Below are 60,988 nucleotides of genomic sequence, written 5' to 3' on the forward strand. Positions count from 1 at the left end.
AGTGCCATTACACATATATACACAATGCACTCATGAGAGCTGCATTGTTCTGTTTCCTCAGCAGAGCAGACGCTGTCGTAGCCAAAGTCAGCCAAATGATACTTCTAAGAAAGCTTGTTTCCCTGACTTAAGAAAAAAAAAAAAAGGATGATGAACACTTTGCCCTTCCTCCTTCTTCCTGTCTGGAACATGGATGTGAGACCAGGAAGTACAGCAGCCATCTTGTGACCACGAGGACTAAAGTCATTAAAGTCATGAGCTGAGGATGGTAGAGCAAATGATAGCAGAAGCCTGGGTATGTGATGACTTATTTAAGCAGCTGCACCAGCCCTAGGATTATGTATGTTAGTGTAAGTCACTATTGGTTGGATTTTCTCTTATTTGCAGCCAAATTCTTTACTGATAACAGGCAGGATCCTCATTGGCTTCAAAGGAAGGTGGAGTCACAGAAACATAACTGAGAGAGCTGAATATTTCTAAACAAGTCCCAGGAATAGATTAGTTAGAGAAATCCTTGTCCATTTCAGGCCTCAGGTTTTCACTGTAACTTGCTTGGAAGGAAAATAAATCAGTAACAAGGAGAGTTAGAATGCCATCACCTGAATCATATTATATTTTATTAAATCTCAGATGCCATCCACTGAGGTACATCATTATTTTATGTATCACTATGAAAGAAAAAATGTTCTCAGGGCGTGCCACTGATTATAAGATGTATTTGCTCCAATTTCAGAGATTTTAAAATGCAGGGGTTGGGGGGAGGATCTTAGAATCAGTGAAATATGGCAAATATTGGGACTTCCCTGATGGTCCAGTGGCTAAGACTTGACCTTCCAATGCAGGGGGTGCAGGTTCGGTCCCTGGTCAGGGAGCTAAGATCCCACATGCCTCACGGCCAAAACACCAAAACATAAAACAGAAGAAATATTGTAACAAATTCAATAAAGACTTTAAAAATAGTCCACATCAAAAAAGGAAAAAAAAGAAATATGCCAGATATTTGCTTCCTTGATTATTGCCTGCAGCCCTGTTAGGTCAGAGACTCTACCTTGCTTTCTGCTGAGTCCTCCATACCTGGAATTGGGCCTGGCACAGAGCAGGCTCCACAGATACTTGTTATTGAATGAATCAGGGGTCTAGTGCCCGCCTTTCCAGTAACTTGCCATACCACCCTGGCTGAGCAAAGCATTTACCTTTCTCTGTGCCTCTTTTCTCCATAATGTATTTCAACTGAACCTCACCAGAATTGAAGAAATACAAAGCCCCACATAAATGCAAAGTGGACCCACACTCTGCATCACCATGGCGATGCCTCCCAGTGCCTCGGATGGATGCAGGAAAGCCTTATTCTCTACCATCCCTAGAAACCCATCTTTCCCCAGGGCCTAATTCCTTCCAAGGCTCCAGGATTAACCCTTTCCAGCCAATTCTCTTCTTACACTTTGTCTGGGTTATTAAATGTGCTCCTTGCAAATGGACAAGAGGTAAGGAAATAGGCAAGATCCTTCCAGGAAAGAGATGGTATTTTGTAACTTTCCTGAATCTCTCCACGAAGACGACAGGCCAGTGTGCCATTGCCACAAAATATTTTGAAGTAATATCAGCGTGCATGTCTCCGGGCAATAGTCTTTTCTAAACAAAATCTTGAGTTGTTGCAAGGCTCTGTGTGCCACCCTCCTGCTGAACACCTTATTCAGAAATAATGAAGAAAATAATAATTCATACATGAGTAACAAACACTTTGCATATGTTCCCTCATTTAAATTTCAGCAAAAATGTGTGAGATAGGAAGTATCATTATCCCCTTTTTACAGGTAGGGAAACTGAGGCATGAAGATGTTAAGTCACAGTAGGTTGCAGAGCCTGGCTTTGAACCCAGGTGGGTAGCACCAGTGCTTCACAGCCTTGCAACTACCTTACACTGAAAACCTAGTTGATGCTGGGCTCTGGGCTTAGTACAGACACAAATAAAGCCTAATCCCTGCCCTGAAAGGGTTCCTGCTCTGGTAGAGAAGACAGATCTGCTGGCAGAGATGGGTAAACAAAGGATCACAGGAAAAGAAAGAAAAAAGGCCTGTGCCTGTGGATAATCAAGGAAGGCTTCACAGAGGAGGTGGCTTTGAGCAGGGCATTGAAGGGAAAGTAGGAGTTTGCTAGGTGGGCAAAGAGGGGGCAGGGCATCTCAGGGAGAAGAAGCTTCTTGGAGGCTGGATCTGGGGAAAGGGAGGAGGCAAAAGGCAGGGCTGAAAATAAAGGAAGTGGCCCCAGGGGGAGGGAGTCTCCCTGCCTTGGTCAGAGAACCGGAAAAGGATTTACACAGCTAAGGGTGGGCTTGCTTTGCATTTTAGAAAGAGCTCTCAGGTAGTTGCATAAGGGGTGATTGCGGTGGGAAAAGGGGGAACACAGTTCAGCACCGTAGGGGACATTGTGAAGTGGAGGAGAGAAGGGTGGACAGATATGTAGATCAACTTTGCCTTCGAGCGTAGGAGGGAATGGACATCCACGCCTACAAAACGCGTGCAGTGACTGGCTAGGCCTTCTGCATGTTCATGTGGGATGACAAGGGTCTCTGGCAAGGTCTCTACTTCCACTTCTAAAACACCATCTCTCTGGTAATTCCCTGGTGGTCCAGTGGTTAGGACTCCGTACTTTCACTGCCAAGGGCCCGGGTTCAATCCCTGGTTGGGGAACTAAGATCCCACAAGCTCCACGGAGTGGCCAAAAAAAACAAAACAAAAAAACCCACCATCTCTCTGAGGCCACCATTTCAGGGCAGCCATGGCGGGGTCACACGCAAGCTGATGACTGAAAGCTGTCTGCTGAGAGAAAAGACTGAGGTAGACACAGGCAGTAGAGACGAGAGACCAGGACACCCCAGAGAGTGAAAAAGAGTTGGAGGGGGGGTAATTACAAAAAAAAAAAAGTTGAAGAGAATAATTGCCTGAGAACTTTTCAGTTCCTTGAGGCCACACCACACTACCTGCAATCAAGTTTCATGCAGATTACAGCTTTCTAGTAAGTTTTTTTCTTTCTTTCTTGTTTTCCTTTCCTTTTTTTTTTTTTTTTTAACTTGAGTGAGTTTCTATTTCTTGGAATTAACAGACCCCTAACACAGCCTTACGTACTGTCCTGTAATTTTCTTTTTCACTTTCTAGGTTCGCTTTTAAAATACAAATCCTCCTGAGGAAGTAATGCTTACGTCACTAATACTTTAGGATAAATGCCTTTTGTCATCTTCCTGAGTGACGGAGGTAGCAGGCCGGTAACACGAGCTGCAGGGGAGAGGATGAGGATGGGGCAGACAGTGGCTATGAAATGTCAAAGACAGAGCTGGCGGCCCTTACCATTGTCCTTCGGCCCAGCCCAGCATGCAGAACACGCTCACTGCGTTTGGGTCTGCAGGGGCTGGCTATAAAATTCCTGGAGAGAGTTATTCCAAAGCACAGGGGTATATTATAAAATGTAAAGAATTAGCTGGAAGTTTGGTATCTTCAGACTGGATCTGTGAGCCATTCCTAATTCTGCAAAAATTTAAGTTTCTTATATTTGCTCCATCTCAAAGAGTATGGCGTTTCTTCATTCTGCTGCACCAAAAACTTGTACACTTGAGTAGTTTCTTCCACCTTCTCACATCCCAGACAATAAACTGTTAATTCACGAGAAGAAAGGCAGCATTCCTAGTTACCTACCCAAACACCTACACCCTCAAAGAGCCTACAACAGCAAGTACCCAAGCCACATTCTTGTTTACTTGCACTTATTTATACCCTTTCTCATTCCACAAGGGATCTGAGGGGGCTGCCAACTTTCTGTGTCATCAGATCACTAAACCAAACTCCTAGCAAACATATTTCTAGAGGGCTGGAAATATAACAATGACTAACATGAATAGAACACTCACTGTAGGCAAGACATTGTGCTAAGTGGTTCAAACGGATTCACTCACTCAGCCTGTGAGAGGTCCTACTGGGTCCCATTGAATCCACACCAGCCTCATTCGTGGGTTGCACCATTATGGACCACTAAGAAAGAAAGAAAAAAACCTGTCAACTAACTGGAAGATGCAGTACCAGTCAAGATGTGCTAGGCTGTGCTATCAAAACATAGAATCCGAAAGTTCCATGGCTAAAGGAGGAAGGTTTATGCTTCTCTCTCCTTAAATGCCCACTGGCTACGGCTTAGCTCTGTATCACCTTCACCGTGAGATCCAGGCACACGGAACAGCCTCCATCTGGAACTTTGCTGGCTGTTGAGGTGAACCTTCTAAAGCTTCAGCCTGGAAGTGACACATCACTCCCCTTCACACTCCATTGGCCAGAGCAAGTCACATGGCCGCCCCTGGGCTCCTCCTGTAGGAAGGGGCAGCAACAGAAATACAATTTCCTACTCTTGTATTAATTGAAAGGCATGTCCTGGTTTCCGAGTCTAAAAGGTGAGAAACAGCACATCCTGGAATTGATGAAATACGGAACTGGAGGCTTAGGTGGGTCTTACAATGTGCCTGAGACCTCAGAGTGGCAAAGCTGGGGCGTCAGCCCAGGTATCACCAACTCCACCTCTAATCTGGCCGGAATAAGCCCTTATGGAGGTGGTAGAATCTGTCAGGTCCTGGGGAAGCCTGGGGGGATGGGGCCTACATTACTCTCCATTTATTCATCTCTCTTTTTTAAAGACTCTTTTCTTTCAACATGTGTCGAGCCAGCACTGTGCTAGTAGCAGACTGAAGAATAAGTCTCTAGTTCCCTTCAACAAAATGTCCCAGGTCAGTCAGGGGTCAAAAGGAAGAGTCACAGAGGCTAGCTATTAGCTGTGCAGAGGCAGGCGTGCCCTTGGAGGCTAGGATGCACGTGGCCCCTTCCCAAACAGGGTTGGCTCTGGTCGTAAATCGTCCCACAGAGAGGACTATTTACTCTAGGCAGAGGCCTGTGCGTGGTGGTCGGGTGTCAGGAAGTGAGCTGGCCATCGGAATGGAGTGTGGGTGGGGTGAAGGGACGTGGTCACCAGCTTCCACTGAGTCACAGAGGGCTGAGGTGGGGAGGCTGGCGGGGCCCCGCCCTGGTGCAGCAGGAAGGACAAGGTCGGGGCAGAGTCAGAGGCTGGGAGCAGGGAGGAGGTGGAGGGCTGTCTCAGGCCCCAGCAGGTCCCCGAGGGGGCTGGCAAACAGGCCTTTGATACAAACGTTGCCCTGAGAAAACCACCCAGGATCCAGCTGGCAACCCGGAAGGCTCCTTCTGGTATGTAAATCAGGGTTGCCATGAGAACATCCAGAACCTTGCCTTTGTCTGGTTTGAAATTCAGAAGCTGCTGGCTGGGGTGTCCAATACTTACTTGGAAAAGTCATATTTAGGGTCCTTTAGCTGTCACCCCTGCTGCCCAGGGTGAAGGTCTCAATGGTGAGCAAATTTTCAGACATTTTCAAAATGGGAAATAAGAAAAGCTGAGGGTTAGAAGGAAGTAGAAAGGATAGAATGGGTTGGAGGGGATGAGGACAAAATATGAATGTGAAATGAGGCCAGCTATAGGATGACATTGCTGGTTAGTCATGGTATATAATCTGAGTGTGTAGCCCCAGCTCTGCATTATAAAGGGAAAGGGATTACTGCGTGGAAGGAGTGTGCAGGGGGGCCAGTCAAACAGCTGCTGGCCTCCTGCCGAGCTCTGAGGCCAGGCTGGCTGGTCAGGGTCCCGCCTCCCTCAGCAGAAGCTCAGGCTGCCCTCGCAGGGATCCCTGAAGCAAGGGTTCACCCACACGCTCTGCCCAGCTGGGCCCTAGCCTCCATGGTCACCCCCTCAGACCCCCCGCTCTGGCCTTTCTGGCCACTGTCCCTGCTCATGCCTCCTCTCCCTCCTTCAGGGCTGACCCCTGGAATTACTCCAGCCGTCGCCGTACAGGTGCTGGGTGTTCATTCCTGGGGCTCCTTTGACCGCACAGCATGGGGACCTGGCCTGCACTGGCTTAAAGGAGAAAGTGGAGAATGTGTTGGCTCATGTAACTGCAGGGGCTGCAGAGGAGGAAACCTTTTTTCTTGACCCTCTTAGGGTCCCTGGCTGGGTCTGCAAATTAAACTGAGACAGATTAACAGGAGAAAAGCACACAGATTTATTTAATCTAAGTTTTACATGACATGGGAGCCTTCATAAGGAAATGAAGACCCAAAGAAACAGTGGGAGCTGAGTATTTTACGCTAGGTTTGATGAAGAGTGGGCAGTCATGGAGGAAGAGGACAGCTTGAGGAGTAGGAAGTAATGTAGGAAACTAGGCCTGTTTATTAGGAAGCTTCTTGGTGTCCTTTTGTCTTTGGAGGTAAGGACGCTCCTTTCCTCCAGATGTAGGGAGGGCACCTCTCACACGAGGATTTTACGACTTTTTTCAGGAAAGAAGGGGTGGGGGTGGGGTCAGAGTAAACTTCCTGCTCTGCCATTTTCTCAAACTCCTTCAGCTTAAAATATTCAATAGGCCAAGATGCCATAGTTTGGGGTAGGGTGTCCTGAACCCCATCACAACCAATCTGAGGAAAGTTCCAAGCTAGCGCCAGCAGCCCTGGGGCGCCCTGGTCGACGAGGGACTTAAACTCCATCTGTCCGTCTATCCCTGCTTGGCGCTCCCTGGAATGTTTTTAGGTTTGTTTCTTCCTCAAGTGGCTGCCCCCTAAGAGTAGAACATGGCCTTGCCACTCCCTGTTGTAAGGTTCCCCTTACAATCCTGCAACCAGGAGAAGCCCTTCTTCCTCTCCTGGCTGATGGCATCCACCCCAGCGATGGGGGCAATGACGTCTTTGAAGAGAATTTGGAGGCAGATGGTGCTGGGAAGACCAGGGCAGTCTGAGCCACACAGATCATTATTGTCACATCATCTTCTCATTGTTGCAAGTGTTCATTAACCTCAAGGCCTCGACCACACCGTGAACTCCTCATAGGGGATCCTCTGCTATGCTTGTTCTGGGGTCCCCCAATAAGCAGGCTCTCAATAAATGTTTATTCACTGGTTAATTAACCCTCAACACCAAAGAGCCTGACCAGGGCCATTAATCACTAAAACGAGACCTAACCACGAAGTTTAGAGTGGATCCACAGCCCTCGGGAACTTTCAGGCTCTTCGGAAATCCAAAATCATCAGGGGAAATCCAGATCTCATCTTGCTGCTGCTGCTGCCTCAAGAATAAAAGGGTCCTCTCCACCCAGTGCTCTGCTACCCGCCCCCCAATCCCCCCACCCCCACCCAGCAGGGAAAGGCGGCTTTCAGGGAGGTCTCTGTGGGCCATTCCAAGGATGCGTGTTCATTTCTCTCCCACCAAAGAACCCGACCTTAAGGGCTGGGATAAAAATGGCCAGTTTTGGGGTGGTAGCAGGTGCACTGATTTTAGCAGAGATGTTACCAAAATGTATCTCAGAAGACAGTTAAGGGTTATAATTTGTCGTTTAATGTGTCCGTTTGAGAAGTGATCATTTCCAGGCCTTTCGGCTTTGTAATCACTCTTGTTTCCCACCCTGACATCCCAGGGTTGCCCGGCAGTGCCTCCCTGGCTCACAGCCAGCCTGTCTTCCCCACCTCCTCAGTGCTCTCTCCTGAGAGCCGGTCTGCAGATTCAAAGGAGGGCAGGTTACACACACTCCTCGGTCTGTGAGCTGTTATTGACTAATCTGTCAGTCGATAAGTACTTAGTGAGCACCTGTTGTGTGTACCAGTCATTGTGCTGGGGGCTAAGAGGACCCCTGAGAAATATAAAACTGGACCCACTCTCCAGGAGCTATGTCTACACAGGGAGATCCCTGAAGACAGATGATGCCAGACTGGATGGTCTTGAAGGGTCTTCAGGGCACTAATATTATGTGGTTATAGACTAGGCAATTGGGTCTGGGCTAGGCCCTGATTGGTGGATACGGTCTGGCTATCTGCTAACAGGTGAGCGGGATGGGGGGGTTATATTCCAAGGACTGGGAAAGGTGAGGAAGTAGGAGAATACTAGGTGTGTTCCAGGATTAGGGGGTTGTCAGGCTTCGGCCAGAGCAGAGGATTTTTAGGAAAAAATAATAGAAGGTTGACTGCAATATTTGTTTGAGCCAATGAGCATGTAATGTATCTCATAGGCAGAAGAGAACCAGTAAGAATTTGAGCAGATAGAAAACAAAGTTGGACTGAAGTTGAATATTCATCATAGCATTCATATCCCACTTGCCCACTGCTGCCTCTGTGATGGACACTGCTGGTTTTGCACTCAGCAACCAACCCCACTTCTTTCTTTCTTTCTTTCTTTTTTTTTACTTTATTTTTGGCTGCGTTGGGTCTTAGTTGCGGCATGCGTGATCTTTCATTGCGGCGCACGGGCTCTTCGTTCCAGTGAATGGGCTTTTCTCTAGTTGTGGTGTGCGGGCTCCAGAGCACGTGGGCTCAGTAGTTGCGGCGCGTGGCCTTAGTTGCCCCATGGCATGTGGGATCTTAGTTCCCCAACCAGAGATTGAACCCACGTCCCCTACATTGGAGGGCGGATTCTTAACCACTGGCCCACCAGGGAAGTCCCCCCGCCACTTCTTTCTTTCTAACAGAACTCTAATTATGTTCATGATCTACTCATTTCCCCCATGCAGCCACGTGCCTCAAGGGAAGGTGGCATGCTCCAGAGTAAGTCTGATTTGCCTATCTTGCCAACCATTGGTTCTAGAATGAGCATGTGGCCGAGTCCTGGCCAATGAGAGGTGGAGGAAAGTCCACTAGGGGACCTCTGAGAAAAATATCCTTGTTTCTAAGAGAAACTCCTAAGAAGAGATGGTCTTTCTTTTTACTCTGGACATTGTCATGTGTGGAGGTGGCCATTTTGCCTCTAGTCTGAGGATGAAGCCAACAATGAAGCTAGTAGGGCAGAGAGATGGAAAGAACTTGATTCTTTGATTACATCGTTGAGCCACTGAATCAGCCACCCTGAATCCTGCCCTTCCTGTTATGTTGCTTAATACGTTTCCACATTAAATTAGTTTGAGTCAGGTTTCTGTTACCTGCAGCCTGAAGCATTCTCACTTCCTCCTCTCAGCTCTTGAAATCCTTTTTCCCCATTTAGCTCACTCTCCACTCTAATCAGGAACTCTAGTCTCATGACCCTTCCAGCTTCTCCAGTTCTATCTACTCTTCCCCTTCATTACTGTCTTTCGCGTCATCCCAGAATTCTTGCATAATAGTTCGCCTTCACTCTTCTCTTGCCAGCTCCCTCCAGCCCTCACTCCTCACCAGCTCCTGCATACTTACCCACTAAGTCCCCAGCCACAGGTCAATCCAACTCTATCACTGCTGCTCCCCCACCCCTGAGCTAGGGTAACAAAGTGTCGTCCAGCTTTGCCTGAGACTGAGGGGCTTCCTGGGGTTCTAGACTTTAAGTGCTGAAACTAGAATTATCCTGGATAAATGGATGGTGGGTGGCCCTAACAGTGACTGGTGAGGCCATTGGGGAAACTACCCAACAATGATCAGTGGCCATTCCCAATGCATGGTCTCCAAGCGCCACCTTAGCTTAGCCCTGCTTGGGAGTCCTATGACACAGTCTGGCTAGCCTGACACCATCCACCCCTTTCATTGCAGTGATTGTTTCAAACCTTCACTGTGGCTCTCAACTTGCCTACCCAGCTCCCGCCATACTCCCTTTGCAGCTGACTTCCCATTTCACAGAGGAAAGAGAGACTATTGTCCGTAAAGCCCCTCATCTTCCCGCCTGCTTGCTCAGAATGCATCTTCTTTCCTGCTTCTAAAGGAAGACTTTCTCCATCCCAGTGCATTCATCAGAAATCCAGAGGCCGCCCCTACTTTCCTCTGCACCCACCTCTAGCTATCACACTCTCTCCCTCTCTCCCTGACAATACAAGTCTCACTTGCTATCTGTTCCTAATTCTCCCTTCAACCTGGATTCTGCTCCACCGCTGCTTTTGCCAGACTCTCCAAGGACCCACTACTGGACCTCGTCTCAAGCCACAGCTGGCTGCCCAGTGTGCCCCTATCGACCACCCCCTCCTTGAAGACTGGCCTCCTCTTTGGCCCCATCTCCTCCTACTTCTCTGGCTGTTCCTGCTCAGTCTCTGTCTAGGGCTTCTCTTTCTCTGTCTGCACTGTAAATGTTGGTGTTTCCTGCTCTCCTTCTCAACTGTATACACTTCTTTTGGATCATTCCATCTATAACCATGGTTTCAACTATTATCAAATTCCCACAACTCCTCAATCTGTAGCTCAGGCCAAGATCTTTCTTCTATGCTTTGATCTGCATGTGTTGTGAAGCCATCAGTGTGATCGTTAAGGTCCATGGTTTTAGAGTCAGACAGATCCAGGTTTGAGTCCTGGTTCTACCACTTATTAGCTGTGTGACTTGGGTCAGGTATCTTAAGCTCTCTGTGCTTCATTTTCCTCAATTGTAAGCCAGAGATCATAATGTACTTACCTTATGGAGCTGCTGAGAAGATTAAATGAGATTATGTAGAATGCTTAGTATAATGTCTGGCTCAGAGAAACAAGCAACGCAGTTATTTTTATAGCATTTAGTTGCCTAGCACTCATCTTCCCCCCCCCCCCAAGCTTTTATTTCCTGAACTGTGAGGCACTAAGCAATTAAAATCATTTAATCATTAAAAACAAAAAATAAAACCCCCATAAAGTAGGTGTTGTATTCTCTCTCTTTGTCTCTGAGGCTCAGAGACAAAACATCTTATGCAAGGTCACAGCCTGGGAGTGGCCAAGCCAGGCTTTGAATGGACTCATGCCAAAGTCCTCCTCAGCCACTACAGTTAGCCCATCTCTCAACATATTCACATCAAAATTCATTCCCTTTTCCGTGCCCCACACTTGCTTGCCCTTCTGCTTAAAATCCCATTTTGCCAGAAGGCTGGCAACATTTACCTTGTCAGCAAAACTCAACCCTCCAGGGGCAAGAAGGGTGTGGAGGGCAGCCCCTACTCCATCCACCCGCCAGGAGGCCGCATCCTCTTGTCTCCACCCACCCACTGCCCTTGCCTGCCTGCAGCCAATGGGGTTACTGCTGCAGCCGCTGCTGGGGTCAGCACCTATCAGGATACCCAAAAATAACGGTTAAGGACCCCTGGCTGACTCTAGCCTTGGCCCCAAATCCACCCCTTGCTCCACTGGTAGGGTGACGCTGCTAACACCTAACTATGTTCACTTCGTTCTCCTAAAGGTCCCCGATACCCCCTCCCCGTTTGGTTTCCCCAGGACAAAATGTTAGGAAGATTCATGCAAAAGAGCCGTCCTGTGTGAAAGGTTTGGGGGGCCGCTTGGAGGAAAGGGAATTGCCAAGGTCTAAGCCTCTGAATCTGTGGGGCTTCCCTGGTGGCGCAGTGGTTGAGAGTCCGCCTGCTGTTGCAGGAAACACGGGTTCGTGCCCCGGCCTGGGAGGATCCCACATGCCGTGGAGCGGCTTGGCCCGTGAGCCATGGCCGCTGAGCCTGCGCGTCCGGAGCCTGTGCTCTGCATCGGGAGAGGCCACAACAGTGAGAGGCCCATGTACCGCAAAAAAAAAAAAAAAAAAAGAACCCAATAGTCGCATCCAGGTCTAATTCAACTGCCTCCCGGCCCTCCACTAGCTGTCCCCATGCCCCCAGGAGGGGTCAGTAGCGAGCAAAAGGTGTTGCCATGTTGCCATAGGATGGGGCTGGTGACCTTGCTTCTTGGCTTCTTATCCAGTTCCCTGGGCAGAAGTCCGAAGAAAACACTCCGGTCACACAATTGGTCTTTCATTAGCATCTTTTCTGGCGGGGAGAATTTAGGACTGAAGCAACTGGAAACTAGATTCTTCGCCGCCACCCCCCCCCCACCCCAGCCCTACCCCTGTTGGGCTTCTCCTACTCCCGCTCCTGGGGCCTGGAGGCTCCGTGCTAGGGGGAACCGGGTGCGAATTTGGTTTTCCGGGTGTTTTCCACCGCCGGCCAAGCCGCCAGCCTCCCCAGCCCCGGTCCCAGGCCCACGGGAGACTGGTCACGTTAATTGCTTCCGGGGCCTCCAGCACCCCCCTCGCCCCGCCCCCAGGGTGACTCCTACCTTTTCCTGTGCAGCGGAGGGGCCTGCTGGGCGCGTCCCTTAAGTGGCACTTGTCCTGGTCGTTCCTGGGGTGGTGCGTGGCTCCCCAGGGTGTGAAGCCCGAGCCTGGCTGCACAGCCTGTCTGAGAATTCTTCGGATGTCTCCCACTGCCCGCACCACGTTTGGAGTTGTTTCGCAGGCCCGCTGCTGGAGGAAGACACCCAATCTGTACTGGAAAAAGAGATGGTCCAAAGAGCTGGCTCGCTCTCCAGCTACTCACTTCCTGGAAAACCACGTAAAAAGAGGAAAGAGATCTTCTCAGTCAATCAAAAAGACAGTACTGATCAGGGACCCAAACTGTTAGAGTGGTGGTGGGAGAGCGTGGGTAAGAATACCAAACAAACAAAGGAAGAAGCCTACGGATAGTATCTTACTTACCGGGTAACCCCAGGGCAGTGACTGCCATGGTGGGCGGCACAAATCAATCAACCTGGGCTAGTTTAAGGTTTATGAACATCAACTTCTTATTCCCTGGAATTCTAGAACTTTACAGCTATAGAAACCTTAGAGAACACCCATAATCATTGGCCCTCATTTTAAGGCAGAGACCTAGAGATTTAGGTGACTTGAGTAAGGCCATGCTGTTCCTGCTGTTAGTTAATGATGAGTCACACCTGGAGCCTAAGTCCTTAACTCTCCTTACACCTATTGTCAAATGAGCTTCTGCTCCCAGCCTCACCTGCCAGGTGGGGAGGCCATGAGTATGGTGTAAGCTCAAAGGAGCTGGTGTTAGGAAAGCATTCACCAAGTGAAGGGGTCTCCCTTAGGTTATGTAGAAACTTTATGTAGAAACAATTTTGTGTTTCAGCGGAAAACTAAATCATCTATGTGTATCATGCACACCCTCGAAGGTTACGAGATTCAAGCTCCATCCATTGTCTTTAAGCTATTTTTCAACTCTGTAAATTGTATATAATTGATAGATATGTATATCGTATCCTATCTGGTAGAGATTTGACTTCTTCGACTTGTTCCCACCCCCACTGCATTGGCAGGAAAAAAAACGCACTTCTGTCTTCATTTGCAATTCATCTCAACATTAGAACTCCCTGTAAATTTGTGCTGTTTCTACTTTTCCTTTGAACCAGTTATGAAACTGAGTAGGCCCCTGTGGGGCTCCTGGGCACAGAGCCTTTCCGTGTCCCGCTACTCTTGATTGTAGGGAATAAGCCTCAGTCTCCAAGACCTTCCCTGAGTTCCAAATGGTAGGTTCAGACAGTTGCTATACAGGGAAGGGAGGGGATGCTGAGACAAGGGAGGAGTAGTCAAGAAACAATAACGCAGCCTTGGGGCAGGGTCCTGGTTCTGCCTTAAGGGAAACACATAACAATATCTTTGCACTCTTCCGCAGAACTAAAACCCCCAACAAATGGAAGATGTTAACTACTTGATGAAGCATTCTTCATTCCAGAGAGAAGGTAACCTTGAGAACCACAGAAGCTCATCAGGAGACCACCTGAGGCTCGATTAAAGGAACGCAGGCCCTTCACACACCCTGATCCTTATCAGCAACCCCACCCTTGATCCATTGCTATAAAATGCCTCACCAAGTCCCCCTGGGACACACAGTTTTGAAGACATTAGCCTGCTGTGTCCCCTTTTGCCCGGCAAAGCAATGAGGCTATTCTTTTCTACCTCACCAAAACTGTATCCAAGGTTCAACTTGGCACTGGTGCACAGAGGCTGAGTTTCGGCATCAGTCATAACATCTACCTGCCTGTTTCCAGCATATCATTTGAGCAAAGTAAACTCTTTAACGTGTGTTCATTTTTTATATTTTTATGGAAATCATGATTTTACCTTATAACAAAGTCATACCTTGTCCCATTGTGTGGGGCGACGAGCAGCAGCTGATGAGTCTGTTTCTGTGTCCAAATGAATCCAAGAAGAGCTACACTTCTCTGAGTTTACAAGGGGGGACAGTGTGTCCAGGGATGGCAGCTAGGGTGGCTGACCTGGGCCCTGCATCCCCACTCACTGATTGGAAAGTTATTCAGGAAAACTGGACATGGTTTAGGGTGGCTCTGACCTTCAAGGAAGGGAAGGGGGGGTCTCTGTCATGGGCTGCCCTGCAGATGAACTCTGCCCTCTCTTTTTCTGCCATTAAACAGCTAATTGAGTAGACATCACTTCATTTTTTCTTTCTTTACTGGTGTTCATTAGATATTTTTAAATGTCTAATTGTGAGAACTTGTTCTAAGAAGCTTGAATTTTCATGCTGAGGCATGAAATTAGTGTCCAGTAACTCAAAGCCTGTCTGTTTCACTACTTAATTTAGAGATATGCTGGTTGGTGCAAGGCTTCTAGTGCCAAAAGACATCATTTCTGAAGCCTCTTAGCCAAGCACAATGAAAAATATAACCATAAATACTCATTCCAATGACTCCCCAGACCCTAGTCACAAAGCTTTTACACTGCATTTACTCAGGGCTCCCCAGCCAAAATCATCTCACTCATTCTTCTCCAGGGTCCTTGGAAATGTCTGCGTCCTCCCACCATGTGCCTTACTGTGTACCCACTTCCTTGCAGGCCATGTATCTAGATGCCAGGTTTAAGCTGTGGGCCATGATTTCCTGCAGTCGTAAGCCTCTGGCTCCCTGGCTTTCCACGAGGTGATGTTCTGGCCAGAGGCCCTGGGGGCTGCAGCCTTGGAATTTTGGCTTTTACTATAGGTGTTCCTTGCCACTGGGGTTCAGATGTCTAGGCAGAGCTGATGAGTCTCTGGCAGTGGCCTGAAGGATGGATTTGCAAAGCTGATTTGCATGGTCTTAGAAGAATAGAGGGAGAAAGGTGGGAGTTCACAAATTAGAATTCTCCTCTCCCCCTTCACTCAGTCCACAGAGGCTAGTCCTGCTGCCAAAGGTCAGGCATGGACCACTCACTAGCCAGTCCCTACCAGGATATGCTGTGGGGCCCCTACTTGTGTTTCTTGAAACTGGCTACAATATTAGAACTAACTGGGAATCTTTAGAAATACTGATGCCCAATCCCTGCCCCAGACAACTTAAATCTAGAGTTTTTTGTTGGCCATTGGTATTTTTTAATTGAGATATAATTTAGATATAACAAAGCACATGAATTGTAAATATACAGCTTGACGAATTTTTACACCTGGGTAACTCCCACTGAGATCAGTATTCAAGATGTGGAAAGCTTCCAGTCCCTCTGAATTCTCCTTTCTGGCTTCTATCTACCTACCTATCTATCTATCTATCTATCTATCTATCTATCTATCTATCTGTCTGGCTGTCTATCTCAAGGCCCATCAGATCAGAAGCAGGGGCAACCAGCTCTTTTGAACTTTTCTAGTCCTCCCAACTGCTGGAGTAGGTGAGGAAAAAAAATCATCCTTCCCTCTATCCATCTTAGGTTCATTGGCTGGGGCTCTGTAAATTAGACTGAAAATGTCAGAATAATAAGAGAAAAACCAACACGTTTATTAACATGTGCATTGCACATACACTTGGAGCACACAGAGATGACAAAAGAACAAAAGATAAAATTTTAGAGAAGTCACAAGACAAAGGAAAAGGACTTTGAGGCAAAGGGCAAATAGTGGGAAGGCAGATATATGGGGAAACTACCGGAAGATAAGGGCTAGTATTAGCAAGGTTTGTTTTGGAGATTCCTCTGGTGCTCAAGGTTGATAAGGGTTTAGAGTTGTCTCCAGTGATTAACTTCTGACCTTCCCGGAAGGGAGGGGAGGGGACATCTTTACAAATTTATATCCTACTTTTTTAGGTAAATAGGGGGAGGGCAGAGAGCTTTTCTTGTATCTGCTTCATCTCAATTGCCTTTAGCTCAAAATAATTCTTATGCCAAAATGGCATATTTTAGGGTGCCATAGCGTGCAACCCTTCACAGGAAACCCATGTCAAGCACTCTGGGTCCACCTCTTGGGTCCCCTCACTTGGCTTGAGGGAGAGAGAAATGCCCAGGACTACAAGACAAATTTCTTACTAGTATCTTCACTACTAACATTCAGAACAGGTTGCTTGAAGATGAGTGCCTGATGGGATCAGAAGGACAGAACTTAGCAGGTTTTCTGTTTGTTTGTTTGTTTGTTTAATTTTAGGGTTTCGGGCCTTGGTTGTTTTTGTTTTTCAATTTAAAAGCCCTGCCTAGAAGGTCCAGTACATTCCTTTGAAAAGAGTCAGCCGCTTTTTAAATATGGGGGCTTCAGCTGTGCTTAACAGAAGTAAAGTCCTGGGCTTCCCTGGTGGCACAGTGGTTAAGAATCCGCCTGCCAGTGCAGGTGACATGGGTTCGAGCCCTGGTCCGGGAAGATCCCACATGCTGCGGAGCAACTAAGCCCGTGCGCCACAACTACTGAGGCTGCGCTCTAGAGCCCATGAGCCACAACTACTGAGCCCAAGTGCCACAACTATTGTAGCCCGCATGCCTAGAGCCCGTGCTCTGCAACAAGAGAAGCCACCACAGTGAGAAGCCTGCGCACAGCAACGAAGAGTAGCCCCCGCTCGCCACAGCTAGAGAAAGCCTGCGCACAGCAACAAAGACCCAACACAGCCAAAATAAATAAATAAAATTAAAAAAAAGAAGTAAAGTCCCATATGTCCTCCTTCATACTATTATGTGTGTGTGGTAAAATATACATAAGATAAAATTTATCATTTTAACCATTTTTAAGCATACAGTTCAGTGGCATTAAGTATATTCACAGTGTTGTGAAAACCATCACCACTATCAAACTTCTAGAACTTTTTCAGCATACCAAACTGAAATGGTACCCATCAAATTATAACTCCCCTTTTCCCCCTCCCCCAAGCCCCTGGGAACCACTATTCTACTTTCTGTCTCTATGAATTTGCCTATTCTAAGTGGAATCATACAATATTTGTTCTTTTGTGTCTGGCTTATTTCACTTAGCATAATGCCCTCAAGCTTCATCCATGTTGTAGGCATGTGTCAGAATTTCATTCCCATTTTTTCTTGGCCGCACCATGTGGCTTGTGGGATTTTAGTTCCCCAGCCAGGGATCGAACCCACACCTTCAGCAATGAAAGCATGGAGTCTTAACCACTGGACCACCAGGGAATTCCCAGAATTTCATTCCTTTTTAAGGCTGAATAATATTCCATTGTATAGATATACCACGTCTTGTTCACCCATTCATGTGGGACATTGATTATTTCTACCTTTTGGTTATTGTGACTAATGCTGCTCTGAATGTTGGCGTACGAGCAGCAGTTCTAGTGCTGTAGCATCCATATTTTTTTCAATGCCCCTTTGCTGATTCTAACATGCAGCAGGGTTGAGACTCCTGCATGGTTTGGGGGCTCCTGAGCTGGCCTTGTTCTCAAAGTCAGGCTTCCTCATAGGGCAGCTGGGGAAGCCATCAGACACAGAATCAAACCCTTTGTTCCATCAGGGTTTCTCATTGATCCCAGGTCACGTTCAGAGCTGCCTCCGTGGAGGTGGCGTCCTGTTGGTGTTCCTGTCTTCCTTTCTAATCAGCTGCCTCGGTGACACTGATCTCCTGGGCCTTCTTGCAAATTGGTCCCCTCTTTTCCTTGAGATCAACTCCACATGTGAAAGGGGGTTGGAGGCCTTTGTTTTCTACAAAAGATCTTGCTGCACCCTTTCCTCCAGGGCAGGGAGCATGTCTTAGTTTTTACATTTGCATGACCAAGAGGAGATACTCCAAGTTATCTCCTTAGAACAAAGAAAATCTGCCCCAAGATGACTTCCTGCTTCTACCAAGCCTCAGAAGCAGCTGTCAGCCCTTAAATTGCTGCTTCAAGGACTAAAATAACTCAGTCCTGCTTAGCCAAACACTCGTTATATTCACAGGCCTGCCAGGTGACAGGATCTGGCTTTGCATCTGAAGTGCATAGAGCAGCATGGGCAGAGGTTACTTGGGTGTGCAGGGGCCACTTTGCCATGTGGGCTGGGGACAGGTCCATTTCTCTCTACCCTGAGGGGTCCACAGCGTGGCTCACAGGGTAGTAAGGACTTCAGGGGTTACCCTAGGGCTGAGACCTCAGGCTCTGGCAGGAGTGGCAGTGTCAATGCTCACCTTGGCTTTGAGGGCCAAGAGTGAGCTCATGTGCTCCTCTGGGGCCTCCAAAAATTGGCACTGGAGGAGGCCAACGTTCTGGGTTATTCAAGTGGCACCTGCGCCAAGGATTTTTGAGTTTCGACTGCTCAGAGGGTCTTCTTAGGGCCTCTGGTCTGAAGAGACCTTGGCAAACTCTGATTCACCCAGATAATTCTCAAAATCAATAAATAGTGAGACTGATTCTTACAAAAGTAGTTTCAAATCTTCCCATTTTCCAGAGTTACAGTTAGTTTGAGTCTCATGTTCCCCAACTCTTCCTGCTCTGAGGGTGCTGATAGAAAGTGAAATGGTCAGGATTCCAAAAGCAAGGCCAGCCTCTAGAGAGTGTTTATGCAAATGGGAACTGTAAGCCCCAGAGCAAGGAGCTAGACTTCTCAAGACTTTCCAGCCTTCTGGTTTGCATAAAGCGGTTCTTGTCCTGAGGATGAAGCTGTTAGGCAGAAAGAGCTAAGGAAATCTGGGGCTAACATCTTCTCTAGAAGGTTTTCAAGGTCAAGGTCTTTCTAATGAGAGCCATCCAGCTATTCAGGAATAGCTGCCTTCTCGTCATCAAAACAGGAGCTGGAGCCCTGAAGAGGGAGGCAGGCACAGGGCCTGGTCTACCCTGGCTGAGAATGGGGTGCTGGAGGCTCACAAGCTCTTTACGTTCACCTTCTCCATGCCAGGCTCTGTTCCTCAACAAACTTCAGGGGAGGACCTATTTTGTGCAAGTCACACTCCTGGGCCCTGAGGGACACAGAATGAGATAAAGCAATGTGAAATTTACTATCTGGTAAAGGAGAGACTCAGGCATACAAAGTAAGGAATCAATGCCCCAAAAGAAGTATAGGGGAGGAAAGACTTTCCCTGTACCCTCCTAGGTTCATTAGCTGCGTCTATGAAGTAAACAGGAAATGGACAACAGGCAAATTAACAGGAGAAAAGATATACAAATTCATTATCTTTTCGTATTACGTGGATGGGGCATGATAGGGGGAAAAGTGAATACCCAAAAAAGTGGTGGGATTTGAGACTTTATGTGTCCTCTTAATAGGGGAAGGGAAGGGGTGTACAGGTCCCTTAGGGGAGAGTAAATTATTTTAAGGAAAGATAAATGGGCCCTTAGAAGAACAGATGAGAGATAAGATTGCGACAAAGTTTGTCAGGGTGTGATGTGGACTTCCACTCTCCTTTCCTGTGGTGAGAGTTGATCTTCCTAGGTTAATGAAAATGCCTTCCTGGGGGAGGAGATTTATGACAATTGAGCTCTTTTTGGAGGATCTGTCTTTAGGCAGATAAGAGGAGTTCAGAGAGAGCCTCTCTCTGCATTTCAACTGGCTTCAACTCAAAATAATCAATATAAGCAGTATATCTTGGGGTGGCATGTCCTGAACTCCTTCAAAAGCATGAGTAGAGAATGCAGAAGTTACGCTCCAGCTGTGTGGGATGTTCTTTGGTTAAGGCTGCTGCACTGTTTGATCCAACTTTGGTATTCTTTTAAATAACGGCAGAAACTAACAACATAAAATTTTATTAGGGTCAACTGTGTGCTAAGCACTCCAAATGCATTAATCTGTTTAGTTGATATAACAACACTAAGAGGAAAGTATTATTATTATTATCTTTGTTTTACACATGAGGTTAAATGCTGTTTAGAGATGTCAGATGCTATTCCTGAGAAGGTCCACCTGGTAAGAGGGAAGCCAGAATTTGAGTCCAGCTTGGTCCAGTTCTAAAGCTTGACTTGTTAGTGTGATGCTTGCTAGACGTCCAGATGCATCAACAGGCACAATGAACAGACCTCTGAAGAAGTGGGCGCTGATTCTGGTTTCAGTACTATCCAGTTTGTTGGACTTATGTCAGTACTTTGTCCCCAGGCCTTCAGTTTCCGCCTCGCTTGTTTTAATGGTTAAACCAGATGACTACAAATGTGCCTCCCATTTCTAAAATTCTCTCGATCTAGGATTTTCAAGTTCCTGAAATGAAACCATCTTATGCTCACTCTTTTAAGTGCCTAAATCCCAAAGGACATTTAGGAGGCAAGTAAGCTGCTGTTGTGCTCATGCCTCTTGGACTTCTGGGAAGGATGCTAAAAATGTCTGAGTGCTGTGACAGGGGATAGAGGCAGGGGTACAGAAGTAGGGAGCCACGATCACGTTTGAAACGAACTCAACAAACTTACTGTTTTACACAGCGTGTATTAGGGTTGACCACTACGTCAAACAGCTCCACGTTTCAATGACTTAACCCAAGGAAAGTTTATTTCTCGCTTTGGAACAGTCCAACCCAAGTGTCCTAGTTCTATGGCTCTCCTCTAAAGGGCTTCTCAGGAATCCAGGCTCTTCCTGTTTGTGGCTCTGCCTGACTCCTAGGTCCTGAAAGTACTTTGCTTCCAGTTGTAGAGAATCACATGAGAGGCTTTTAGGGTGCAAGAAGTAGCATGTCTCACCTCTGCCCCATTCCATGGGCCAGAATTGGTCACATGATCCCACCTAACTTCCTAGGAGAAGTTAGGAAATAGAGTCTCACTGTGTGCCCCAAAGGAAACTGATCTTGATGAATACATTGTAGTCGCTACAGAAGTCCATAAGTAGTCAAGTCAATCTTAACAAAGAAAACAGGGAACTTACCCTACTGGTCATGGAGATGCTCCACTGCTGTCCTCTTTGGGCTGTCCATGTCTGTTTTCCCACCATGACTGCTCATAGTATTAACCCGGTGTCCCTGGGTGGAAATAAAGAGAACACCTTTCCTTCTTTCATTCTCTAAGAGAACGTAATAGGACTTTCTTAGTATCTTGTCCTGGGATCAAAGGTAATAATAATAATGCTAACTAGCATTTATTGAGCACACCTCATATATCAGGAACTTACACACATTTTCTTAGAGTCGGGGCAAATCTCAAGGTCTGGATGACATATGCGGAATTGAATAATTCCATTTATTTTTTAAGTTAATTAATTATTTTATTTATTTGGCTGTGTCAGGTCTTAGATGCGGCACATGAGATCTTCACTGTGGCATGTGTGACCTTTCATTGCGGTGCTCGGTCTTAGTTGCCCCACGGCATGTGGGATCTTAGTTCCCTGACCAGGGATCGAACCTGCGTCCCCTGCATTGGAAGGTGGATTCTTAACCACTGGACCACAAGGGAAGTCCCACTGAATAATGTCATTTAATTTACCTTTTCTATAAATGGCTTTAATTTCTATTTTTAATGCTCATTCTGCTGGGTGGCAGAAACTTAATTTCACTTGATTTGGCCCTTGCTCTATCCCAGGTTTTGTCTACGTTTCCAGATGATGAGGAGTAGCTGGGATTCAACGTCCTGGCATCTACCATTACACCCTGTCAAGTGACAAAAGTAAAAAAATTCGAGTCTGATGTCCCTTACTCAAGGGAAACCAATCCACAGACTGGGAGAGTGCAGTGACTCACAAGCAGGGGAGCACTCTTGCGGAGGATGTTTGGACGAAAGCGAGTTTATAGAGCGTTAGAAGAGGCAGTGCAGAAACAGGGCATGATTGGCTAAGGGGTCAGAGCTCCCCTTATAAGGCGAGCAGGTCTTGTTTTCTAGGGTGAGATCAGCTGGCTAAAGCCGAGCTGGAGGACTGTGGTTGGTAGGTACTAGGATTCTGTGCGGGAACTTAGGTTTAGATCTGTGTCATGGGCGGGGCCCCTGGGGTGGCCTCCTTTCTGTGGGTCATGATATGCAAATTAACGTTATCAGTCCGAATTACCAGACTTGACATTCCATCAGGCCTCGGCCTGCTTTGCCCCTTTGCTCCACACCTTAAAGCCATGGTTCTCTCTGGTGCCTCAAAACCACCTCCCACTTCGCCAAGAGAACCACACACCTCACCTTCCTGCCGGGCGCTTCTGTCTGACAAATTCCTCAGCCCCTGAGTGGGGAGGACACCACCACCTCTCCTCCAGGAGGGTGGAGGGTGGAGGGGCGAAGCCCCTTTCTCAGGGACCTACTACCTATGTTTTGCCTCCCCTCTGCTTCTCTCCTCCCTTCCAGGGTTTTGATAATCCTTATATGCCTAGTTCTCAGTTTTTCCATTTCTAATATTTATGGCGCAAACTTCGTGCTTCAATTATTCAAGGGTTAAATTTTTGCAGTTCAAAAGGCTTCATTCTTACCAGTCTTAAGTAGTTTTCTGGTTTTTCTGCCTTATCACTCTTCCCCTGAGGCAATAAATGCTACTGACTTCAAGGCGATAAGGAAAGACTACAAGACAGAATCAGGAGTAGGGCAAGGGACACTAGGAAATAAACATAGGGGGGAAAATTGTCAATTTCTCTAAATATTTTTCTGTCCCAATCTCACTTAAGTCTCAGTGACCACAGTATGATACAGTGGTGATACACCCATTTCTATCTCTATTTGACAGATGAAAACACTAAGCTTTATTATTAAGATCTATTTTGCCAGGAGACTTTTTGGTGTATGGTGGGTGAAAAGTTTAGAGATCATTTTGAATTGGTAAAAAATTAGAGGGTCTATTTGAAAGCTATGCAGCGTTATTGCTTTTAAGTGCCGACGTAAACTAACCAATATGAAATCTTGCCTAATGGAGACAAGTCTTAGACTTTCTTTAACAAATACCTAAGGCACACTTGAAATTTGTAAGATGCCTATTATTTGGAATGGATAAAACAAAAGGTTTGAGAACTATCCTCTTAATTGAGTTTAACTCCCTCTTGCAATCTCATCTAATGATTAGCTTATTTTAAAAATCCTCTTATTTACGAACAGTATGAATGTAAAGTTCGCTTAATCATTCCATAAACATTGATTGAGACCATTTCCAGGCCCATGTGTAAAGAGTAGTTAGTTGGGTTTTTTTTAAATGAATTTATTTGGCTGTGTCGGGTCTTCGTTTCTGTGCGAGGGCTTTCTCTAGTCTCGGCGAGCGGGGGCCGCTCTTCATAGCGGTGCGCAGGCTTCTCACTGTCGCGGCCTCTCTTGTTGCAGAGCACAAGCCCCATACGCGCAGGCTCAGTGGTTGTGGCTCACGGGCTTAGTTGCTCTGTGGCATGTGGGATCTTCCCAGACCAGGGCTCAAACCCATGTCCCCTGAATTGGCAGGCAGATTCTCAACCACTGCGCCACCAGGGAAGCCCCTGTTGTTGTTTTTTTAATAAATTTGTTTATTTATTTTTGGCTACGTTGGGTCTTTCGTTGCTGCGCGTAGGCTTTCTCTTGTTGCGGCGAGCGGGGGCTACTACTTTTTGTTGCGGTGCCCGGGCTTCTCATTGCGGTGGCTTCTCTTGTTGTGGAGCACGGGCTCTAGGCACACGGGCTCAGAAGTTGTGGCTCCCGGGCTCTAGAGTGCAGGCTCACTAGTTGTGGCCATAGTTGCTCCGCGGCATGTGGGATCTTCCCAGACCAGGGCTCAAACCCATGTCCCCTGCATTGGCAGATGGATTCTTAACCACTGCACCACCAGGGAAGTCCAAAAGCAATTAGGTTTTAAACTCTCCACTTTGCAGCATTCAGATTCTTTAAGCTGCCTCCTCCCCTCATCTTTAAAATCTTTTTCTAAAATTTAACAGTGAAGTTTCTTTATTCAGTGAATGCTTGAAGCAGATGACTCTTCACCAGAGGTGGGGTCTGGGAGCCTCTCCGAGGAGAGAAGGCAACTGAGGCCAGGGAAGAGGTGCTTAGAATGAGACGATGAGAAAGGCAGTGCCTGGCAAGGCATAGCACCAATGGAGCATTCAAGGAACAACTAAAAGCTGCAGTGGTGCTGCAGGAATGAAACACCCTGTCCAGGACCTCTTGGGGGAAGACCTTAATTTCCCAGGGCTGGATCCCTATGACTGGCCTTGACTGAACCTCAGTGCCCCGGGATGACTGGGCTTGTCTTGTACCCTAGTGAAGCCCATTCACACCTTCATCTCATAGCGCCAGACAGCATAGCAGAAAAATCTGGAGGAGCATAGGACACAACAACAGAGATGAATCAAAGATGGTGCACAGATGGCTCTTTAGAGAGGATGGGTTACTGCAGAGACAGTAGGTTGGTGGCAGGGGAGTGTGGCTGGGGCTCTCTGATGTCTAAAAAGAACCATGGTAAAAAGTTAGTTTTGTAGCTCACAGACCTTTGGTTAGGATCACAAGTAGCACTTGTTCGAGAGCCTCCAGAGAACGCCTAACCTAGATGTCCAGGTTCAACTAGGGCCTAGCATCTTATGGCGGAAGAATCAGCCACCTCAGAAGGAGGGCAGCCTGGCATCTCTGAGGCTTGCGGGCATTGGACTCAGTGGTTCCCAAGATGCTCACATGTTGTTAGAAAATACAGCAATTTCCTGTGGTTAGAGGGAAGACTGGGGCCCTTTTTGGTAGACCTTGGTGCAGCCTACACTGGCATCCTTTTTTTTTTTTTTAAATGAACAATTCATAAGTTTTTTCTAAAGTAACCATTTTTATTTATTTATTTATTTTTGGCTGCGTTGGGTCTTCGTTGCTGCGCGTGGACTTTCTCTAGTTGCAGGAAGCGGAGGCTACTCTTCGTTGTGGTGCGTGGGCTTCTCATTGTGGTGGCTTCTCTTACTGTGGAGCACGGGCTCTAGGCGCGCGGGCTTCAGTAGTTCCGGCACGCGGGCTCAGTAGCTGTGGTGCGTGGGCTCAGTAGTTGTGGCTCGCGGGCTCTAGAGGGCAGGCTCAGTAGTTGTGGCACACGGGCTTAGTTGCTCTGCCACATGTGGGATTGTCCCGGACCAGGGCTCGAACCCGTGTCCCCTGCATCGGCAGGCGGATTCTTAACCACTGTGCCACCAGGGAAGTCCGCGCACTGGCATCTTTGACAAGATGTTATATAAGTGGTGTTGATATTGCCACCTAACTTCCTTTTCAAACACCAGAATCGATAATGGCCATTTCCAGTACTTGGGCAAGTTCATAATTAAGCCGAAGGTGACCGTAAAGGAAGAAGTCAGGCTGACCTGGCTTCAAATCCTGGCTTCACCACTTTCAGGTATGATAGATTAAAGATGGCTGCAAATTCTTTTCTACTCCTCCTCCCATTGAGAGGCAGACTTGATTCCCCTTCTCCTTTGACCAAGAGGGTGCAGTAGAAGTGATGCTAGGGCAGAGAAGACTTGCAGCCCCTGCCTGGCTCTCAGAATGTTCCTGAGACATTCCTTCTCAGAGAGGCTGCTGTCGGTACTCTGGGGTGACAGCCCCAGCTAGCATTTGTGCAACAAAGCTGTGTTTGCACATCTAGCTCAGTGGAGCCTTCAGATAACTAACTGTAGCCACAGCCAATGCCTAAGCGCACCTGCATTAGAGACCCCAAGTGAGACACCCTCACCTCCAGCTGAGCCTCAGAGAATCATAAGCAATATAATAATGTATTGTTTTAAGCCAGTACATATTGGGTGAGATAAGCACTCAGAGGTTTAGTTTCCTTCTGTAAAATGGGCAAAATAGCAGTATCCACTTCCTAGAGTTATTGTGATATGAATGTAATAATGGTGGAAGCGTCAAACGCAGTGCTCGGCACACAGTAGGTCTTCAGTAAATGCCAAGCTCCTGCCTGCCCCTTCTCCAGGAGGCTATATATCCCAGGTATGAGTGAATCTTGGCCACTGCTCCAAACTTCCTGGGCAGACACCCAACTTTCCTCAAAGGGAATGCCTAGGATCAAATTTGAAAGTGGGGTTGGAGAGCACTTGATTTTTTTCTTTCTGGGCCAATCTGTGACCCCTTTAAGAAAAATATCACCACCTTGTATGAGGAAAACGGTATGTTTTTTTCTTTCTCCTCAATCTAAGAGATCAAGGAATTAAGTCTTCACCTTTTTTTTTTAAAACAAGAAATATGCTTGCTCACGCTGAAAAGTACCGGCTTGAAATAAAACAACTCCCCTTCTGTTTCACAGCCAGCAGTTTTTCTGCAGCACCCAGCCCTGCAGAGCCACAGACTGCATGCACAGTGGGCAGACTTTGTTGAACAGATGAACAACTGTGGCTTAATCTGTTTTGGGAAAAGAAAAAAAGTCCTGAAGCAATTGATAAACAGGAGGCTGAGGTCAGCGTGAAGGAAGAGTAAATGAGGCCAGATTGGGGACCGCTGAAACGTAAGCCTCTTTCATCCCCAGTCTTGAATCGGGGGGCGTGTGAGTGATAGTCAGGACTAATCTGCCGGGAAAGGGGCTGAGAACCTCCTGCATTGCCTGTGTTTGGAGTTATGTTTTCATTATCATTCAAAATTATTTTAAAATTTATATTGTTTTACTTATTTGTTAATCAAAAACTTTTTCCAAAATTTTTTGAAGTATAACATAGAAAAGTGTATAAATCCTAAATACAGACCAGTGAGTGTTCACAAACTAAACACATCACGTAACCAGCATCCAGGTCAGGAACAGAAAATCAGCGGCATCCCAGAAGCGCCCTGCATGCCCCCCCCCCCCCCCCCCCGCCCATAAGGAGAATCTCTGTCCTGACTTATAACGCCGTCATTATTTTTACTAGCTCATACGCATTCATGGGTATTCTAGAGACATTTTACGCATATATAAGAACATGGGTATGTTATGATTTTGTGCAAATGTAAAATGTACTTTGCACTCTACGTAGCATATTATCCAGACTGTTCTGCTTCTGGCTTTTTTCACATTTATCTTGGTAATTATTCCATACCACTACCTAGAAAACAGCTCGGTTTCTGGAGAGGCCACATGGTATTCCATTGTCTGAATGTACCACAATTTATTTAATTTTATTAAAAGGCAAAGAGGTTGTGTCCAATCTTTTCAGAGCTGGATTTCTAAAGAAGTATTCTTGAGGTATCTCTGTGGTCCTTTAGATTTAAGGTGGCAGCTAGGCATTGCTCTTTGGAAGCCTTATAAATACGACTACTAGTTCTTACTCTATTCTGAATTGGCGTGGGGTGTGGTACCGCCTGGGGTGCTCGATTCTTTTATTGCCTCGTCCTGTTAGGACTCAGTTGTTGCATGTTTGAATGTGTATCCAGGAAGTGGAAATAATGTCCCTGACACCCTCACTTCCTTTTCTGGCAAACCTGTGTCCGGTGAGTGAATCCAGCTACTTTCACCCACCCCCGTGTCCTTCAGTCAGCTGCTTAGCCTGCCGCGTCTTCGCTGAAATCTGGAGATTTTAGGAAACGGACCTAAAGGGCACTTCCAGGCAGGACTAGTTTGAGGAACTATTGTTTATTTTGGTTAAACCAAGCCTTCCTCTTCTTCCTGCCTTTTCTTCCTCTGTGGATTCTTTTTGTCCCTCACTTCCAACCGGAGCCCCAGTTGCTCTGAACTCAGCTCTCAGAATTCTTTAGACTTAATGTGAGTTCAAGTCAATGCCTACCTCTTGCTCCTAGTGGTACTTGCCCTTTAAATTTCTTACCCACCATAATTGTAGAACAAAAAGCTTTGCCTCCTTAAGCTTTTTCAATTCCCTGACAGCAGGAACTGTTGTATACTCAGGAGTTGGGGCAAAGTCCTCACCGCCCTCCTTCACCACCAGAATCATGCCTGTCTTCTCCCAGCCCTCAGAGGATAGACAGGAAGGGGCAGGCCTGGCTTGTTGAGGACCTCAGGGTGTGAGGCAGGACTGTCTCAGTGTCTGTTTCCTGTGGCAGAGGGACAGATGCCACCAGCTTTTGCACAGGGTGCCAAGGCTGAGCTGCAGAAACATGTCCTCCAAAAGCAAGGTCACAGGCAAGTATCAGGGGCAGGGCAGCCCTAGTTCCCAACCTGAAGGTTCAGTGTGGTAGGGAAATCCTCAGGGGTGTCCCACCAGGAGGTAAGGATCACTGGATCACCTTTTGGTAACCACACCTTCTCTGGGCCTCAGTAACCGCCTGGTAGAGCTGTAATTCAGATTAAATGAGTTGATATACAGCTGTGGTAAGTGCTCTGTAAATGTTAGCTCTAATTATTATGTGAAGTGGCCCAGACACGGTGACCCCACTTGCTGTTACCAGGAGCTAGATTAGATGAGCTTGTCTGTCCTCCTCCGACTCGCCCTGCTCTCCCAACTTGGCTCGGGGGGACAGTCCAGGCTCTTCTGTCCTGACCCATCTTCCTAGTCTCCGCAGACCCCTGTGCACCTCTTCCTCCTGCCTGTAGCCTTAGCGAGCCTTCACTCTTCCACTCTTCCTCTGCAGGACCATCAATGCCTCGACCTCCTTCCATAAGGGGCAAAAAGCCCACTGCGTACCAAAGAAAAAACAAACGCTTCCTTCCCTGGTGCTTTTGTGTCTCTTTCATCCCTCGTCTTTGCACTGTCCAGTCTCCTTCCAAATTCCCATTTCTGGTGTCTCCCTGCCCCAGCCCTTTGTATGTGCCGAGGATAAAGACTGGTGGTGGGAGAGAAGGATGCACGAGCCTTACACTTGGGGACTCTCCCGAGATCAATGACAGTAATACGTCTCCATCCTTCGGCACCTGTCTCTATGCAGGAAGATAAGGGCAACAGAACTGAACTTTAACATTGTGAGGACCCACTACAGACCTGGCTCTGTTCTTGGCCCTTTACACTTACTCTGTCATTTAATCCTCATGGCAGGTCTTCGCACAGGTGTATTAGGACCATTCCGTAGATTTTCAAACTGAAGCTCAGAGCAGGTACACATCAAGGTCTCATCACTACTGGGGAGCAGAAATGGGATTTGAATCGGGTCTGCCTGACCCCAGAGCCCAAGCATGTTAAAGAAAATTTGAGACACTGAGACTTAATATAGTAATAACATTTTACATTCTGTTTTGTATTTGGATCAACTAGCTCGAGAAGCAGTGTCTTCTACTTTTGAACTTGGCACCCATGATGTCTTAGCCAAGGACTTCAAGCTTTGTCTTGTCCACACACAGGCTTGATTTTGAAATAGCCAGTTTGTAGACATTCAAAAGTATTCTTGCCAACACTCACATAGCACATTTGTTTTCCCAAACTTCTGAAATACACTCCTCCAGAAATTAATCACCCGAGGACAGCAGGTACTAGGGAGGTGATATCCAGGGCTCCCCACCTCCTGTGAGGGGCTCATCAGGACAGAAGCACATCACAAAAGGCTCTGACAGAGAAACCAGTGGAAGGAAAATGGTACCTCATGGTGTGAGCGTCTAAAATGGCTTGAGAGTTTTATTCAAAGTAAGCAATGCTCACCTTCACATGACCTAGAGCAACAGCGCTCAACCGTGTTCTTTTGCAGCTCCGAAACTGTCACAGATGTATGACATACCTAAGCAGAGGTTCAGTCTTACCTTCTACCCCAAGTCTTCCCAACCTGTTCCCCTCAAGGTTTAAACTATGCCCTCTCTGAATTTTTGCCTGAAGCTCTCTTTTGAGCATAGTCTGCCTAATAATACCTCTAGTTTTCTAGTATTAAACAGAGGAACTGCACTGGGTTTAGTAGTGTCCTCCCAAAGTTCATGTCCACCCAGAACCTCAGAATGTGACCTTATTTGGAAATAGGGTCTTTGCAGACGTAATTAGTTAAGATGAGGTCATTCTAGATTGGGGGGCGGCCCTAAATCCAATGACTGGTGTCCTCCTAAGAGAAAGGAGAAGGAGAATCAGACGCAGAGACACGGGTAAGGAAGAAGGCCATGTGACGATGGAGGAAGAGAGTGGAGTGAAGCATCTACCGGTTTCCCTCCTATCTGAAAGTAGAGCATTCCCAGGAAAACGTTTGTAAGCCAAGATCGTGTAAAGCAAAGAAGCAATTACCTTAGGACACATCTTGCTAACAGATGCACAAAATAAATCGAGATGCAGCACGGGTGCTCACAGACACAGTTCAAAACTGTGGTGGCTGGATGTTGAGATGCTGAGTGTAGTTCCCAGGGAAGGAGCTTGGTGGTGCCGTGCTGGCTGCTTGGGGATGTGCTGCCTCTATAACAGCTCCTGCAAAACCAATGGTGAACGCTATTTTCACTTTTCGCCTTTTTTGGGGGGTAAAAGCCAAATTCCTCTTCAGATTTCTTTTGGTTAGTGAAAACAGGTTCTAATGTAGATCTTTCATAAAAGCGAAGTGACGTAAAGTGAACTTTTGAAAAGTGAGGGGTACAGGCCAAGGAACACCAGGGATTGCCGGGAACCACCAAAAATTAGAAAGAGGCCAGGAAGGACTCTCCCCTAGAGCCTTCCCAAGGAACATGGTCGGGCTGACCCCTTGGTTTCAGACAACTAGCCTCCAGAACTGGGAGAGAATACTTTTCCAGCGCTGTAAGCCGCACGGTGTGTAGTAACTTGTCAGCTCAGTCCTAGAAAACTAATATAAGGACTTTCATTCGATTCTCTAAATAAAAAGCTTCCTTTACTATGAACATTTCCATGAGCTATTCTTGTTTTTAAACAAGGCTCCCTGAACCTCAATTTTCTCACCTAAAGATTGTGTATCAATCACCCCACAGCTCAGTGGCATAAAGCAATCGTCATGTATTACCTCACTCGAAGGTCTTTGGTGTGGCTGGGATCCTCTTCTCCATATACCACTTGTTCTTCTGAGACCTACAGGCCTCCTGGGCATCTTGTGGTGATGGCAAAAGCCCAAGCTGACATTTAAAGACTCTGCTTTTGTCACTGTAACCAAACAGGACCCTATGGGGCCTTCCCAGGACAGACCCCTCCCCATATCCTCTGCTTTAGCTCCTCTTTGAAGTACCTACATAACAGTACCCGATGTACATTTCCTGAATTGTTTTGCAGATGCTAAAACCCCGCCAAACGGAATAAATTAACTACTAGATGACCACAAGCATGTATCCCGCAGACCTACCGGAGCTTGAGGATTAATTATGTGACACCACCCTGTTACCTCACCATCAACCAATCAGAGGATTGTGCATGAGCTGATCACATACCCTGTGACTCCCCTCCCTCACCTGGTCTTTAAAAATTCTTTGCTGAAACCCATCGGTGAGTTCATGTGTTTTGAGCACTAGATGCCCTGGACTCCTTGCTTGGTGTCCCGCAATAAACTCTGCACTTCCCTTCAGAACAACCCAGTGTCAGTAGATTGGTTTTACTGTGCATGGGTGAGCAGACCCAAGTTTGGGTTTGGTAACGCCACTGCTAACATCCCATTGGCCAAATCGAGTCACAAGGCCAAGTCCACTCTGCTCACAGTGAGAAGCAGAAAGGAGGAATATTTGTTCAACAATAATCCCAACTATCACAGATGTGATAATATCTGCTGCTATAGACTAAGTGTTGTGTACCCCCAAATTTATAATTGAAACCTAATTCCCAATGTGATGGTATTTGGAGGTGAGGTCTCTGGGAGGCGATTAGGTCATGAGGGTGGAGCCCTCATAAATGGGATTAATGTCCTTATCAAGGGGCACAAGAGACCCCAGAGAGCTCCCTCGTCCCTTCTGTCACGTAAGGACATAAGGAAAAGGTAGCCATCTATGATCCAGAAAGATGGTTCATAGCCATCTATGAACCAAATCTGCCAGTGCTCTGATGTTGGGCGGTGGAGTGATACCCATTTAAGTAAATATAAGTTCAATTTTTATTTTCTGACCATGTCCTGTCCGGTTATGAAGGTTCTGTCCCATCCATGAAACTGCCACTCAATTTCTACACTCTTTTGGGGAGGCCATTATTCTGCTGATCATGTGGTCAAACCAGTGACAGGGACAGCCCAGGCTCCAGGGGAGGGGAAATAGACTCCACTATCTGATGGGAGAAATAACAAAGCTATTGTGGCTCTTTAACCCACCACAGTATGCATCCACTCATGCAGTCCTCACCACAAACCCATGAGGTGGGGACTGATATTCACATTTGAAAGTGGGAAACTTGAGAGCAAAGATGTTGCTAACTTGGCTAAGGTGAGCCAGCTAGTCAGCGGGAGGGCTAGGGTTCCAGCCTAGGCTGTTTGACAGCGGGGCGAGAGCACCAGACACAACGTTGTGCCTGGTGCTCAGCTGATGTTTGCTTTCTCCTTCCCTATTGATTCCATTTCTTCAGCCCTTTAAGGATAGGAAGCTGTCACCCCTTGTACCCCATTATGTACAGGCTTCTCTCGTACATGCACTCACATGCACCTAAGGGCTTGTGGTAAAGTCTCCTTAAAAAAACAGGGTGGTGGGACTCCAGTGGTTAAGAGTCCGCCTTCCAATGCAAGGGGACGCGGGTTTGATCCCTGGTCCAGGAACTAAGATCTCACGTGCCGCGGGGCAACTAAGCCCGCGCGCCGCAACTACTGAACCCGTGAGCTCTGGAGGCCCCACGCCACAACTAGAGAAGCCCACAAGCTGCAAGGAAGAGCCCGAGCGCCACAACAAAAGATCCCACGTGCTGCATCTAAGACCCCACACAGCCAAATAAATTAATTTAAAAAAAAAAGTTGAGTGACTAAAGTGAATTAAAAACCATGTGAGGAAATTAAAAAAAAAAAGCAAACAGAAAAACCAGGGTGGTGGAGTGATACTTGTTTAACTAAATATAATTCAGTTTGGGTTTTCTGACCATGTCCTGTCTGGTTATTAAAGTTTCCTCATGATTTCTTTCTATGGGGGTTCTGAGCTGTCCATGGAAACGCCACCCGGCTTCCACACTCTTTTGAATCAAACTCGCTTCTGGCTGCTAGTCCTTTATTTTCAGATGTTGTCTTAGTAACGGGTCCAGGGTTCCCCAGCCCCACCACAGGCCCAGACTGATCTCCCAGAGTCAATCAACCTCTGCTCCGCCACCCCTTGGGCTTCACAAAGTGCGGGAAGTTACAGAGCTGTGCCAGAGGGAGTAGAGGTGGCAGCATTCAAAATCAGCGTCTTGTCTGAATACATTCTAACTTAGGTGGGTTTTGAAATCCATATGCGTGGAGCACTGTTCCAAGCACTGGACTACAGTCATGGGTGTGACACATTAGCCTACGTAATCACTTGGTTTGGGCCAGTTCCCCCACCCGAACGTGTGAGAAGAGCCTGGGGTTCAGACAGTCTTGCAGACTGAAATGGATGCTTGCCTTGTAAACTAAGTAATGCTTTTGGATTCATTCACTTGTCCAAGAAATATATAATTGAGCACTTGTTATGAGCCAGTCGCTGTGCTGGGCACAGAGGACAAGGATGAATAAATTAGATGCAGGAATAAATGCCTGCCCTCCAGGAGCCCACAGTTAATTCTAACAGTTATTACCTACATTTTATACCTGGGCATGTAAAGTGTAAAAATGTTAACCACAGTGTATATGTCTACCAATATGTCTAAAGTGTATATGTCTACCAATGAGGCAAGGTTTTCTTCCCCCTAAAGTTATGGCCCAGAAGAGAGGGGAGTACTTTATTTTGGGGTCTGTAAAGGAAAAATACACTCTTGAGTGCTTCCTTTCCTACTAACACTTAACACTTCTGGCATTTCTGGTTACCAGATGTGTGGGTTTTCCATACATCAAGCATTCTATGACACCAGCTGGTGCCTACAATTCAACTCAATTCTGACACTATCTACCCGTAGTTAGATCTCACAGGTCAAGTCCACAAGACTGCCTCCACTTCAGATGCCAATGGCAAATCTATGTTGTCACCTGTGCTTCTGACCGACTGGCTATATTCAGAGTTTCCCATGACCACCTCCTTTGATTCCATTAATTTGCTAGAGTGGCTCACGGAACTCAGGAAAACACTCTACTTACTAGATTACCCATTTGTGGGCTTCCCTGGTGGCGCAGTGGCAAGAATCCGCCTGCCATTGCAGGGGACACGGGTTCAAGCCCTGCCCCGGGAAGATCCCACATGCCATGGAGGAACTAAGCCCGTGCGCCACAACTAGTGAGCCTATGCGCCTAGAGCCGGCGCTCCACAAGAGAAGCCATCGCAATGAGAAGTGCATACACTGCAACGAGGAGTAGCCCCCGCTCACTGCAACTAGAGAAAGCCCACACGCAGCAACAAAGACCCAACGGTAACCAAAAATAAATGAATAAAATAAATAAATTAGATTACCCATTTATTATAAAAGGATATAACTCAGGAACAGCCAGATGGGAAAGATGCATAGGGCCAGTTACATGGGAAGGGCACCAGAGCCTCCGTGCCCTCTCTAGGAGTGTCACTCATGGCTTCATTACGTATGCATATATGATCAAATCATTGGCTGTCGGTGATTGATTTAACCTTCAGCTTCTTGCCCCTCTCCAGAGCTCAAGCTGGTGAGAGTGAAAATTTCATCTCTCTAATCCCAAGGTTGGTTCCCCTGGCAACCAGCCCCTATTCTTAGGTTATCTTGGGAATTTCCAAAAATCAGCTCATTAATAAATTCAGGTGTGGTTGAAAGGGGCTTATTATAAGAATAATGAAAGACACCCATTTCACCTTATGGCTCTTATCACTTAGGAAATTCCAAGGATTTTAGGAGCTCTGAACCAGAAATGGGAAAAAGACCACATATATATTTCTTAACATAAATCACAACATCACAGGGTCCTTGCCATGCCTCTCATGTTACACCAATGCTTTCCAAATTTCTAGTTTTGGAAGCTCACAGAGATCACCAGCTCAGTACAAAAGGAGGTGAGAAAATGTAACACAGGTTTGTTAGCTATTCCTGGGAATGTGACTTTACATTTGCAATGCTGGAAGTTGCTATAAACAAGCTTTTTATGATCACTTTAAAAAGCAGAACAGTGAGCAGTTATGTTGGAGAGACCGGTGAAGGCCTGAACTGACTAATGCTATTCGAATGGACACTTTGTGGATTGGGATAAAACTTCCAGGGAAAGCATCCCATAAAGGGTCCAAGAGAATCTCCGACAATCCAGACGGCAGTGAGAATGCCGAATAAATGGGTCTAGTCGCAGTTAGGACGTTGATGACCAAGAGGTACATGAAGAATTTAAATAGACTTTTTAAGTGAAATATGAAAGTGGAAAAAAGCGGTATTTATAAATTAATTTATTATATTGCATAAATGGTATTAAACATGGATGTGTAACTAAATTCATTTATTGAAAAAGTACATCACAATTTCATCTATCTCACTAAAAGCTTTATGTGCTCAGGTTGACCAAAATATTACGAGAGGATTTCCCCGTTGGAAAGTTAAGTGCTATCTTATATTTGGTACCTACGTCCATTTGGGCACATGTGGAACCTTTGCCCAGAGTCAAACAGTTAGGAGGGACAGAGCCAGATCTCTCTGACCCACCCATGTATTTACCTTAATTCCTCCATTAGACCAGATTTCATTAGATCTCAGACTATGGTCCCTGCCCCCATCGTCCATCTATTTCATTCCATTTCAACTGAGAGCATTTATTGAGCCCCTAATATAATGGAGGAATTGTTTTTCTAGTCTGTAAATCACTTTTAGTACTGAACTAAGGGAGAAGAGACTGACTTTTAACTGAAGATGGAGGAAAAAAAAGTAGTTTTGACTAAGAATAGCTGGGTCCAGGTTTATGTAGGCCATTCTCCCTGTTACACAATATGAGTTCTGGTCTTCTCTGTATTCTTAGGACTAAAAAATGCCTGTAACCTCAGCCCCAATAGGACAGTCATAAGGAGCAAATAAAAGTGCAATTTCCCTTTGTCAGTTTTTTTTTTTTTTTTTTTTTTTTGCGGTACGCGGGTCTCTCACTGCTGTGGCCTCTCCTGTTGTGGAGCACAGGCTCCGGCCGCGCAGGCTCAGCGGCCATGGCTCACGGGCCCAGCCACTCCACGGCATGTGGGATCTTCCCGGACCAGGGCATGAACCCGTGTCCCCTGCATCGGCAGGCGGACTCTCAACCACTGCGCCACCAGGGAAGCCCCCTTTGTCAGTTTTAAAATAATAAACAAACCTGGTTAATCTTTGGGTAACAGGGTTTTATATTTTTCTTGATACTTTGCAGTATCACATAAATTTTCTACTTGAGCATGTATTATATTTAGTCAGAAAAAATCAGTAAATATTCATTTTTGAAAAAACACAAGTGTTGGGTTACAGAATTTCAATTTCACTTGCTGGATTTGCATTGAGTCCACCTTACATTTAACCTCTTTCTTTCTTTTAATCCAAGCTAAGAGAACCAAACATTTTCTGTGGGTAATACATGCAGGGCTCCCCTCTCAGGATCGCCTGCCATCCCAGCCTACCTTCCCTCAAGACGCCCAGACAACTGTACATAGAGGAAAGGAACAGAAAGATGCTACAAGAGCTTGAGCCATATCTTGTGTGTGTGTGTGTGTGTGTGTGTGTGTGTGTGTGTGTGTGTTCAATATTATTATGCCTCTCCCTGAGATTCTCCTTTAAGATCACATTCTTCAAGATACATTAAGTCTGTGAAATAAAGCGGAAGACGCTGTGCGACTCAAAGCCAGCTGTGCTACCTCTCTGAGCTGGAGTTTGCTCATCTGTAGGATAACTGGTGGAATCCAAAAGGAAAAAGAGCATGGCCTGAGGTGACAAATTCAAATCCTGTCTGCTTAGTGCTGAGCAAAAGTGTATACGCTGTACTGTGTAATTTATACTGGTACATTCTATATGGTTAAAAAAAAAGACAACTACTGCTATTATGTATGTGAAAGAGCCTATAGCTCTTAAAGCAAAACCATAAATCACAAGGCTGCCACCTCAGCTGTGCAGGCTGTGTGCTGCACAACTCTAGGGGGTACCATCCACATGGCACACAGTGTCTAGTGGTGCCCTGAGGAAGTGCTATACAAATTGTAGATATTTCTTTCATTAAGAATAACAGGGGTGGGGAGAGATAAATTGGGAGTTTGGGATTAACAGATACACACTACTATATATAAAATAGATAACCAACAAGAGCCTACTGTTAAGCACAGTGAACTATATTCGATATCTTGTAATAACCTATAATGGAAAAGAATCTGAGAAAGAATAGATTTACATATATATGTATGTATGTATAACTGAATCACTGTGCTGTACACCCAAAACTAACACAACATTGTAAATCAACCATACTTCAATACAAATAAAGGCCAAAAATAAAATAAAATTACAACCACAACCCACTCCCCCCAAAAAAAAGAGTAACAGAGAGGTAGTACAGGACTTTCCTTGTTCCTTTAAGCAGAGCTGAGGCCCCCTAAACTGATAAAATAGGTAACAAGAACACTCTTTTTTAAAAGAAAGGTGCTGGACCATGTGGGCAGGACTTGTTAAATTAAAAAACAAAACAAAACAAAACGAAACAAAAACAAAAAACCCCGAAGAACCGGAGTTCGGCCTTACTGAACCTATCACTTATTCATCTTCAGGAGATTCATTCTAAATGTTAGCCGTGAAGATTCTAAGGAGAGAGTCGTCCTGGAGTCCTGGGTGGCTCCCTTCCCCTCAAGCCAAGCGAGGGGACCCAAAAGGTGGACCCGGTGTGCTTGGCATGGGTTTCCTGCTATGAGGAAGACGGGAGAAGTTCAAAGCAGAGGTGCTGGCTGCCCCTGCTGCTGATGGCGGAGGGAGGGGAGTGCTACCCAGGAACAGCTGTGTCCCACCGGGGGTCTCAGAGGGTCTCTCCAGCAGAATAGAGTTCGAATGGACACAGTGGGAGAAAAGCTTTGAGCTGTTTTCCAATTTCTTTTAAGGTCTTTTTTTTTTTTTTTTTTTTTTTTTTGCGGTACGCGGGCCTCTCACCGCTGTGGCCTCTCCCGCCGCGGAGCACAGGCTCCGGACGCGCAGGTCCAGCGGCCATGGCCCATGGGCCCAGCCACTCCGCAGCATGTGGGATCTTCCCGGACCGGGGCACGAACCCGTGTCCCCTGCATCGTCAGGCGGACTCTCAACCACTGCGCCACCAGGGAAGCCCTCTTTTAAGGTCTTTTAAGCTCTGCTTGTCAGGGCAGATGACCACAGGGTAGGGGGAGGGGTGGTGTATGTGTGGGAGTGCTCTGTCAACAAAAGCGGAAGCCGAGGGCACTTAAGTGGGGGGCTGTAGGGGTATAGTCCTTTCTGAGGAAAGCTGAGTGCACACTCACTGCTCTCCCACTCCATAGGGGCCTCAAAAGAACTCAACAAAGCAGGAGGGCTCACCTGTGAGACAGGAGGGATGGAGGCAGGGCACAACCATTAAAAGGATGACACAGCCATTGAGAAACACAGGACCCACAAAAACTGGTTAGAACCTACTAGGCCCAAGATGGAGGGAAATTCGACTTCTGGTAGACCTTGAGCCTCATTATATGCTCATTGTAATACAGTAACATATGCTAAGTGACACATCCACAGGCACCATGACAGTTCTGAGGCTGGCATTGTAAGGCCCAATTTGGTGGCCCAATTCCTGGAAATCCCCGCCCCCTTCCCTAAAATAGTTGGAATAATCTTCCCAATTATTAGCCTATGAAATTACCCAGCCCGTAAAAAACTAACCACACCACACACCCCGGGCCCACTCTTACCTTCTGTGATGGACTGCTTTCTGCCTATGGAATGTGTATCTCTCTAAATAAACTCGCTTCCACTTTACCATGGCTCGCTTTTGAATTCTTTCCTGCTCAAAGAATTTGCTCGAGACCTGGGACATGACCATTCTCTTGTTCCCTCTTCTTCTGCAATACATGTGCCACTTCCCAGTGGCTCTATATAATGGCCCCAGTCAGGTAGACAGTTTCTGTCCTTTATACCCATCTTTGCTCCCTGTATCCCGTCCTGGAGGAACCAGAGGCTGGAGGAGGGACAGAAGAATAGATAGAAAAATGTGAGACATTTAGGATTCCCACGACTAGAAGGAAAGAAGCTTTAAGTTAAATGAGTGAGGGTTTGAGTGAGGTTGGGCTAGCAGGAGACTCCTGAGGAACACTTGAGTTAAGGCTGAAAAAGCAGTGGGTTGTGTGCTTCTGATATCATCCAGGGGCCGGGGAATAACACAGCAGGTGTGATAGAAGCAAAGTCTTTTCCTGATTTCACTTCTGGGGCACAGACGGATTGGTGAATGGCAATGCTGATTCTGGTCTCTCCTGGTCCAGCTTCTTTCCTTCCGGGCTCCAGGCTGTGCTCTCTGCCGCAAGCATACACCTCCCTGGATTGACGTGTACTTATGTCTCTCCAGCTAAAATGAATGTCCCCTGAGAGCGGGAACTGTGTCTTTTCTCATCCTCAACCCTTAGCACAAGGGCCATTAAAAGTTTATTATTGAAGATGATGAGAGACCCCGGGTACCAGAGTCAAGGTGTGCAGAAGAGGATGGTGGGGGTGGGGAGGAAGTACAGAAAATGGAGTCCATGGGTAAACAGACAAGGTTCGTGTTCATCTTCTCCCTTCACATCTGAGGCAGCCATGAGACTATGCTATTAGAATTTAGGGGTAAGGAGAAACCATGCACTTCCATCATAATTTCTATAAAACCACACTTCTCTGACTTAAAAATTCAATTAGAAACTTAACAGAACTATGTTTTTCTGGCCACCTAGTAACTGGAAATATTCCGTTTACTACCCATCTACTTTCCATGAGATTGACTCGTGTTATAATGATGACCCAACTCGCTGACAGCTTCTCAAGTCCTGAAGTCCTGGTTATCTCAGAAAGCCTGAGTTTCACAGCTTTAGACCTGGTTATGAAGCATATATTACTGCACAGAGTCTTCCAGTGGTTGCTCTTTATCAATGCAAATAGTTGATTGACCTAAACATCCCATTTCCCATCACGTCGGAGAGCAAACATTTCTCATATTCAGTGGTCAGGCTCAATTATGAGAGATGAAGAAATAGAGGAAGAAAATTTCCTCCCTCCATTGCTCAAGTAAACCTTCAAGCCAGACAAATCTCTCCAGGGCTGACTTCAGATGAATGATGTTCAAGGTGAAACAAAGCGATGAACCTACTTGAAGACATACATCCCTTCTCTATAGACATTGAAAGATGTCTCAAGAACTCAAGAAAAATGCTGTTTTCCCCTTAGACATCAGCTGCCCTGCAATTTTTTGGCAGTTCACAGTCAGAGTACACTGGAAAGACTGAATTATTTTACTTCAAATGTGTAGAAACACTTTGTTCTCAGAAAGCCTCGCTGTGTGTCAGCTTGCCTGATCATCTGGGGTCACCCCTGCCGGGCAATAAATGTTGGTTTATCTTTCTGGACATCACAGAGTTGCTAAACCCAGAATCAGTTGTCTACCCAGAAGTTGTGAGTTTATTTGAATAACATTCCTACAGAAAAATGAATGTCCATGGTGGACTGATGTATAGGAAATTATTAGATGTTGAGGGGCAAGATGGGGGATGAGAGGGAGAAACGAAAAAAAAAAAGGAGCAGGGAGGTCATCTCAGAGAATTAGGAAATCCTGATCTTTTCTAAGCCTCAGATCTTTCTGGGATTCCATCTGCCTTTCATTTCTAACTCCTTGTCTTCCAACAAAGAGAATAAAGATGGTTTTAAAACTAAATGTGAGCCCTTCCAGGAAACAAGAGCTCCTCTCTTCCCCTCTCTCTCCTAGTAGCAGAATTTTCTTTTGCACTATTAAAAATGGCGTGGGCCACCTTTTCTCCAAAAACACATGAAGCTGCTGCATAACTCTTTTCCAAATAATTAATCTTTCCAGTGGAATCTTTCAAAGCCCCACATTTCCTGTTATTTTATACAGCTGCAATTTGTAACTGGAGCTCCTGCCCAGTGTTCCACGGGCAAGACGCCAAATCCACTACATTTCACCTACCAAGGTGCCCCGCGCAAATAATCCTTAACCACAAGTTAAACAGTCAGGTCCTGTTCTAGCCGAAAAGAAAAGCCTGGGGAACAAAAGACTTTTAACATACTTCTCTATTAAAATTTTAGTGGACGCTCGCGATATTTTATTTTCTAGTGTCAACATTGGGAGGTAACACCATGATGCCACAGTAAAGGAAGAGTTTTCAAAAATGGATTGGTTCTTATGTTAAGTTAATATTTGTGAGTCATAAACATGACACCCTCTTCCAGTTATCTAGAAGCCAAAACTTGCCAGTTGCTTTATCAGACCCACCTTATTTGCTTCCTTGTCTATGAACTGGAAGATCAGAGCCAAGATGGGCTAAAAGGTAAGTAGGGAGGCAGATGCTGGCAGGTTGGCTGTGACCCCCTTCCTTCCTTCTTTCCTCCCTCTGTATTTTCCCTCTTCCCACCACCCAGTTATCTTTCCTCCAACCTGCCCGTGAAGGAAGTTCTCTCAAAATCACGAAGTTCGAAGTTTCTTCTATTTCATACCCTCTCTACTCTCTTGCCTACCCTTCCTCCCCCCGCCCTTCCCCACCCCCCCCCACATTTCTGCCTATGACCTACCTCCTACTCTTTAGAAATTGAAGCCATTGAACCAGACCCTCAACTTCCTGGTACAGCCCCACCTTCCCTGGCGCCATCTCCCTTCCTTTCCTCCCATCCCTCAGCGGATGCTTCCTATCCTGAGGTCAGGACCTGTGCTCTGGATCCCAGCCCCTCCTGCTCTCTCTGGAGTCTCATGCTATAACATGGCTCCTCTCCCCTGTATATTCAACCCTTGCCTGAATCTGAATCCTTCCCATCTACATTTAGACACCCTTAAGTCTCTCTTAAGATAAAACCAAAACACTTGCCTCAACCCACAGCCCCTTCCTGCTATTATTCCCTTCCTCTCTCTTTCCCAGTGAAACTTCTTTTTTCTTTTTTTTAAATGAATTTATTCATTTTATTTATTTATTTTTGTCTGTGTTGGGTCTTTGTTGCTGTGCGCAGGATTTCTCTAGTTGTGGAGAGCAGGGGCTACTCTCCCTTGCGTGGGCTTCTCATTGCCGTGGCTTCTCTTGTTGCGGAGCATAGGCTCTAGGCGTGCAGACTTCAGTAGTTGTGGCATGCAGGTTCACTAGTTGTGGCACACGGGCTTCGTTGCTCTGCAGCATGTGGGATCTTCCCGGACCAGGGCTCGAACCCGTGTCTCCTACATTGGCAGGCAGATTCTTAACCACAGCACCACGAGGGAAGCCCACAGTGAAACTTCTTGAAAGGGCTGTATATACTCCTCTTCCTTATCATCAGCTCCCCTCACTCCTCAGTCCCATCACTCTGGCTAAAATGACTAATGACCACTATGTTCTCCTCTGCCCTCTTTGGGACCCTTCGCTCCTGAAACCCTCTTCCCTGGGCTTCAAGGACTTCAAGCTCTTCTTATTTTCCTCCTACTTCTTTGCCTCTTCTTTTTCTTTTCTTTTCTTTTTTTTTGTTTAGATTGTAAAAGTTTATTGATATGATCAAAAAGCAAACAGCCAGACGTTTGCTTATCTTTGCCACTGCCATGTGTCATTCTGAATAGTGTTTTTAAATGCGTAACAAAGAATATTTAAACCGTTATTAGAAAAGTAAATTAAGAGTCTACTTAAGGCACTTCAGATGCCTTGTTCTTCCTTTATCTTCCTTCCAAGTCCATCGTTCTTTACAGAGCCATTAAATGTTAAGTTTTTAAACTTCCCTTTCTCACTCTATATTCAATCCCTACCATCCATGTGTACAGCTCCAACAATCAGACTCGTATATTCATTTGCCCACTCAGAATCTCCAGTGGGGCTTCTCATAGGCACAAGTTCAAGCTCCAAGTCAAGATTTTTCCTTCCAGGCTTGGTTTTCTACCTCATATTCCTATCTCAGCAAATGATGCCACCATCCACCAGGCTGCTCGGGTCATAAACCTGACATCATCCTTGATAGCTTTCCCTATTTCTCAAATCCAACCATTCCCTTAGCCCTGGCAATTTTACCTCCCCAAATTTCTCACATTTATTCAGTTTTCTCCATTTCTACACCCACCACCCCAACCCTAGACACTGACTACTTTCCTCTGGACCATTGCAATTGTTTCCCACACGTCCATTCTCAGCTCTCTTTAGGCTCTTCTCCACAACGTTGACAGGCCATGTCACTCTCTTGCATGGAATCCATTAATGGTATGTTGGACACAAACTCCATGTGCTTCTCAGAGTCTCTTGATTGTGTCCTTCTCTTTCTCTTGGTTGGTATTCCACCCACACCTCAACTTCCAGGTTTGGATAAAATGCCACACCTCCAGCCTGACCGGTGCGGGGTTAGGTGATGCCTTCTGGAAGTGCAGGGGGTTAGCTTTCTGCAGTGTGAAATACAAACAACGAGCAATAAAGATAGGAGAATATGAAGCAGATGAATTACTCCCTCACTTCTCCCTACTAAGAATTGCTCTGAAATATGGTTTTCCTTGTAAGCTTCCTGGAGAAATCCTGTGGGCTGAACAACACACCTGGCAATTGATCAGCTGTGTTTCTCTGCAGCTGAAACTCCTTGTAACCCGGTGATATCTATGTATTATCTATGATAATACATAGATAGCAGCATTGCGTTGCCTCACCTCCCCTCTTCCTCACTCTCACTGTCCTGGGCTTTCACCTCCCCATAAAGTGTCACCACTTTAGTCTTTAACTCAGACTTTACTTCCTACAGGTCTCAGGCAAGACAAATGCTTAGGAGAAACGCCGAAATATCTATCCAAGACTCTACATGGGTTGATTCCTATTTACTTTTTTTAAAATTTAATTATTTTATTTTATTTTATTTATTTATTTTTGGCTGCATTGGGTCTTCGTTGCTGCGCATGGGCTTTCTCAAGTTGCAGTGAGCGGTGGTTACTCTTTGTTGTGGTGTGCGGGCTTCTCACTGCAGTGGCTTCTCTTATTGCAGAGGATGGGCTCTAGGCGCGTGGGCTTCAGTAGTTGTGGCTCACGGGCTCAGTAGTTGTGGCGCACAGGCTTAGTTGCTCTGCGGCATGTGGGATCTTCCTGGACCGTGGATCGAACCCATGTCCCCTTCATTGGCAGGCAGATTCTTAACCACTGCACCACCAGGGAAGTCCTCCTGTTTACTTCTTTAGCTTCTTATCTAGCACCATTTTACCATCCTTTTTTTATCTCCAGCTACAGTACAGAGTTCTTCATTCATGCTGAGCCCTCACATGCCAGAAAGTCTATTAGGAAAACTCTTTCCACCACCCCTCTGGCTTCACCGGGCTAATTCCTTTCTCACCAGATCTCAGTTTCCATATCACTTCCTTCCAAAGGAAATCTCCATGGCCCCCCCTCTGCTCCCTCCTCCCTGACATCCTCTAAGTTTCCTTTGCTACAGTATCTCAGTGATCTATGTCAGGGTTTGAATAGTGTCTGCCTCCTTCCCACACTGACTGTAAACACTGTGACAGCAGAGATGGCATCTTCTTTGGTTCTATGCATCCTCAGCACAGAGCCTAACACTCAACAAACATACACTGAGTAAACGAGCTTATGGGATCTGACACTCATTTTATAGATGGAGAAGCTAAGATTAAAGAGATGAAGGGATTCATTCAAGATAGCTAGTCAGTGGTAGAGCTCAGTTGAAGCTTCTACCTTTTTTAAAGATTAAGAATCATCCTTCTTAATTCTGAAATAGACAGATAACAGGCAGATCAATGAACCAGAATAGAGAATCCAGAAATAGACCTAAATACCTGCTTCAATATGTGAAAAGTACTTGCCCTCATTCATAATAAAATAAATGTAAATTTAAAATCGAGCTGACATTTTTTATCTTTCCAATTGGCAAAATTCACAAAATTTGGTAATTTCCTCTCCTGATGAGGGTACACCAAATATACAAGTGGATATGTGAGTGTTTGTGGAGTGTGCAAATCATCTTCCTTCTTGGAGGACAGTTTGACAATAGCTATTTTAATTGCAATAGGTACCAAATCACAAGAGCAGATGCTCTCTGACATTCAACACACTCGTTCAAATTTTAGGTATATATCCTACAGATATATTTGCCCAGGTAGGAAATAGAGAATGTACAGTTATTCATTGTAGCATTATTTTTAATAGCAAAAATTTTAATCTGCATCATTTAGGGACTGGTGAAGTAAATTATGATATTTTCATACATTGGAATATTACATAGCTATTAAAAACAGTGGGGTAGTTCTTTTGAATTCCATATTCCTATATGTGGACCATTCCATATTCCTAATGTAGGAATATTCCACACTGCTATATATTCCATATTTCTATCTCTAATAATATGGAAGCCTTTCCATGATACATAAGCAAAAACCCAAGGTGCACAGTAGTTATATAGTATGCCATCATTTGGGCTAAAAATGAACAAAAACTATAAATAAAGCCACTGGACAATAAACTAAACCTAGAGAGAGAGCAGTGCTCTCATATAGTTTGTCTTTCTTACAATGCACAGCAAATACTCAGTGAATATATTTTTATTAATTTCAATAAGAAGAAATGTCCTAAGTGATAAGGGAAAGAGGCAAAAAGGGAAAATAGACAAGTAATCATTTATACTTGTTTGCCAATTGGGCAAAATTTCATCAGAGGAGAAAGTGAAATCTGACAGTCAATATGATAGTTTTAGATCACCTGTGGATTTTTTTATTCTCCATGAATTAGGTAGCTATTCCCATGGGAACTGAAGAGCTATGTGTTCTTGATTGTATTAGCTCCTTTCTACCACAACTAGAAGAGAAAAGATACTCAATTAAGCTCTGCCTGCCCAAAGCTTATTCTGATCAGGTCTCTGCCATTTGCATGTCCTCACTACTGGATTAGCCTGATTTCTCACTTACATACCACGTCAGGAAAATCAAATGAAAAGATGCTTATGAATTAGCAGAGACCTTGCTCATGCTAAAGAAACAGTTATAAATTTGATTAAATCCGTGGTTTCACATTGCTGCCTGAATGTTCTTCCAGAAGATGTATGACTATATACCTTAGACCTGGGAAGTAATAACTGTGAAATCTGGCTGTGGCCAAAGTAAATATCTGCATGTTTTCCTGTCAAAATGCTCAGTGTGTGCTTGCTGTGCCTCAGTGGGGACATTACTGCTACAGAGGCACTTGTGCAATTTTTCCTCTGATTTGAAGGCTGTTTTCTAAATAGCATTCAAGTGTGTCAATACAAAAGATGTTTTCTAGTGTGACAAAGGCCCAATGATACTTATAACATCAGGAAGCTGGTGTTTTCCTGTCCTGAAATCAATATATTAAAGGCAGTGAAAGTCTTTTCCATCTACCAGAGAGCAGGCAATGGGCTCTTTGCAGGACTAGCCTCGACCCTTTGGTTTCATCTCAGGTATGTAGATGACAGATAGATAGATAGAAACATACCTACACAAAAGATTGCTACAGAGGTGGATACATAGAACATTGCCTTAATGGAGGGAGGTATGAAACTGAGGGGCAAAGAGGTTAAATGACATACCTGAGATTAGAGAGCTAGTAAGTGGCTGAGCCAAGGTCTAAACTTCACCCCATTTGACGTTCCTAACTCCACCCCAGTGCTGGCTGCCTAGGGCTGAAATGGATGAAGACAGGAAGGAAAGCATTCACGGTTCACTTTGATCACAAAGTCCAACAGTGGTCAGTGCAGGCAATTCAATTCAAACCAGTTGTTAGGCAGAATTTAGGCCAGTATTTCTTAAAGCATGTGAGCATGTTTGGCAGAATATCAGTCTTCTGAGATGTTCAGCAAAGAAAAAAAATTAAAAGATTTACCTACACACTAACATATAAAGATCTTAAGAAGGCCTATGGTAAAGAAACATGCTTAATTTCACTTTACGAAAACTACAATTTCTCAAACTTATTTGACCACAGAACATTTTTTGAACTTTGCAATATAAAAATTGTTGAAAGTAAATTAAAGTGGAGGCTATAAAAACATTTACCTACTCATCACCCAGCTTCAACAACTATCATTATTCTTCTTACTTGTTTCATCTATGCCCATTTTTTTGTTTTTTTGCTGAAGTATTTTAAAGGAAATTCCAGACAGCATGCTATTCTATCCTTAAATAATTTAGCGTGCATCTCCCAAAAAGTGGGAGATTTTCTTACATAAAGTGTCATCATCATGCTTAAAAAGATTAAAATATTTTCTTAATATAACTTAATACCCAGTTCATATTCAATGTACCTAAAAAGTCAGAGCCCCCTTTTTCAGTAAAACCATTAGAACTCTCTGCTTGTCATATTGATTCAGTTTTACAACCAAATGCCAGGACCAAGCAAGCACATGTTAGAAAAACCTACAATAGTTGATAGCTCTTTTCTAGGACACTGTTAGAGCTAAAAACCTCTTAATAATTCAGCCTGAAAAACACAGGACAGAGGATGTTTAGTCCTTCACCCTCAAGATGTCTCCTGGCTGGAGAAGAGACTAATAACCGGATTGTACCACTTTTTTTTTTTTTCTTCACTTGACTTTCCAAATAGAAACAAAATAGAATCCTTTTAGCAGCCCACCAATACGTATGCTGAGGAACACATTTTGGGAAACCTTGATTTAGACAAAACAACCAGTTGAAAGAAGGCTTCACTTTACTTGACTGTTTTGATATTTAATAGTGATAGGTTTGGACTCATTATGCAGGTTTTTCTGTTTTAAATTCATCACATTCTAAAAGGAAGGGCTTAGTGATCAGTCCTGGTTGTGACTCCTAGTTACATCAGTGATATTAACGAACACACGCACACAACACACACACACAAAACACTGCAAATCTTAAAACAGAGAAGTATGGCTGTAAAGTTAAAATCAGGTCAAAACCATCTGAAGCAAGTGACTAGGTTATTCAAGATCTATTTGAAGGAGATGCATCTAAAAGAGAGATAATATGCGAAGGGAGATGGATATGCAAAGCGACAAAATAATAAACTATACAGCACAGTAGCAATTTAGTTTCCCATGCATAAGAGGCGCTGAAATAAACACCTCATGCTAGTACACTACCAACGTTATCTTCTAAATTAAAGAACAGAAGAAGTGATTCCATTAATTGATGCTTCAATGGCTAGCTAAATATTTATACAGCCCACAAGCACTGTACTCAAAATTTACAGTCGCAAAGCAGCCTGCAGCAACCAAAACATTGATTGAGTCCTAAAAACTCAAGATTATTAACCCAAATATCTCCTTGCTTCGTACAAAACGGATTGCTCAGCCAGGGATTGCAATTTCTGAGACAACTACTAGGAATGGGGGTTTTAATGACTTTGTCTTAATGTTTTGCATAAGTAAATAGTAGCTGCCTGCCTGATCCAGGACCCTGGGTGAGTTTCCTTCCGCAGCTTAGAGCTAATCAAACGCATTTCTCACCAGGAGCCCAGGTGACTCTTTACCTGAAGTCAGACCCGTGTACATTCCAAGTTTGAAATGTGTGTTCCTGAAGCAGTACACATCCTCAGGCCAACCTCAGTTTCTGATGATACATTATCGACTGTAAAGTTGTGTAAAGGAAAACAAACATAAGTGTAAGTCATCAAACAGTGAAATGTATCTCTATTACCAAAGCCCCATGTAGTCATTTGCTGGTTTGACACTGCAAACAGATACTAGTTGGCTTCAGGGCTGGCTAGGGAAGTGTCACGGGAGACTTAGGTCTCGTATTGTGTGCTTCCTGTCAGGAGCCTGGCAACCCTTTCCCCACATATCTCAGGACATAGCCAGGCATGGCCTAGTTAATTGCTATAGGACAGGGTGTACAAGGAAGAGTCAGGACCTAGAAGCAAATTTTCCTCCTGGAGTGGACAGACCCCAGGAAGACACAGCTAGCTAAAGGAGCAGTGAGGGTAGAGCCAGGCATCCAGAGGGTATGGTGATGGGCAAACTTAGTGCCAGTAAGGAGTCTGCAATAGGCACTTCCATACAGAACAGTGGAGGTGTCCCAACAGACAGGCAAAGTATGGCAATCGATAATCTTGGAGTTGGTGACTTTCAGAAATCCAGGAAGAGGATCATCTATCTTGGGTCTGTAGGTCAGCAGGATCCAGGACCATGGCACAGGTTTTAGGGAGGATTTATAGGCAGGTAGAGGCCGAGATGATCAGAACAAGTCAGAAGCCCAGTGTTTTAGTTAGGGTAGAGCTGGGTATAGCTGCTGTAACAAAAAAACCCAACATAACAGGGCTTCCATTGTATAGAATTTTGTCCCTCTCTCATGCAACACTGCGAAACAGGAAGGGTACCACAGCTCCACGAGGTTGTCTAGGAACACAGGAAACCATCCTCTGCTCACAGCTCCCTTCACTGTGTCTGAGGTTGTTGTTCCAGCTGTCTTCTCCTCTTGGTTCAGCTGGCTTACCAGCACCATGTTGGAGTCCAGCCCATAGCAGGGGTGAAAGAGAACAGGGAGGGCAAGAAACTTTATTTGAAACTCAAGAGGCAGAAGTAGCATACATCACTTTTACCCATTGGCCAAACCTAGTCATATGGCTACTCCCAGTTGTCAAAGAAACTGGGAAATGTAGTCTCTACAACAGAATTTTATCCTTTTGCAGTTCTGGAGGCCAGAAGTCCAAAATCAGTATCACTGGGCTGAAATCAAGGTGTTGTGAAGACCGCACTCCCTCCCGAAGCTCTATGGGAGAATTCCTTCCTTGCCTCTTTCAATTCCTGATGGCTGCTGGCATTCTGTGGTTTGTGGCCGCATCACTCCAATCCGTGCCTTCCCTTCTGTCAGGATGAAATCTCCCTCTACCTCTGTCTTATAAAGATACACGTGACTGCATTTTTAGGGCCCATCCAGACAATCAAGATCCTTAATCACATCTGCAAAGATGTTTTTTCCAAATAAGGTAACATTTACAGGTTCCAGGGATTAGGACCTGATATTTGGGGAGGGGGGATTATTCAGCCTGCTCCAGGGTTTTACCCAGTTTATAAAAGGAAGGAGACAATGGACTCTGTAACACCCAGGAATCAGAATTAGGAAATGCTGGTCAATGCAGCAAGCCTCACCCAGCGCTGAGCACCAAAGAATTTGTCTCCAGCTCTTCATAGCTTCCCAGTTGGGTTCTAGTTTGGTGTAGAGCCTGAACTGGTCTAGGTCCTAGCTAGGGCCAAGTCAGGCAGGTGGCCCTGGCCATGGGAAAAGAAAGGCCACTAAACAAAGGAAGCAGGCAGGCAGGCAGTGTGTGCCTTGTACACAGTATCACCCACAGTGAGAAAGCACTGTGAGTGTTACCCAAGGACACACATGAGGTTCTTGGACAAATAAGTAAGTACTGAGACCTTGGCAAAGCCTCATTTGCAGATTACAGTCCCTTAAGACAGAAGGGTGCCTTCCACCTCCACATTCCTTACCTTCCTCACTCTCCTCCCCCCATCCCGCAAATACCCAAACAGTCCAGATGCTTGGGTGAAATGGCGAAATCCCTTTACCCACTTCCCCATTTCGACTCCCCAGAATTAACCACCCTTAACAGTTTGATACTTCCTGACTTTTCTTCATGTGTTTATAAATACACACACACAGAGAGAAATACAGCGGTTCCTCTTCACATAGATGGGATTGTGCCATACATGTGCTTTATTTATTCACTTAATAATATATGATCGAGAATTCCCTGGCAGTCCAGTGGTTAAGACTCGGTGCTTTCACTGCGTGGCCTGCATGGCACTGCCAAATATATATATATATATATTGCTTGGCAATAATAATAAATTTAGTGCTCACAATATACCAGGCAAGATGCTGAACACTTTACATGTTTTTTATTTCGTATCACTCTCATAAGCACCTTATTGGCTAGGTACTATTATTTTCCTCTCTTAAAAATGACAGTCACAAAAGTGACTAGCCCAAGGTCACAGAGTTGGTGAAAGGCCAAACTAGGATTTGAATCCATACCTCAATCTTTGCTAGCATCCTCTGCGATCATGCTTCTGCTGTAGACATCCTTGTATGTCTCATCATGCAGCTCTTCCACTGGCAGCCTTGTCAGCTGTTGCACCAGATAAGCTTAACTTTTGCATCACCACCTCTTAGACTTCCCTGGAAACTGAAGTGGTCTCCCAGGTTACTGGACCGCTGGCTGTCATGTAGGGCATGTGGTTTCAGCTGCTCCAGTTGACTTGTGCTGGGAAGGAGCTCCCAAATCCATTCCAGTCGTTGCACCTGCCCTAGTCCCAACCCCTAGGCTCACCTTCTCTCTGCCTCCAACTTCATCCTCTTAAGCACTAGCGGCTCTGGCCAAGCATCTGTCGCCCCTGCTCAGATAAGCTGGCCCTGCCTGGTACCTTCTGCCTAAAAATCTACAGTCATGAATGATGGTTTTTGACTCTTCCCTCCCCTCTGCTGCTACAGCAAATAGAAAGTCTTTGTGATGGTCAGTGGCCAGTGAGACCTCTGCTCTCCTTCTGGGCCATCACCATGGAAACAGATGCCATACCGGGGTTACATCCCCCTTCTTGTCTGTTCCTGTTCACCTTCTAGGGGCTCTGTCCCTCTCACTTCCCTCTTGCCTACCTTCCTACCATTAAAACCTTCTCCATGCATGTGAAAATGTGGGCCTCAAGCTCATGGTCTTCAGTCTTCCCAGCAGAGAACAGGACTCCGTAGTGAGGGTGAGTGGCCCTGGGGGTGATCAACACAGATACAGATGTTGGTGGTCGCTAATGGGGTAGGGGAAGGTTGCCTTCAGAGAATTCAAGGCTGGTGGCTCTGATCTTGGATCTTTGGAAGCTAAAGGCTCTGCCAGGCACAGAGAGAGTGGCTCTGAGGTGCTAGGACAAAAGGGTACCTCCACCCCTATACCCGCCCTGCTCTCCCCCCCACCCCCTGCGCCCTTAGCTGTCCCTGGTGCAGCTGCTTCTGTGAGCCCTATTCATGGTTACACTCTTGCTGAAGCTGGCCTCCCCCATCTGTTAGGCTGCAGGCTTCGTTCCTTGACCTTCATTCATTCATTCTGCCCCCCAGCCTGAGGGCAGATAAAGCAGGTAAAGCTCAGGTGTTGCCATGACACCGGCCACAGGCCACAGAGATGTCACGGTCTCAGGGTAAAGTCCGGGCCCAGGTAGTTCCTCACAGGCCCATTGACCCCACCCCGATCCACCCCCGATCCTCTGAGTCTGAATCTCTGGCGTAGGGCCCACAATGTGTTTTAAGAAGCCCCCCACGGAAGTCTGAGGCACGCTCAAGTTTGAGAACCATTCTCCTGTGCCTTCTTCTGATTCTCTCTCCTGGGAGGAACCAGGTCCACTTCCCCCACAAGACTAAGAGATTTTCCTGGGTGACTGTGGTTCGTCACTTTAAACAAGGTGGTCAAACCCTGTTAGCCTATGCCCGGTTCTTTCTTGGGGCATGAACCAGAATTTTCTATACTTTGTTATGAGAAGCCAGGTGTCCACGACAGGTAAGAGGGAAGTATTGCCCTTCTCACGGGTATTGTTGTTTCATGAGGCCAAGAAAACTAACAGTGGACTCATAGGCTTTTGGTAGGGGAAGGATTTGGGGTGGGAGCCAGGAGCCAGATCATGAAGGGCCTGGAAAACCATTTCTACAAGTTGGTCTTTATCCTCAGAATGGGGGAGGAGCTTTCAGGCATGCTCTGATTTGAATATGGGGGACAGCTCTGGCTTCCTTGCAAAGAATGGATTGGAGTGGGGCAGGGTGTGGTCAGAAAGAGTGAGTGCTCAGAAGCCAGCTAGGGACAGAGGTGAGGAAGAATGGCATCTCGAATCAGGGCATTGGCTCTGGTGATGGTGAGAAGCAGACAGATTATAAAGATAATGTATACGGAGAAGAGGAGGAAAAAGAGGAACGCACTTACATACCACTTACTCTGTGTGAGGCACTTGACGTTTAAAGCTTACAGTGACAGCCTTATGTGGTCTGTACTATTATAATCCTCCTCTTATCGATATGGAAACTGAGGCACAGAGAAGCTGAATAACATGCCCAGATAGCTTCTGATTGCGTGAAGATACTAGAGAGAGAGGGCAGGAGGAAAGAGTAAAGAATGGCATTTTGCTTTCTGCCATGAACACTGGTGGATATTGGTGCCATTTCTTGAAATGAGGAACCTGGGAGGAGAAGCAAGTTTTTTGGGGGGGAAGATCATGAGCTCTCCCTTGGACTAGGAGAAATCCTTGGCAATAATAATAAATTTGGAGAAATGGAGCTCTCCAGCCATATAAGCTGCTATCGTGCAACTTAAACATTTTCATCAGAAAGGGTTATGATGAAAAAATATTCAGGTGTTGGGAGGGGGTGAGTTTCAGTGATGTGGATTAATTTTAGGGCTTTTGGGTTAAGCCTGTATTTGGAATTGTGATCCCTGAGTCATGAAAGGTAAAACCTTTGATTTTTTCATTAGTAGCCTCTACCTCCGAGCATTGAATTCTCTTGTTTTTCATGTAAAGCTGCTTCTTTGGAAAAGGATTCATCATCCAAGAGACGAGAATGAATCAAGTAAATATGTGTTTAGACGGTTTCTAAAAATCTGTAGTTTAACCCGAGAGACCAGAAAGGTTTCTGTCTCCTAGGTAAACAGCAGTTAAATGGTATATTAAAATGTATATTATGTACGCAATTGGTCCATGGAGTAATTATGTATTTTAGGAATATTTCAAAACATGTGTTCCGCCTCTCTCAGCACTGTTTCAATCCATCAAGTAACTGTATACTTAGAACATGTGTTCTGCATAGTAAGAGTCATTTTATAAACCTCTCGTTAACGGGAACCAAATGAAAAGGCATCAGCTGCAGCCCATTTTTCAGAAGTGTTTATGCCAACCAAATGTAGACAAAGGAAAACAAAACCATAGAGGCAACTCGCGCACCACGGACCCTCCGTCACTGACTGCAGAAACTCAAGGTGATGCTGGGCCACGAAGAGCAGAGGTTGGGGCTCATTGGGACACCTTCTGGAGTGAGGCTAGATTGATAAATAAAAAAGGGGGAAGGGTTCTAGCCCAGGCACAGGTTTTCTTCCCAAGGGGAAACTTCACACTCCCCTGAAGAGAATGAAAAGCAGGTGTTCTCTTGGCTGGTTGGCAACTGAGAAGCAGTGGGCCAAGGTCCAGCTCTGTCGGGCGTGCTGTATGTGCCAAAGGGCTGGAGCAGAGGCCAGGTGAGCTGGGCACTGGGGGTAGGTGGAGATGAGGGTCACAACAGGAGAAGGAGTGGCGGGATCCCCCTCTGAAACCTGGGGCCTGGGGCTAGTGGGTTACCCACACCAGCCACGGCCTCTGCTGCGCTCTCTTGGCTTCACCATCGCCCTTAAGGACACAGCAACACGCAGAGCACTTTCTTTTTCAGTATTTCAGTCTCTGCTGAGTATTTGTAAAGTGCTGTTTGCATGTTAACTCTTTCCAGCTGTAAGGGAGCAAGGACGTACTGAACATGCCTTGTTCCTAGCCTGAGAGTCTCTCTAAGCCCTTAGTCATTAAACAGAAGGCACCAGGGCTTGCTTCTAAACTCAATGGACTTGGTGGAAAAGTGAAGCTAGGAACTTTCTGAGCCAAGGTGGCATCAACTATAACTTAAAGGCCAAAAGAGCTATTAATATTACACAGGAGGCGAAAGGAGCTTAGGAACTTGGGATCCCACTTGGAAGGACTAGTGGGGGTGGACATAAAGCAACTCACTGAAGACTAAGTACATCAGGCAAAGAAGAGAGAGATGCAAACAGAAAGGGGCGGGGGAGGAGCCAAACAGAAGTAATAATTGGAGGGAAATTTTGAAATGCAAAAGGGAGAAAAGGAAAGGGAAAATGTTCAGAGGAAAAGTCAGGCCATGTCAAAATATGCGATTTCATGGGATTGATCAATGATTTGTTTGTTTTTTTTAAGTTCACCAGTGGTAGAGACAACACATCTTTTTCCATATAAAAAGGGGCGAAAGAGGGCTTCCCTGGTGGCGCAGTGGTTGAGAGTCCGCCTGCCGATGCAGGGAACACGGGTTCATGCCCCAGTCCGGGAAGATGCCACATGCTGCGGAGCGGCTGGGCCCGTGAGCCATGGCCGCTGGGCCTGCGCGTCTGGAGCCTGCGCGTCCGGAGCCTGTGCTCCGCAACGGGAGAGGCCGCGGCAGTGAGAGGCCCGCGTACCGCCAAAAAAAAAAAGGGGGAGGAAGAGAAGATACCAGCACCCCTCTTGTTTTAATTGTGATATTATAACAGCTCACAGCAGTGGCTATTGTCTGGGAACTGGGGAATTCTTTTGACATTATTTTTGGACCCAGTCCCAATCAGTCTTAAAGTATGACACAGATACATTCTTCTAATGTTTAATGTCTAAAGTCACTGATGCTGCTGGATCAGGAAGGAAATGAGCTGCGTGAAATGCCTGAGTGGGTCTTGGCAAGGTCTTGCTTGAAGCCTTAAGAAATAACTGTGTCCTCAGAACCTGCGGCAGGTAAGGCTGCCAAGTGGCCTTGGGCTTGGTAATGAGTCACATATTCATTACCATCAACATTGTCGCTGCACTGGATGGTGGGGAGTACTGACCCCATTTCATCATCTAATAGCCCTCATTTACTGGGCACGTGCTGGGTACAAGCACTGCCATGGATGTGTCTGATCCTTACAGCATCTCAACAAGGTAGACTTTATCTGCTTCACTTCACAAAGTGGGAAATCTAGTATGATCCTGACCCCGTACATGACTACTCTTCAGTACTGCCTGTGTAGCTAGCTACCCAGGAGTGGTGTCTTTGCTGAACTGCGTTTTATGTGCTCATTCTTCACAGGACCCCAGCTTGTCATCCATCCAGACTGTATTTCTGGCAGGGTGTAAGCAGGTCAGCAAGTTGGTGGCGAATAGGAGATAAAAGGAGCCCTAGGGGGTCAAGTCTAGGACAACTCCCTCCCCAGGGTCCACTTGGTCATCTGCCACATGCCCAAAACCTGCTAGGTGCTACATGGGTCATGAAAGAATCCTTACGTCCAAGGAGCTTATGGCCTTCTCCAAGGAGCTTATGTCCAAGGAGCTTATGACTCAAGTCATGGAAATCCAGTCAGTCAATCCACCACTGTTTATTGAGCATTTGTTCAACTCTGTGCTGGACAAGGCCTGTTCTTAGCCCTGGGATAGAGCAGTAAGCAAAACAGACAAAAATCCCTGCCCTCATGGAGCTTATAGTCTAACAGGGCCAACAGAAAAATAACTGAAATACATAGCATGTTAGACAGCACGAGGGAAAAGAACAATGTAAAGGGGGAAGGGGCCTCGGAATTGATGGTTTTGCACTTTTAAACAGTGTGGCCTGGAAAGGCCTCAGTGAAGAGGTGTCAATTGGGTAAAGACCCCAAGGAAGCAAGGGCACTAGCTGGGGGAAGGGTTCCACGTGGAGGGAATGGAGCGTGCAAAGAAACTGGGATGGGAGCGTGCGACATGCAGCTGGAGCAGAGGATGCAAGGGAGAGGGCAGTGGGAACTGGATTCCAGTAGGAAAGGAGGCAAGGGGTGGGGTAGGAGCAAGTAGGACCTCATAGACCATTGTGAGAACTACGTAAGGATCACCAGGAAAAGAACTGGAAGATTTTGAGTGGAAGCAGAAAATAATTCGAATTTTTTAATCAACTCTCCACTCTGTTGAAAACAGCCTGTATAGTTCTTAGGAGAGCAAGGACTAATGCCAAGAGACCAGTAAGGAGGCTCTAGAGGTTTCCAGATTTCCAGTCCTCCTTCCCCTCTTCCCCACCATCTAACCCATCGCTCAAGTTTAATGATTCTACCTCCATTCCCTTTTTGCCATTCTCTCTGCTACTGACTTCTTGCAGAACCTCATCGTCCTTCAGTGGGAATGTTGCCAAGAACCTTGGAAGAGTCTCCTTGTCCCTCACCTCTCACTCCCCAAGTCTTCCTCCACATCGCTGCCAGTGGAATTGCCTCAAAACACAGGTCCGATACTGTCACTTTTCTAGACAGCTTTAATGTGCCAGACGCTGGGGAGATTGAAAAATGATAAAGAGGTGACCTTTGCCCTTGAGGAACTCACAGTCCAGTGAGAGGCACACAACAGCAGTGACCTGCAGCACCAGGTTATGTGTGCCACCCCAGAGCGGGGCACCAACCTCTGCTAATTGCAAGGGGAGTGTAGAAGGAGCCCTTTAGCAATGCCAAGGAGGGAAACAGAAGGACATTACACCATGCCTGGGCCTTAACAGATGAGAAGCAATTCTCTGGAAAAGAAAAGAGCATTTGAAGTTGGGAGAACCACCTGGGTCCATTTATTTCAGTGCAGGAAGATGGGCTGACCCTCCTGGCACACTAGAGGGGACTCCATCTCTCAGCAGCAGACTCACATTAGCCCAACTCACAATGACTGATGTAAACATTTCAATTTGAATTTTTAAAAACTAGATGATTTTTAGAGCAGTTTTAGATTCGCAGCAAAACTGAGTAGAAGGTACAGAGTGTCCCCATATATCCTCTGTGTCCACATACATGCTGCCTCCCTTATATCAAAATCCTCCACCAGAGTGATACATTTGTCACAATCTATGAACCCATATCGACACATCATAATCACTCAAAGTAGTCCATAGTTTACCATAGGGTTCACTCTTGGTGTTGTACATTCTATAGGTTTTGACAAATATGTAATGACATGTATTATACAGAATATCATATAATATCATATAGTATAGTATTATACGGAGTAGTTTCACTGCCCTAAAATTCCTCTGTGTTGCACCTATTCATCCCTCCCTCCCACAATCCCTGGCAGCCACTGATGTTTTTATTGTCTCCATAGTTTTGCTTTTACTAGAATGTGATAGAGTTGAAGTCACACACTGTTAGCTTTTTCAGGTTGGCTTCTTTCATTTAGTAATATTCATTTAAGGTTCCTCCATGTCTTTCCATGGCTTGAATGCTCATATCTTTTTTTTTTTTTTTTTTTGCGGTACACAGGCCTCTCACTGTTGTGGCCTCTCCCATTGAGGAGCACAGGCTCCGGACGCGCAGGCCCAGCGGCCATGGCTCACGGGCCCAGCCGCTCCACGGCACGTGGGATCCTCCCGGACCAGGGCATGAACCCGTGTCCCCTGCATCGGCAGGCAGACTCTCAACCACTGGGCCACCATGGAAGCCCTGAATGCTCATATCTTTTTAGCACCAGATAATATTCCTTATCTGGATATAACACAATTTTTTTTTAATCCATTCACCTACTAAAGGATATCTTGGTTGCTTCCAAGTTTAGGCAATTATGAATAAAGTTGCTGTAAACATTCCTGTGCAAGTTTTTGTGTGGACATGAGTTTTCAGTTCATTTGGGCAAATATCAACATTGCTGGATCATATGGTAAAAATAGTCTTAGCTTCATAAGAAACTGCCAAACTGTTTTCCAAAACAGCCGTACTATTTTGCATTCCACCAGAAATGAATGAGAGTTCCTGTTGCTCCACACCCTCACCACCATTTGGTGTTGTTCAGCTTGAATTTGAAACAAGAAATCTGGGGAATTTCTTGGTGGGCCAGTGGTTAGGACTCTGCGCTCTCACTGCAGGAGTCCAGGTTCGATCCCTGGCAGGGGGACTAAGATCCTGCAAGTCGTGAGGCACGGCTTAAAAAAAAAAAAGGAAAGAAAGAAAAGAAAGAAAGAAAGAAAGAAAGAAAGAAAGAGAGAGAGAGAAAGAAAGAAAGAAAGAAAGGAAGAGAAAGAAAAGAAAGAAAGAACTCTGAATCCCTCACAAGCTGACCGTAGTCTCTGTAGTCTCACGTTTGCTGATTGGATTTCTCTCCCTATGTGCAAAGCTGCTTAGGAAGCCACATGAAAACCAGCAGGTTGCTTGGCAAACAGGAAGGCTGAGCAAGAGGAATTACCTGGATACTCTTCATGGCTGGTATCAGTCCTGGTGGCCTGTGTCCTCAAATCAACTCTTTGGCTTTGTGAGCTGGAAAAGAGATGTTATTTTTCTCATTTCTAAGCTTCTTATTGGTTCATCAATTCTCACACTGATTGTGACTTTCTATACAAAATATAATCAGACCGGGGGGCCATTCCTTCTCTTTCAGGCAGAGATGTTTAACCATTTTTGTGCCATGGACCTCCTTGACTATCTAGTAAAGCCTACAGGACCCCTTTCCTGGATTCCTTTTTGGAATAATGTTTTTAAATGCATAAAATAAAATGAATGGGATTACAAAGGAAACCAAATACACATAGCAACATATAAATTGTGATACAGTAATGTACACTTCTTCATTAAAATATTAATTAACATGATCTAATGGTGAGTTTAATAGCTACAGTAATTTTGAAAAGATAATAAGTGTTAAAGGTACTCCAAGACATATGCAATGGCTTTTATATGGTTTGAAAATATCTGAGATTTTTACTGCTGACAGAGTCATAGGTACTGCTGATATTACTGTATTTGTTGTTTGCATTCAAAATGGAGTGGAATGCTAAATTTCAATTATACGTTAGGAAAAAGAGATATGTTAAATTTTTCCCATTCGTGTTCATTGAGCCCCTGACTTTTACCCTCGGGCTTCCAGATTCAGAACCCCTGCTTTAAGCATATCTTTGCCTGCCTCTGTTGTATGTGGTTTTACCATTTCATTTTCTCCTCTTTCCAAGCTCTTACTTGCACAGGAGCTTCTCTTCCAGGAAGCCTTCTCAGACTCATCTGAGCAGGTCCCTTTCCTGTGATTCCTTCCCAAGCACCATGAACTTCTTTTTTCTGATTCTCCTCACAGTTATAATATAGCATTTATTTGTATGTTTTTCCTTTTAAAAATATTAAATGTAACTTTTTTCATGATAATATAAACAATATGTGTTCATTGCAACAATTTTGAACATTACATAAAAGGACAAAGGAGACAATAAAAATCACCCAAACCCCAGCTCTCTGAGATAGCCACTGTTCATATTAGATCAGAATAAACTTGCCTTTATCTCTCCATGTGATGTCTTGATACCTGTTGATCTCCCCTGCTAGACTGTATCCCTACAGGGGCAAGAAACTTGCTGGTATTAAAGGAAAAATAAAATCTAAGGGCCCAGAGGTTGAGCACTGAATGGATTTTTAAATTTTTTTCTTCTTTGCCAAGAGTCTGATCCATCACAAAATCTGGACGATGGGGGATGAGGATGGGGGAGGGAAAATGAAGTCAGTCTTTTATTTTTATTTATTTATTTAATTTTTTACAAGTCTTTTAAAACATTAATTAATTATATATATATTTTTTTATTGTTTATTTTTGGCTGCCTTGGGTCTTCGTTGCTGCGCACGGGCTTTCTCTAGTTGCAGAGAGCAGGGGCTACTCTTCGTTGCAGTGCGTGGGCTTCTCATTGCAGTGGCTTCTCTTGTTGCAGAGCACAGGCTCTAGGTGCACAGGCTTCAGTAGTTGTGGCTCGCAAGCTCTAGAGTGCAGGCTCAGTAGTCGTGGTGCACGGGCTTAGTTGCTTCGCGGCATGTGGGATCTTCCTGGACCAGGGCTCGAACCCATGTCCCCTGCATTGGCAGGTGGATTCTTAACCACTGCGTCAACAGGGAAGTCCTGAAGTAAGTCTTTTAAAAGCAAAAACCCACTCATCATCTCTGTCCCATATTAGCTATCGAATTAGTGCTGGGTTTTTCAGTTGGGCAAATACTGGGCTGTGCAGGGTGCCCAATCTGGGCTTCAGGTGTCCAGCTGCCTTCTCTGGTACTCAGGTCTGACCCCTGTCAGCAGGCTGGGTGGCTGGTTCAGTCTTCATCACTGATGTCTGCTCTCCCACAGTGCCTGGCATGTAGGAGATGCTCAGTAAATACCTGCTGAATTTCTATCCCCTTTATTCCCTACATGTTCCACTTTGTGATACTCATTGAAAGCCCCTCCTTTATCTCTTTGACACTGCGCACTCCTGGTTATTTCAAGTAATCGACTTTCCTTCTTTCCTCTCTGAGATACTTTGAGCGCTCCTCATTAAGTTTTTCTATACCACTGAATCAGTGGTGATTCCATATCATTCTTCATTCATTTGAAATCTACGAAGCGGTTACTTCATACAGGGCAACAGGCCGAGCTTCTCTCCCTGACGTCTCCCTGGTAACTAAGGAGGCTGTTTGCTGGCTGCTAAGAACTGAAGAGGGAAATTAAAATTAGAAGTTCTTATCGTCCTCAGGCCTTCCCAGATCACTCTCTCTAAAAAGCGTCTCTTCTCCCAAACACACCATGCTCTATTTCAGCCCCTTGT

At 45.6% G+C, this 60,988-nt stretch overlaps 1 long non-coding RNA gene across 1 annotated transcript; it reads right to left on the minus strand.

Moving 5' to 3' along the window:
• Positions 1-28,681: 28,681 nt before the first annotated feature.
• On the minus strand, positions 28,682-58,685 carry LOC132435413 (uncharacterized). Its single transcript, XR_009521533.1, has 3 exons — positions 58,624-58,685; positions 29,827-30,003; positions 28,682-28,745 (listed from the first exon to the last, which is right to left on the minus strand). It is a non-coding gene; the product is annotated as an uncharacterized lncRNA (long non-coding RNA).
• Between the last annotated feature and the right edge of the window lie 2,303 nt (positions 58,686-60,988).

The sequence above is a fragment of the Delphinus delphis genome, chromosome 12 (assembly GCF_949987515.2).
Source record: "Delphinus delphis chromosome 12, mDelDel1.2, whole genome shotgun sequence".
Classification (NCBI taxonomy): domain Eukaryota; kingdom Metazoa; phylum Chordata; class Mammalia; order Artiodactyla; family Delphinidae; genus Delphinus; species Delphinus delphis.